The sequence below is a fragment of the Zootoca vivipara genome, chromosome 7 (genome assembly GCF_965207765.1).
Source record: "Zootoca vivipara chromosome 7, rZooViv2.hap1.1, whole genome shotgun sequence".
Taxonomy (NCBI): Eukaryota; Metazoa; Chordata; class Lepidosauria; order Squamata; family Lacertidae; genus Zootoca; species Zootoca vivipara.
In genome coordinates, this window is record NC_142590.1 from 6900868 (window position 1) to 6961815 (window position 60948).

Genomic DNA, 60948 nt, shown 5'->3' on the forward strand with positions numbered 1-60948 from the left:
AGTTGAGCTGCTGCCTAGGGACAGGTGGAGCTTCTCAGCTTGCCTTAATGTCCTGTGCCGGTATAAGAGGACACATGCTTGCAGTTGGCCTGGTGTATAGATGTCGGAGCTGACGGGCTTCCTCTCTTCACACAGTGACACGAGAGCCTCCTGGCGTTTTATGGCTGTTTATTTACAGTATTTACAAGCAGCCATTAGCAAGTCATGATCATTCATCAGAGTCTCTGCTGAGGTCTGCCTCTGCCTGGCCACCACGCAAGAAAATGGCAAACTCTCGAGCCATCTTCCCCCCCTCCGCTTCTCTACACGTCTTGCGAAAGCCGGCTTGAACCCTCCCCCTGAGCCTGAACTGGAACTTAACCCTTGTCGCTCCTGCGAACCTCCTGGCTCTACATCTCTTCTTGCCTGCTCCTCCAGACCAACCTCCATAGCTCTCTCCTCCTCCTTCTCCTCTTCCTCCTCCCCTTCGGGCTCACCTCCTCCTCTTTCCACCTCTGCGTCTCCCCCTCCCCCTGGGAAACCTGACACCTCTGGCTCATCCCTGACAATAGATTCTGAAGAACAAAGGTCCACATACAGAAACAGTTGAATCTGACTTCAGTACTGGCCATGGGCCAACAGCCTCCATTGCTCTTGAGAGCAGTGTCTTAGTTTAGGGGCCAGGGTGCACACAGGTCTGTAGTCCAACAGAGTGGAACAGCTGAAGCTGATGCTGCTCCCCTCAGCCACCCCGGGATCTGTCTCCTGAGGCAGCTGCTTCACTCTGCCAAACGGTAGAGCTGCCCCTATTTGCAAGGCAAGGGGTACAAGCATGAGTGTTGCCTCAGTAATAGCCTCCCGTGAATATGTCCCTTGATGCGTGTTGAGGGGCTTGGTAGGCAACGCCACCAACTGAGGAGGCTTGTTTTAAAAGGGTTGCTTCTGGTGATGCTACAAGATTGCCATTGTTACCAGGTGCACCAACTCTATGGAGTTGAGGCCTCTCCCCAATGTGACTGTTGTCACGCATGTGTGATGTGTGTGACATCACACACAATGCGTGCAGGACTTCAGCCTCCTCCCCCATCAATGTTGGGTACATTTCAGCGCCTGTGATTATCACTTTCTAAGAAGAAGAAGAGAAGGAGTTTGGATTTGATATCCTGCTTTATCACTACCCTAAGGAGTCTCAAAGCAGCTCACAATCCCTTTTCCCTTCCTCCCCCACAACAGACACCCTGTGAGGTGAGTGGGGCTGAGAGACTTCACCCAAGGTCACCCAGCAGCTGCATGTGGAGGAGCGGGGAAGCGAACCCGGTTCACCAATTACGAGTCTACCGCTCTTCACTACACCACACTGGCTCTCAGAGGCCAGAAAAGCATAGAGCTGACCTTCAGAAAAGGCTAGAGCTAGCCTAGACCCTAGCTTTTAGATGCCATGCTCAACAGACTGGAAATTTGGGCACGTTTCCCAACCCTCCTTTCAGATTATCTCCTCACTCAAACAGTTGTGGGGCTCAATGAAAATGTTGTTGGAACAGGTTGTTAAAAGAGAGGACATTGTCTTGTCTTGTCTTGTCTTCTGAATCATGCAAGGACCCTCCTTCCAGCACTTAGCTTCTCTGAAAGACACTGACTTAGGGTTAAAGGAGTAGGTCCATTAGCTGGTAACCTAATCAGATCTGTGGCTGCTGAAAGCAAGCTCAGCTACACATGAGAGAGAGATTGAGAGGACGGAAGAGTCTACCTAAGTGCTCATAAGTTGGACAAAGGAGGGAGATAACAAGGTTCATATTAGTTACGCGTGGAAAAAAATGTTCCCTTGATGTAAATAAATGGCAACAGACTCACAAATCTTAGCTTGATGCACAGCTGTTGCTGCTTCTAGACCAGATTATCAGGTGCAATTTGTTACAGTTTGAAAAGGCAATTAATATTTGCTAGTGCAAGGTTACGCAGCCTATGAGTTTTCTCTGAATATGTTGTTACACTGCCTTCGGGATGCTGATGAAGAATTCTGAGAACAAGGCACATACTAAAGTTGATTCAGTAAGCCTCACTTATTTTGCATTTCAGAATTTTATTACGTGGGGCTTGTTTTGTACGTATGCCGTTCAGTGAAATTGTACTCCTACAATGAGAGAGAGGTGCTTCAGGGAATTAAGGAGAGCATGGCCATTTTGAGTTAGATGGATGGAAGTAGAGCTGCCTTTGGTGGTACCAATGTTTCATGAGTGGTTGGTGGCAGGGTTCTGACATCACAGTTAAGCACCTATTTGTGAGCAATGGAGAAGGTGGGCAGGAATGGGGGGCGGGTTATCTATCCAGATTCATAACTGAGCTTAACACTGTTTCACACAGGCATGCTTCACAGGCCATGACTATAACAAGCGATGACCATAGCTGCCAAGTCTCCCGTTTTCCCCGGGAAATCCCCGTTTTTCCAGCTGTTCCTAGCTTAAAAAACGGATTTTTTTTGTTTTTCCCCGGTTTATTCTGGCATGGCGGCAATTTTGGAACTGGGCGGAGCATGCTCAGAAGCGACTTTTGATGCTGCTCTGCCCAGTTCCAAAATGGCTGCAGTGCGACTTCTGGCGCGGCGGCCATTTTGGAACTGGGCAAAGCAGCATCAAAAGTCACTTCTGAGCATGCTCTGCCCAGTTCCAAAAATGGCGGCAGCGCTACTTCCGGTCTGCTATTTCCGGCCTGGTCCCTTATTTCTCTGACAGCAACTTGGCAGGTATGGCGATGACCTGCGTGTGAAATGGCCACCACAGGCAGAACTTTCATATCACCTTGGAATCAGAAACAGTTGGCTGGATTAAACTAACCTGGCAGGCTAGTAGGAGCCAGCACAAGGGTTCGTTTTTATGCATTTAGCAACATATTTTTGGTCAGGACATCTTCTAGGAGTCTTGGGGGAGAGCTAAGTAATGGATACAAATGACATATTTTTGGTCATAGTCATATTAATTTGGGTAAATGAGTAGGGGCCCCCACAAAGGGCTGAACACATGGCCCCACATAAACCATCCACTCGCCACCAACATGCAACGGAAACAGGCTGGTGGTTCCTGCCATATGGTCCACACCATTGCAATTTAAGCAATAAGTGGTAAATGGGGTCACATTTTTCCATTGTCAAATTATTGCAGTTTGTATTGCTGGGGTGGTGGTGGTGGTGATAGTCTTCCAAAATAAGTGTTTCCACAAGGAAAGCATTCAGATCTCCCTATTCTCCATCGCTTATCAGATGCTTATTTCATGTGCTGAACCTGAAAGGTCCCAACAGTCTAAAGAAACAGTTCTAAAATGTTTTTGGAGCACCAAACAAGTTCTCTGCCCAGGCAGTTTCAGTTACTTTGAAGGACAATGAAACACTTTGAAGTTTCAGGAGCAAAGTACTCAGGATGTTCTGATATTGATGATGTGTAAAGTGCCCGATTAAGACACTTTCCAAATCCCTAGTCAGTTCCGAGAATCCTGGAGAGTCATTAATCTCTGTCATATTTAGCACTCTAACATTTCAAGGTATTGCTTCCTAATTTTTTCACAATACTGGTCAAGAATCAGATTGAAAAGAGCCAAACACAGAAAAGCTTCTAAGGCTATTCCTGAGGCCTTAGAAAAGCCCCACTTAAAAAAATATTTGTAATATGAGAGGCTTAGGAAATAATTATAGGCCTGTAAGGTGTGGCAAATACACATGAAAAAATTCACCAATTTTATTGAAATTCCTTCACCTCCTCTTTCCTAAATATGTTTCATCTAAGCCAGGCATGGCCAAACTTGGCCCTCCATATGTTTTGGGACTACAACTCCCATCATCCCTAGGTAACAGGACCAGTGGTCAGGGATGATGGGAATTGTAGTCCAAAAACATCTGGACGGCCAAGTTTGGCCATGCCTGATCTAAGCAGAGCCTTCTCCTTATATTGTATTTTCCCCTTATATTGTATTTTATCTTATATTGTATTTTACCATTTTTAAAAGCCCTTCTCAAATTACCTACAGATGTTTCATGCAATAGTTTCACATACCCTCCAATATTTCTCTGATGAAACTAGGTGTTAGAGACCAGGCTGAGGAGTACAACTCTGTTGAGGAATGGCCTGCTCATGGCCAGGATCCTGAAACTCCACAGGAGTAGTGGAGTAGTAGTGTTGATTTGGAACAATGGTTTGCCGAGGGGCACAGTTTGGAAGACAATAGTTGGGCAGAACTGGGAGGTGAACAGCAAGAAGAAGAACAACAACGGGAAGAGAGTGAGCTAGCCGACTCTCTCTCACTGGAAGATGTGCAGCCTCTCAGTCCCAAGGCTAGGAGATTAGATAAGGCAACTTCACAAAAGGTTCAGTGGTTGAGAAATCAGGTTGCTAGGAGACACAAGGACGGAAGTGACTGGGCGGAAGTGGGAAGAACCTTAATTGGGTGCACTCTGTCAGGCTTCAGGGGCTCGGCTTCCTCCCCCCTACCCCCACTCTGGGCAGCTTCTGACATATATAAAAACATAATAAAACATTAAACATTAAGAAAACTTCCCTAAACAGGAATGCCTTCAGACAGCTCGGGGGGTCAGATAACTCCAACATTTCTCCAATGAAAATAGGGACATCCTAAGGAAAAGCGGGACATTCTGGGATCAAATCAGAAACTGGGACGGCTTCTCTGAATCAAGCATGTCCTTGCAAAACAGGGACACTTGGAGGGTCTGGTTTCAGGGCTAAGGGCTCAAGGCACTAGAGCACTAAATGTGCTTTATGTTAAAAGCATTGCACTAGTTGCTAATCTGCTGCTGAACTACATTCAAGGTACGGAAAGCCCTCTATTGTTCTGCAGGAGGGTATCTGAGGAGCCATCTCTTCTCCACATCCCAACCCGGTTACGTTGACCTGTGAATGAAAACCTGTCGATTCTGCCACATGCCACTTTAGATAAAGCATGCTGTGAGTTGAGCATGTGCTTTTTAATACAGTATTGTGGCACCAGTTTGCCAGAAGCGGCTTAGTCATGCTGGCCACATGACCTGGAAGCTGGCTGCGGACAAACGCTGGCTCCCTCGGCCAGTAAAGTGAGATGAGCGCTGCAACCCCAGAGTCGTTCGCAACTGGACTTAACAGTCATGGGTCCCTTTACCTTTACCTTTACCAGTTCATTTGCTGAAAACCTATTTTCTCCCAAACCTTCTCAAATTAGGCCATAAACCTAACCCCCATAGCAAGCCCCAACAAATTTAATAGGATTTACTCCTGAGTAGATACAATTAGGATCACACTGCCAGTCTATTTTATTTCTGCAGTTTTACATTCCAGTTCAATTTTTATATTTCAATAGTTTTACATCCCACTTCTGTACACTGTTCGTTTTCTGAATGTAGAGCAGTCTTCGAACCCTTAAGAAACACAAATAATAAACAAAGAAGAAGAAGAAGGGAGGGTTAATTCCTGTTGCCTTTTTGTAGAAGGCTAGTTCAAAAGCTTATTACTTCTCTACTGTGGATCAACCAACATGATTCAATTGGGGGGGCCACGTGCTGAGATTCCTGCATTGCAGGGGGTTGAACTAGATGACCTTTGGGATACCTCTCCAATTCTGTGATTCTATTATTCTAAATCCACTCCTTTTCCTGTACATTTTGTGATCTTGGCAAGTCCTGGAGGTGTGTCTGGGGTGGGCGAGTGGGAAGGTGCATGAGGACAAATGAGGGAAATGAATTTGTAGCTAGTCAATTAAGCAGCAACGCTAATCCAATTACATATTGCGCTGAATGTCTACCGAGAGGCAAATGCAGAGGGAAACATATTTATTTTAATAAGATGGTGTTAGCTCAGAGGTGAATTGGAGACATTTGTTGCTTTAAAGCGCTAGACTCTAATCTGGTCACTATGCAGAATTCCATTAACATGATTCCTGTTATGTTAAATAATTTAGTTAAAATAAATTAGATAAATGAAAGCTGTTTGCCAGGCCTATGATAGCAATGGAAGAGCTGGCCTGGCAGCCGTTCACGCAAAAGACAATTCTATTTAAGAAGACAAAGCGGGCGTATAGATTTTTTATTGACTCCTGCTTCTTTTAGTCTTTCGCCGTTCAAGCTTTTGCCCCATTTTGGTGGGCTTCCGTTTTGTGCCATGTGGGACAACCAGGTGGGATGGATTAGGAAAGCAACAATCAATAACCCTTGGGCAGGGCCATTCCATCTAATGTGATTGATTGTTTTAATTTTAAATTTCGTTATTGTGAGCTATCGTAAGGGTCATTGCTGGTAAAGCAGAATCTCAGCATTGCAATAAACAAACAAATAGTGATGGAGAGGGGAATCAGTTATTGTTTTGGAGGTCAGTGGGGAGGACACTGAAGGCTCAGCTACACTAGTAAAGGAAAAGCGTTTTATAACACAGTGACACCAGGTGGCGCTGTGGACTCCCGTCTTTTGCCAATGTGATTTCCCATTACAAAGTTTACAATGTGTTTTCCTGAAACGCTTTTTTTGATGTGTCTAGATCCAGCCTGAGATCTAACGCAAAGCAGCAGTCTTGCCAAACAGTAGAGGAGGCAAAGCTTTTCCTGAATTTGCCACTCCAGTCTGCTGCTGCCTGAAATATTCCATGCTATTAACACTTTTTGTCGAATCAAATACTTTGATTTGTTGTTGTTTAGTCGTTTAGTCGTGTCCGACTCTTCATGGACCTGAGAACGCCAGGCACTCCTGTCTTCCACTGCCTCCCGCAGTTTGGTCAAACTCATGTTAGTAGCTTCAAGAACACTGTCCAACCATCTCATCCTCTGTCGTCCCCATTTGTTATGTGCAAATGGCTTTAGAAACCTATTAGGTCCATCAATTACCATCCTCTGTCGTCCCCTTCTCCTTGTGCCCTCCATCTTTCCCAACATCAGGGTCTTTTCCAGGGAATCTTCTCTTCTCACGAGGTGGCCAAAGTATTGGAGCCTCAGCTTCACAATCTGTTCTTCCAGTGAGCGCTCAGGGCTCATTTCCTTCAATTCCCATGATGCCTGACTATTGGCCATGCTGGCTGGAACTGATGGGAACTGGAGTGCCACAGGCTCTGGAGGCTAACATGTTGACTACCCTTGACTTAAGGAATCTCACAGGGATAGTCCTGTTTTTAGAAATCTGATAGTAAAACGCATTACACCGGCTACATTTTTTAAAAAATCTCCTTTTCCTTCAGCCCCCAATAGGTGGTGTTGGGGCTGTCTTCCGAGTTGACTTTGAATAGGCTTTGCATCAGCAGTCTTTATCGGTAGTCAAACAACTAAGGAGGACAGTGTACAACTTATGTACTACATCCCCTTTAAAAATGGCAACCATCTAATTAAATTGTTCTTGTGCAACTTGGTTGCTGACTCATTCTACAAATGCTCCCTTTTTGGCAATAGTTATCCCTAGACGAGGGCACAGCACTAACCCCAACCCTCTCCACAACAACGTTTTCTGCAGATAGGATTTACTTAGCACAACTTCCCAGCCACATTGCTGGGACGTGTGGCTGGGGTTGCTATATTGCAGTGACTTGGTAAAGAACAACATGATCCCCACTGGGTCATCTGAAACCCACTGCTTTCACTCCTTTCTTTAAAAAAGAAAAAGAAAGGCCTTGCCAGAGTCATTAGAGTGGTTACCAGATTTTTTCAATGAATTCGGGGACACAATCAATCAATCAATCAATCAATAAGGGACATTGATGCTGTAGCGATGGCGGTGGCAGAGGGGCGGCCACCGCCTTGACCTCAACCGCCACGTTTCCCCTTCCTCCGAGGCTTCTATCTCCTTTCTCCATGAGCCTGGGCAGCCCCTGAATTGTTGGTTCTTCAGTGGTGGTGGTGGGGAATCCCATTCCTACTTGCGTACAAGCAGGAGGGGGCGGGGATCCCTCAGCTGGGAAGGGAGGCTTCCCGTTGCCTAACTGAGAGATCCCTGCCTCCTCCCGCTTGCACGCAAGCTCTGATAGGCAGCGTGAAGCCTCCCTTCACAGCTGAGAGATCCCCGCCCCGCTCCTGCTTGCACGCAAGTAGGAGTTGGGAGGCTGCTCCAATAGGCAGCATGAAGCCTCCCTTCACAGCTTAGTTGCTGGGGTCAAGGAAGGTGGAGGCATCTTAGAGCCTCTGCACCACCATCATATGGGGACTTCCAAGCAGCTCCCGATTCCAGCCTGAGCCAACTGCTCCGGGCTGCTGAGACTGCCGCTGCTGCGTTTCCCGGGGACATTAGATGAAATCCGGGGACATTCCGGGGATGGAATTTGACCGGGGACTTATTTGCAAATCGAGGGGACTGTCCCCGGGAAACAGGGACATCTGGTAACCCTACATTAAAGGTAAAGGTAAAGGGACTCTGGGGTTGTGCACTCATCTCGCATTATTGGCCAAGGGAGCCGGCGTACAGCTTCCAGGTCATGTGGCCAGCATGACAAAGCCGCTTCTGGCGAACCAGAGCAGCACACAGAAATGCCGTTTACCTTCCCGCTGTAGCGGTACCTATTTATCTACTTGCACTTTGATGTGCTTTCGAACTGCTAGGTTGGCAGGAGCTGGGACCGAGCAACGGGAGCTCACCCCGCCGCAGGGATTCGAACCGCCGACCTTCTGATCAGCAAGCCCTAGGCTCTGTGGTTTGACCCACAGCGCCACCTGCGTCCCATTAAACCCTATATTAAACAGGTTCAATTAAACCCTACATTAAACAGCTTCAAAGCTGCTCAGGTGGTGGCTTGCTGAAAAGGACCATTCTGTTTGCTTGCTGATCAAAGATGGCCAGAAGCACTCTTTTTATTTTTCACTTCGGTGCTTCTTCTGGGAAAAGGCTGCAGCTGAGCGAATGGTATTGTGCAAGCCTTTGCATGCGGAAGGTCTCTTGGCATCTGCTGAGACAGGCACCCCCAAACTTTGGCCCTCCAGATGTTTCCGACTACAATTCCCATCTTCCCTGACCACTGATCCTGTTAGCTAGGGATCATGGGAGTAATAGGCCAAAACATCTGGAGGGCCGCAGTTTGGGGATGCCTGTAGAGAATAGTTGAGGTGCTGCCAGTCAGACAATACTGAGCTAAATGCGCCACGGGTCCAACTTGGTCTAGCCAGCTTCCTATGTTTTTCTAATGTTTTGGAACGTGAAACCAGAACAAAGAGTTTGGTGGAGGAGACAGGAGGAACAGCAGGGCAATCTAGAAGTGAATTGCATTCACCTGTGGATTTTGGAACTGAATGTGCTTTGGTAATCATAATGAGTTTAAACAGCATTTTTCACAGGTCTTTGAAAAAAGCCTCAGTTCTTGATGGTTGGTGCCTTTGTGTTGACAGTTGGAGACAGTTGCTCTGAAAAGCTGAAGCTGGTTTGATACAGGTATACGATGGGGAAAATATATAATTTACCTTAAAGACCATTGTAAACAATTAAAACTGTTAGTAGGATGGGAATAACACTTGTAGTTCAGTGTTGAATTTTGGTTATAATGGAGATTTAATAGATGTGGATTAATAGACAAGATGCAGGAGGAAAAGGTTAATATGAGGACCCCCAAAGGAGAGGAGGGAAGTCCAGGATATTCTTCAGAATTCTCTTTTTATGTTGGTTGTTTGATAATTGTTTGTAAATTTAAAAATAGATACAGGTATACGATATAGTGTACCCATTTTCCTTTGTCCCATGGTCATCTCTGGAGAAACATGTCTTGTGAGTTTTTGATGGACTACAGCAGGGTCCCCAAACTAAGGCCCGGGGGCCGGATGCGGCCCAATCGCCTTCTAAATCTGGCCCGCGGACAGTCCAGGAATCAGCATGTTTTTACATGAGTAGAATGTATCCTTTTATTTAAAATGCATCTCTGGGTTATTTGTGGGGCATAGACATTCGTTCATTCCCCCCCCCCAAAAAATATAGTCTGGCCCCCACAAGGTCTGAGGGACAGTGGACCGGCCCCCTGCTGAAAAAGTTTGCTGACCCCTGGACTACAGAACCTTGCATGCTCCCTGACTACAGAGACAGTAGCTGGTTATGTCTGTACAGCAGGAGCAGTCATGGGTCTATCATTCCACCTTCAGTTCTCTTCAAAACCAATGCCTGTCTCCAGCTATAGAAAGCTCCTCAATAAATAAGCCAATCAGGTTGGCTGTTTCATTTGGATTTCAATACAAAAGGTTCCATCGCTCTTGCTCCTGAGAAGTGTTTCCCAGCCGTCCAGAGGATTTGTAGCAGCATCAAAAGGCAACAAATCCTTGATATTTACTGTGAGCCAGTCTCCTGCCACTCCAGAGCTACCCAAGAGGATAGCAAAACAGGAGGGCTCTGATGCATAAACATCTCTTGCAATATTACACTAAACCTGCTCTACCGTCTGACTCTTCAGAAATCAATCTTCTTTCAGGCATGTATACCAGAATTTATGTGCATTGCTTTTACTGGGTAATCTCCCTTGGCAGATTTTTACAACACATTCCATTATTTCGAACTATAGGCGGATAGAAATAGAGATGAACACACAGATATGCACATCAGTATTACCTGTTCTGCCTGCAGACAGAGAGTTTATATATAGGCAGAAGGCCTCTGTAGTTGTTGGGCTTAAACTGGGGAGGGGAATGGCAATCCTATCAAGATCTACTTATTTGGACATATATCTTAATTTATACAGGGCCTTTCCGCCCGGTGCCAGCCAGCCCATGAGGCTCAGTGAGGCAGTCACCTTGAGCGGCAAGCTGGGGACATTTGGGGGGCAGGCAGCGGGTCTGGGCCCCCAAAGGATCTTGCCACTCACCACCTCCAGTGCTTGTTCAATCAGTGTATATACGGGACAAAGCTGTTAAATGGGTGCAATATTTGGCGAAAAGGGAAAGAAGACGGTGGAAGAAGATTGGAAGAAATTTAAGACTTATTTGGAAAAGAATTATAAGCTAAAAGATGGACAATAAAGGTTGTGGAAGTACAAAGATGCTATAGAAACAATAGTTTAAAGAAGTAAGAAGTAAGATTTGTGATTTTTAGAGTATAAGATCTAATGTATAAATGCATAGATTTAAAATAAGAATTGGGTTGATAATAGATATAAGAAGTTTGATATTAGAAAAAGTGAAGAATGTTGAAAACGTGAGCGCTGAAATAGTTATTATTAGAAACGTGGGTGGGTGGGAAGGCGGAAGTCACTGATATAAGAATTATATTAGTTAAGGATGTATAGAATTTTTTTTTCATTTTTTGTCATTTTTTCTTGTATTCTTCTTTTTTCTTGTGTATTTTCTATTTCTATTTTGTATTTTTCTTTGAAAAATCAATAAAAATAATTATAAAATAAATAAATAAAGGGGTGCAATATTTGGACGCCCCGATTCAGACGATGGCCATTTCATTGTTTACAAGTATAATAACCAATGATATGAACATCAAAATACAAACATTTTTAAATGAAAATATACACACAATAAAGCATTCCCACTATATATGCACCCATAATTAAAATACGCCACAAAACAACAGCACGGCAATTAAAGCAGGAGACATGGGCTAAGAGATCCAGGGTGTGCCTGTTTTTAATATTTACCACAATTCCTGCAAGTCACAGGGATGGGTTTTCACAATAAATTCTGTGTCACAGTTCTGCAGGCAAGAGCTGATCTCGGCTACTAGCCCCTACAAGCTGTGTGGAGGCTGGCCCGAGCTCTTGTGCTGGTTCGAGGCTAGTTCATGTAGCGAACCAAGAGAAGTGACCAAATTGGTACGGATGGTAAGTCCAGACAGAGAAATGGTGTGCAAACAGCAGAGGAATGTGAGATATCCTTTTGTTAGGAGCTCTGTTTGTTATACATGTTGAACCAGCAGTTCCAATACACCTTTCCCCACTTCAATTGTTCAAGCAACATATTAGGTTGCTGTCATTATCCCTCTAGGTCAAAAATGGTCATGCCTTGAAGTCTTCTCTTGTTCTGCAGTGTTGTTGGGTGGTTTTGTTTTTGGCTGATCTTCTTTCTTCCTCCGCCAGAGATCCCCCAGTGTGCCGGCTGCAACCAGCACATCCTGGATAAGTTCATCTTGAAAGTCCTCGACCGCCACTGGCACGGTTCTTGCCTCAAGTGTGCAGATTGCCAAATGCAGCTGGCAGATCGCTGCTTCTCGAGAGCCGGGAGCGTCTATTGCAAAGAAGACTTCTTCAAGTAGGTGCAGAGAACTTTCCAGTTTCCCCTTGGGGAGTTTGCTAGCCCTCTAAGTAGCTGCAGGATATGCAATCTCACTTCCTTTCAAGGGAGATGTTTGCTGATACTTGAACATACCATTCTCGCTTGGAATAATTGAGAGATCACATAGCGACTGAAAGGGCAAGCAGGCAAACCATGATGATAATGCAGACCTAACATACAGGATTGTTGTAAATATTACTGTTATGAAATTCTTGATAAAAGTGAAATTGGGTATTTTTTATTAATATCATATTCTGATTCTGTGGCAACTTCCCATGGCAATGGTATTTATTTTATACAGATATATAGATAGATATCCTGCTTGCTTCATAGAAAGCTCCAGTTTTGCTCACTTGACATAATTATTGCCAATGTAATTGTTTTTCCATCCAACATACCTACTTCCTTACAGTCAGATGCATAGCTGCCAAGTCTCCCGTTTTCCCCGGGAAACCCCCGTTTTTCCAGCTGTCCCCAGCCGAAAAAACGGATTTTTTAGTTTCCCCCCGTTTATTCTGGCGCGATGGCCATTTTGGAACTGGGCGGAGCATGCTCAGAAGTGACTTTTGATGCTGCTGTGCCCAGTTCCAAAATGGCTGCCGCGCGACTTCTGGTGCGGCAGCCATTTTGGAACTGGGCACGGCAGTATCAAAAGTCACTTCTGAGCATGCTCCGCCCAGTTCCAAAATGGCCGCCGCGGTACTTCCAGTATGCTAATTTCGGTCCGGTCCCTTATTTTCCAGAGAGGAACTTGGCAGGTATGCAGATGGGGGCAGCAAGAGCAGTATGTATTTTCCGGCCAACATTTTCTTCTTGGGGAGGATTGAAATAGCTATTGAGAACTTACTTCTGAGCAGACATGTTTAGGGTGGCACTAGCAAGACTCCCATAGCCCTATGCAAATAACTTCTGCTGGGACGCTTCTCCCTCTTCTCCCAGTTCTAATGTTCAACCAAACCCATAACAAGGAAGTTAACTGGAAGTGGGTGTCAGCTTCAACCAGGCTGAGCCCACCCTAACCCAGTGCAAATCAACAGAATCCTCAGTAAAGGTAGCTTAATATATTTGCGCCATTTAATCTATGAAACAAGTGTGATAAAATAAAAGTTAATAGCAAACGAAGGAGTACTTGTAGAACATCTTAGCGCCCTTTGTATTCAGTGCTGGATTTACGTATAAGCTAAACAAGCTATAGCTTAGGGCCCCACTCTCTTGGCCCCCCTCCCCCCCAAAAAAACGAAAGGAAAAAAAGCCTACATGTATATTTCCAAAATATAAGATAAAAAGCAAATAAAATAAAACCTACATACAGCAACAGTGTTTTATGTTGTGTAGGCTCCTATGTTGTAAGTAACGGACCCCGCCTGCTAGCCTGGTCCCTAAAATATCACTGGTTTGCTCATTTCTATATATAGGGTGCCTACATCCTGCATGCATAGCTGCCAAGTTATCCCTTTTTTACAGGGATTTTCCCTTATGCTGAATAGGCTTCCTCGCGAGAAAAGTGAAAACTTGGCAGCTATGTGCATGGGCAAATGGCTTTAGATACCTATTAGGTCCATAAATTACCATAGAGCATATATTCAACACAAAAAACAGCAACCATTTGTTGCTGTCAAAGGACAGCTGGACATTTAAAGGGCCCCATTACCTTCAGTAGCTTAGGGCCTCATCAAACCGAAATCCAGCCCTGTTTGTATTCATTGAACAGAGCACTGGAAGCCAGCAACAGGCCTATGTTCTTAAGGAGCAATTGGGCAGAATCCTATCTCCATACATAAAAAGAACTTGACTTACTTGCATGTTTGGTTTTTCCCCCCAGATGCTGTTATGGGCAAATGCCCACTGCCAAGCCAGTTTCTGCCCTAGTTTAAAAATGATAAAATTCTTCAAAATAGAAAAGGAAAGTAAAATATTATCTGAAAATTCTAAAATACAACAAAAACTGGTCTGTATCAAACTGTGCCCCTCTGAGATCTGTGCCTGAGGCGACTGCCTCGTTTGGCCTTATGATAGCACTGGCCCTGGTTGTGGGGTATTCCTGACAGGGAAGGTGCCTCCTAAACAGTGCTGGATTTATGTATAATCTAAACAAGCTATAGCTTAGGGCCCCACTCTCTTGGGGCCCCCCAAAAAATTAAAGGAAAAAAACCTGGATGTACATTTCCAAAAATAAGATAAAGAACAAATAAAATAAAACCTACATGCAATTAAAGCTTAATAATTATTTCAGTATTAATATAATTCTTCTTAATTGTATTTCACTATTAATATACTTCTTAATTGTACTTCAGTTCAACAATTACTTTGATAAAATACATATTTTGTTATGTGCAAATGGCTTTAGATGCCTATTAGGTCCATAAATTGTTGTTGTTGTTTAGTCGTTTAGTCGTGTCCGACTCTTCGTGACCCCATGGACCATAGCACACCAGGCACTCCTGTCTTGCACTGCCTCCCGCAGCTTGGTCAAACTCATGTTCGTAGCTTCGAGAACACTGTCCAACCATCTCGTCCTCTGTCGTCCCCTTCTCCCAGTGCCCTCAATCTTTCCCAACATCAGGGTCTTTTCTAAGGATTTTTCTCTTCTCATGAGGTGGCCAAAGTATTGGAGCCTCACCTTCAGGATCTGTCCTTCCAGTGAGCACTCAGGGCTGATTTCCTTCAGAATGGATAAATTTGATCTTCTTGCAGTCCATGGGACTCTCAAGAGTCTCCCCCAGCACCATAATTCAAAAGCATCAATTCTTTGGCGATCAGCCTTCTTTATGGTCCAGCTCTCACTTCCATACATCACTACTGGGAAAACCATAGCTTTAACTATACGGACCTTTGTAGGCAAGGTGATGTCTCTGCTTTTTAAGATGCTGTCTAGGTTTGTCATTGCTTTTCTCCCAAGAAGCAGGCGCCATAAATTACCATGCAGCATATATTCAACACACAAAAACAGCGACAATTTGCTGTTGACAAAGGACAGCTGGACGTATAAAGGGCCCCATTACTGTACCTTAGGTAGCTTAGGGCCTCATCAAACCTAAATCCAGCCCTGCTCCTAAAGAATTAGGCAGGGTCCTCTGAAGGAAAGGAGTCATGCCTCTCTCCAGACCAAACCTGCCTGCTGTCTGTGATGTTTGGGTCTTCTTTTTCTGGACAACAATTCTTCTCATCTATAGCCTTTCTAGTGCTTGTGGAAAGCACTAGAAAGTCAGGATCAAACTGTTTTATTTAGCTATTTTTTATTGTACATATTAAATTTGTATACTGCCCTTCATCCGAAGATCTCAGGGGCGTTCACTGCATCGAAATACACAATAAAACACTCTCTGTTGAGAGCTCCCTCTCTGTCTCCCCAAGGCTTTGGAGGGTCAAGGAAGCATTCCAAGAGCAACAACAGGGAGCATATTACTACAGTCAAATAAATGAATAAAAACAAATTCCCCATGGGGTTTCGGCATGAGGATTTGTTTTTTGCTTTGTTTCCATTTGTGGAAACTCCTACGAAAGCCCTTGGCATCTGCAATAGCTGCAGTTCGAAATTAAATGAATACCGGTAATATAATTACCTTAAGAGTCCACAAGGAGAGTGAAGCATTTGCCTAGAGCAAATCCACATTCCCTTCAACCACTTGAAAATTGCAAAGTTTCTCTGCGGACCACTTACTGGTTGTTTAGCTGTAGTGTGCTGTGCTAGATGCTGTGTATGAAATGCAAAATTCAACGCAATTAAAGCCAATATAGATATTTAATGTGATGAGTGTTCTTCACACACATGCTACAGACCACCTGAAGCAGGCTCATATACCTCTGGTGGTCTATGGATCACAGTTTGGTCTGGAGGATGTGCTTTGAGTTACCCTGGTGGACGAAGCTGAATGGTGGGTTTGTCTTCTTTCATGTTTACGAGGCTTCAGCCTAATCCATTGAAAGGGCATGGTTGTCCCTCTTTTGTTCGGATTTCAGTGCATAGGGTTAAGGAACTCCTGGTAGACACACCTTGAGTAGAAGATTTGTGAGCAGTCAAAGCTCAGATGCTGTTTTGTTTTTTCTCCCTATCTTTTGGCAGTTTACTATTGAATGAAGCATGGCCTTTAAACATAAGATACATTTTCTTTATCCTTTTATCTGACAGTCTGTTTGAAGGTTCTAAAGAGGTGTCCAGTAGAATCAAGGGCAAAAGGTGCCTTTTTCTTTATTGCCTAATTAATACGGAAGAGAAATCCTCAGGCCTTCAAGTAGTTTATTATGTCCCAATTAAACTGCAGTTTTAAGGTGGCAATGACAAGCTCTGCCCGCTGCACGGAGGTGTGAGAAGCTTCATCTAGCTGCTTTTATTTGAAACAAATAATTGGCTGATGTCAAAACTATTTTTGGAGTATTGTTATATCAATTAACTGGTGCTATTAGACATATTCTTTCTCCCCTGCTTGCAGAATTTGAGCTGGTGTTTCAAGTGACATCATCAGCTTTGTGCATCTCATATTCTGGGCCCCAGCTACAGAGCATGATGGTGTTAACTTGAGGCTTCCTCAAGTTGTGTTTTCTCCCTCAGTCCCTTCAGCAGCTTCTGTTTCCATTCCAGTAACTCATCTTAGGGTTGATGAGAAGGCAGATAACTATTCTGGGCCCAGCCAAGAGGGAGCTACAGTGCCAATAGATTCCTCCCGGTTATAGCGAAGAATGATTCTGGAGGAGCTACAGAGATTGACCTTGTTTTCTGCAGCTAGTTGGTTGGGTTGGGAAGCTCATCTCAGCCACTTAGTCATCCAGGGAAAAGAAAATTATACGATTCTTCTTCTTTGGTGACCACTCGTAGCCGAGTAAGATTGTCTTCCAGGAACACAGTCTTAACAGTGAGTCTGCAAGTGACTGTGGAGGCCAATTCTGGATCCACACGTCCTTCCACAGTGGGGACATAGGTTTCTGGGTGGGAGTTGATCAGGGCTGTCTTAAGCAGGTTGGGCGTCCTGGCGCTGTGGTGCGCAGATCACTCCGGAGCCCCCGCCCCGTTTCTCCCCGTGGCTGGTGGGTGGGCACAGCACGTAGCATGGTTTCCGTGCGGCTCCACCGCACAGCGCCCTCCTGCCGACCCGCCGCCCTGGCGCCCTGGCGCCCCGCGCCACCCAGACTACCCCTAGAGCCGGCCCTGGAGTTGATCACGGTGAGGGTTTGCCTAGTGTGCCTTCCTCTTAGCACATTTCTCCCTTTCATCCTGAGTTTGAGCGTCTTCAAAGTCCATGACACTTTTGGTAAAGGCTGTTATCCAACTGGAGTGCTCACAGGCCAGTGTTTCCCAGTTGTCAGTGTTTATACTACATTTTAAAAGATTTCCCTTGACAGAGTCTTTAAACCTCTTTTGCTGACCACCAGCATTACGCTTTCCATTTTACGTTCATAATAGAGTGGACCCTCCAGATACGAACTTAGTTCGTTCCGGGGGTCCGTACGTACCCTGAAAAGTCCGCATCTAGAGGCGCCACTTCTGCGCACGTGCGTGGTGTGATAGAGCGCTTCTGCGTATGTGTGAGCAGCAAAACCGGAAGTATACACTTCCTGGTTTGCCGTGTTCGCAACCCGAAGGTAACGTAGAGTAGTTGCTTTGGAAGACGATAATCAGGCATCCCCACAACATGACCAGTCCAACGAAGTTGATGTTGAAGAATCATTGCTTCGACACTGGTGATCTTTGCTTCTTCTAGTACACTGGCATTAGTTTGCCTCTCTTCCCAAGTGATGTATAATTTTTTTTGGAGACACCATTGATGGAATCTTTCGAGGAGTTGGAGGTGGCGTTTATAAGTGGTTCATGTTTCACAAGCATACAGCAAGAAAATTATACCCTTCTGGGACATCTACCTGGGTGTGAAGTCTTTGTTTTTGGGTTCAGGACAGGTGTTCGTGAGGGCCTGCTTGAGCATCATGCTGCTTGCTCATCACTTTGGCTGGCCAGTGATAGACCTCTTTGCAAACTCAGTCACCACACAGTAGCATCAGAAAGGGAACTTAGTAGTGCTTTAGTAGTTAAAGTAGTGGCAAAGGGGTAACACAAACACCTTTCCTGTACAGAGTCACGCAGTGGCTTAACCTAAGACACCCTCCAGCCTACAGCCATACCTCGGTTTACGTCCACTGCGGTTTGAGTACTTACAGTATGAGTACTCCGCAGACCCGGAAGTATTTACTTCCGGGTTCCGCGGCACGCGCATGCACAAAAGCTATCTGCGCAGTCCGCGCATGCGCAGAAGCACTCTATTGGTGCTTCTCGTGTGTGCGGAATTGCTGCTCGGTTTAAGTACTTTTCGGGGAGCGAATGGCTCCCTGGAACCAATTGAGTACTTAAACCGAGGTACCGCTGTATAACAATCCCTCCAAGCTGTTTTGCAAGAGAAATAAATCCCTTTTAACTTCAATATTTCTCCTCATCAAAACCTGATCTGCTCCTTGCAGCTGCTTTGCTTCAGTTGCAGGTGTGGGGAACCTAGGCATGGCATGGATTGGACTGATGGAACAAGGGCATGGCGCCTCGGGGATCAGCTCCAGGTAAAGTATCTCAGGCTGCAGCCCTGTGCAAAGCTACCTGAGAGTAAGCCTCATTTAAAACAGATGGACTTTATTCTGAGTAAGCATGCACAGGATTGTAGCCTCAGTGACCCAGTTAGTTTGGTAGGCAGCTGGTGCCCTGTCTGCCTGCTGTGGGGACTGACGGCAGGGCGCAGGGCACGGGGAGGACACAAAATAGTCATGGCAATGCACATTGCAGTGGACCCATTTCTGTGGGCAAAAGAGCACGCTGATTTTTGAATTACACAGCATGCTTCATTGGGAAAAGGAGGGAAATTCTCAGTTATGTGTAAGGAGATGCATGCCTATCCGGTTGTTTAAGAAACAGATAGCTTAATCATGAAATGTTTAATTCTTCAAACACATCTAACATGGCTTTCAGGAAGGATTGAGGTAAAAACTGGCAGATTTTAAGAGCTATTTTAGCTGGTTCTTCACACACAGTGTGAACTCAGCACCGTAGCTTGCCTTATACATTGACATGTCAGCAAGACAAATGCTGGATTAGCTTTGTCCCTTCTGTTATATATTGAGTGACGGTGCATATGGAAAGGTCTTGCACTTTGCACTTATTTAGGCAGGTGGTCTATCTACCTCCATATTGGCTGACAATTGGGCAGAAGGGTCCTTTCGAGTCTTGCTGTCTGAGGTCTTTTATTTGGAGATCCTAGAGACTGAACCATGACACCTCCTCTGTTTTTTTTTTATAAGCAGCTTGTATTCGTTGATTTACCTAAAATAAAACAAAATTGAAGGTTTGTTTTTAATGCAATCACTTAAAAGAGAACAATAGCATACCTTCTCTGGGAATTGTGTTGTCGATGGCATTGGTGCTAGCCAGTAGGTGCCCCCCCCCCCACAGCTGGGATTGCCCTATTAAACTAAAAGTCACTGAAAATCCTAGCACTGACTCCAGAGGAAAAGATACATTGAATTACTGTGGTGCACTGTGAAGCTGGCTCTGTTACTCTTTAAAATGTTACATCTGACTTCACACTTAATGTCAGTAGTTCTTAAATTTTGTGTGCTAAGGATACATTACATATCCTGGTTTTCTTCATGCTTGAGGCCCACCAGAGTTTTATTCTTACTGATATGGCCAACCTATGAGAGGCTTGAAAGGCTTCCAGACTAAAACTCAGCTTCCGCATTTGTCCCCTTGTGTTTCACCAAAGCTATAGGGCCCCATGAACACACAGCCAGGAGGTTCTTTGATGTTTACAGCTACTTGCATGTGGAAGAGGCAAGTTGTTTTTAATGTTACATTTTAACTGAAAAGTGGCTTGCTCTTCAGCATGTGGTGGAAACCTTAGAGAAAGATCAGTTTTCCCAACTGTTTTCTATATTAGTTTCACTGTAATCTCATGAACCCCAAGGGGACACCAGAGCCTCTGGGGCTGAGCATTAAAACAGCTAAGTTTGGGGTTTGGATAATTACTACCAAACAGTCATCATTAGTAAATAACCTTGCTATAGCTTAGAATTAATTATCACCGGTTGAAGTGAGGGGAAAGAGTCTTTGTCCTGCCTTTGAGAACAACAGAAGCAGTTGGAAAGAGGAGTTCAGGAATATATATATATATTTAAAAATATGTAAGTTGTGTGTCCTTGTTTCTCAATTTGATCCTTTTACATGGTTTTGTATGTTTGGGGATATTTTATGCATGTGACTTGCCATTCTTTTTATTGATTATAGTTTAGTAATTCTTTATTGCAATTGTTAAGTGTAAGCTGTTTAATTATTATTTGCTGATTTTTAATTTTACTCTTTACCCAGCCAGATGGGCGGGGTATAAATATTACTACTACTACTACTACTACTACTACTACTACTACTACTACTACTACTATATTTTAACAGATTTTTGTATGGCTTTGTTTGATGCAAGTTGTTTATTTTAAAGTTATATTATGACTTTTTGTGTATTGGATCAGATTGTTATTAGGTATGTGGTCTTTGCTGCCCATTTTGTTGTTTCTTCAACTTGTAAACTGCCTTGTTTTTAAAAACATAGAAAAGTGGAGTACAAGTTAAAAATGAAATGTGTGTAGGCAGATCTAAATTCTGGACTCCTTCACCAACTGAAGTTACTGTAATTAAAAATGTATCACTTTCCCTCTCTCTTTCTCTTTCTCCCTCTTTCAAACCCCACTCGTGTAAGGCCAGCTGTGCATGGCCTTTGGCTTCTAATATTGCATCTCTAAGTTGCCTTTTACAGTATTCACTTTCCCAGCCTTGTGGGAGCAACTTCTCTGTAAATGACTCAGCTATGTGAGTGAGTCCTAATCAGGCAGGCCGGGACTATGGAATCAGCACCCCAATTCCATAGACTCCAATTCCCACAAAAATGCCGGGACCTTCACAAAACCCGTTAATCCTTGTGCATTTGGGTGAAGGGAAAAGACAGCTGGGTGAGGGAATGCCTGATGTGTGTGTGTGTGTGTGTGTGTGTGTGTGTGTGTGTAGCTGATCCATCCAGAATTCACCAAAGCACCAGGATGCTGCAGTTGCTTTGTTGTTGTCGTTTAGTCGTGTCCAACTCTTCGTGACCCCATGGACAGAGCACGACAGGCACTCCTGTCTTCCATTGCCTCCCACAGTTTGGTCAAACTCATGGTCAAACCATCTCATCCTCTGTCGTCCCCTTCTCCTTGTGCCCTCAATCTTTCCCAACATCAGGGTATTTTCCAGGAAGTCTTCTCTTCTCATGAGGTGGCCAAAGTATTGGAGCCTCAGCTTCAGGATCTGTCCTTCCAGTGAGCACTCAGGGCTGATTTCCTTCAGAATGGATAGGTTTGATCTTCTTGCAGTCCACGGGACTCCCAAGAGTCTCCTCCAGCACCATAATTCAAAAGCATCAATTCTTCGGCGATCAGCCTTCTTCATGGTCCAGCTCTCACTTCCATTCATCACTACCGGGAAAACCATAGCTTTAACTATACGGACCTTTGTCGGCAAGGTGATGTCTCTGCTTTTTAAGATGCTGTCTAGGTTTGTCATTGCTTTTCTCCCAAGAAGCAGGCGTCTTTTAATTTCGTGACTGCTGTCACCATCTGCAGTGATCATGGAACCCAATAAAGTAAAATCTCTCACTGCCTCCATTTCTTCCCCTTCTACACATCCCTAATTTGCTCAGCAGTTTGAAAACACTTAAAAAGGGGTAAGTTTATGTATCTATCCCTGAAATCCAAAGTTTATATGTCCCTGGACCCCAACATAAACATTAGGGGTATCCCATATCATACACTTGTATAATAATAAATGAATGAATGAATGAATTTATATATCACCCTATACCCAGGGCTCGCAGGACAGTTCACAGAATAATCACAATTATAATGGTTGTTCAAAGTTATCGTGCTTCCAAAATGCTCATAAATGGACGATGACATTGTATAGTGTCCACACACATACACTCTTAGTTGTATCAGTGCCGGATTTAGGTATAAGCTAAACAAGCTAGTTTACCTAGTTGACCCAGGTGGTGCTGTGGTTAAACCACTGAGCCTAGGGCTTGCTGATCAGAAGGTCGGCGGTTCGAATCCCTGCGACGGGGTGAGCTCCTGTTGCTTGGTCCCAGCTCCTACCAACCTAGCAGTTCGAAAGCACGTCAAAATGCAAGTAGATAAATAGGAACCGCTACAGCGGGAAGGTAAACGGCGTTTCCATGTGCTGCTCTGGTTTGCCAGAAGTGGCTTTGTCATGCTGGCCACATGACCTGGAAGCTATACGCCGGCTCCCTCGGCCAATAATGCGAGATGAGCGCGCAACCCCAGAGTCGGTCACGACTGGACCTAATGGTCAGGGGTCCCTTTACCTTTTAAACAAGCTATAGCTTAGGGCCCCACACTATTGCCCCTCCCAAAAAAATGTAAAGGGAAAAAACCTGGGTGTAAATTTCCAAAATATAAGATAAAAAACAAATAAAATAAAACCTACGTACAGCAACAGTGTTTTGTGTTGTGTAGGCTCCTATTTGTTATGTGCAAATGGCTTTGGATGCCTATTAGGTCCATCAATTATCATGTAGCATATGTTGTTGTTGTTTAGTCGTTTTGTCGTGTCCGACTCTTCGTGACCCCGTGGACCATAGCACGCCAGGCACTCCTGTCTTGCACTGCCTCCCACAGTTTGGTCAAACTCATGTTTCTAGCTTCGAGAACACTGTCCGACCATCTCATCCTCTGTCGTCCCCTTCTCCTAGTGCCCTCAATCTTTCCCAACATCAGGGTCTTTTCCAGGGAGTCTTCTCTTCTCATGAGGTGGCCAAAGTATTGGAGCCTCAGCTTCACGATCTGTCCTTCCAGTGAGCATGTAGCATATATTCAACGCAAAAAACAGCGACAATTTGTTGTTGACAAAGGACAGCTGGACATATAAAGGGCCCCATTACCTTCAGTAGCTTAGGGCCTCATCAAACCGAAATCCGGCCCTGAGTTGTATGTATTGATTTGGGTTTTGCTTTCTCCCTCAGGGTTCCCTAAATGCGAAAGGTAAAGTCAAAAATTTCTGTGCTTAAAATCCTGCACTTTTGTGGGTTTCCTCGAATAACTTTTGTACTTGACCAGGAAGAATGGCTCAAGCAGTGATACTGAGGTAGAATGGAATGTGACTATTTTCATCTGAGGAATGTTGGAGGGTATGCCATTGCATGAGTGCGACCTGTCCAATCAGTACCCACCCGTGTGGCTGGGTTGGGTCATTCCATGCTTCATCAGAAGCAAAAGGGAGAATCCAATACTTTTTACTTTCCGGGGGGGGAGGGGGGCACTTACATATCATTCCAAAAGGAAGAAATGCATTGCAAAAGAAAGGGCATGGGTTTGCACAAATTTACAAAAGCTAATCATTATGTATTACTGTAAATTTATAATTACCATGGTTTAAATTGAAATACATCTCACCATAATAGGGAAAACTGTGACCAGGTGATCAGTCTGCTGTAAAGCTGCTTGCCTGTTTGATGGTTAGTTTTCAGCAACTCCCCGCCAGCTGCTCTTCCTTCTTTATCTTTGAACTGATTTGGACCAGATAGAAGACAGTCCTCTGACAGCCCTTCAAATAGAGGACTGTCTTCTACAAAACAGGACACATCGTCACCCATGTGAATCTAAGACAAGGTTGATTTAACCTTCTGGAAACAGTATTCCAGGATGCTTTAAGGTAGACTGGATTTTCCCTGGCATGACCCCCTTTTCTCCCCCTTAAAATCGTCCATCGCACATACTGTTTTGTGAAGAAATAAAAGCAGTACTGTGTTTCCTTACATAATCTAGGCCTTGAAGCAGAAGTTGCAGTAGCAAAAATGTAGGCAGGTTTAAAACTGCTGTCTAAGTTACGAAAGGACAAAATTAAAAAATGGCGTCTGAGCTGCAGAGCGCAGGTATGCCTATGGCAGTGGTTCCCAACAGGTGGTCCGCGGACCCCCAGGGGTCCGCGAGCTATGCCAGAGGGGTCCGCAAGATGCTATTAGAATAAAATATATATTAAATATATTTCGTATGATAACAGATTTTTTGTTTTGGCCGCTTCCTGCATGAGCAGAGTCTAGCGCAAAACTAGAATTAGATGAGGTAGTAGTTCTGCTGTATGCCGTTAGGTGGCGCTTTACAAACACTACTGTTTTGCAAAGAGGCAGCGCGCGCATTCTAACGCTCACCTCCCCAAGATGCTTTGCGCGTGTCGGCTTCATTTGTGCGCTACTGTGCAGGTACCCTGTCTTCTCCATTCCCCTCCCTCCTCCCTGGACTCTTATAAAAAGACTCTTAATTTGGCTCTCACTTTTTAATTGTAGGATTAGGAATTAATGGGGGTCCTTGTCACAATAGCGGCTCGATGAGGGGTCCTGAGGAAAATTTTGTTGGGAACCCCTGGCCTATGGGGTCACCTTGGAAGTGCGATGAAAAAGGAGGAGGCTGTCAGGGCAGGAAGGAAGGATGTCGTGTTGTTTCCTGCTGAGGCAGGCCAAGGAAGTGATCTCACAGAGTTCTCCCTAGCAAATTTTACAGGAAAGCTCTGTGAGCCTTCATGTGTCTATCTGGCAAAACATGAATTGTTGGCTTGACTGCGATAATGTGCCACGGATATGTCCTTATGCTATGTGCTAGTAGAGGGGAGGAAATTCAGATTTGGGGGAAATGGAACGGGGTGGGGTGGGGTGGGGGGAAGGTAGATGTCATGGGAAAGAGACTCTGCATAAGACAAGCAGGTGATGTGTGGGAAAATACTGGATCATTTTTTTAAATGGAGTAGAATCTCCAAGCATGTAATAAAGGGAATTTTGTCCTGCTCTAGAGCTCTCGCAGGGTGAATGCTATTTGTGGGAATTTAACCTTCTTAGAGACCCAAATCCCTCTAATACACCCCCGCCCCCCTCACTGCGTTTTTAAGCCCAAATTGGACTATTGCTTCGTCTGATTTTAATCTCTCTTGCCCACATCAAGCACATCTGTTCTGTGCCAGAGGGCAGGAAGCCCCCTCCCCCCAATAAAGCCCATTCTCGATTGCCCTCCTATTTCCTCCTGATCTTTCCCAAACACATTTGTTGTATGGCAGATTGAAGCAATGAAATTTGCCTGGGAACCAGCAGAAAGGTTTAGCATGCCAACATTAAATACAGCATAGCTAAAGATGTGCTCCAAAATTGTTTAAGTGCATGCTTAACAATTTAAGCGTTTTTCCTGGCATGCATATCATGCATTGCTGGGGACCAATATTGGGCTACAACTCCTCCTTTAAGTGTATATCTGGTGCCAAACCCAGGCTTGTCCTGTGAAATAGTCTTTAGACTGATGCTGACATTGTTGTTGTTGTTTAGTCGTTTAGTCGTGTCCAACTAGTCGTGACCCCAGGGACCAGAGCACACCAGGCACTCCTGTCTTGCACTGCCTCCCGCAGTTTGGTCAGACTCACGTTGGTGGCTTCGAGAACGCTGTCCAACCATCTCATCCTCTGTCATCCCCTTCTCCTTGCGCCCTCCATCTTTCCCAACATCAGGGTCTTTTCCAGGGAGTCTTCTCTTCTCATGCGGTGGCCAAAGTATTGGAGCCTCAGCTTCAGGATCTGTCCTTCCAGTGAGTGCTCAGGGCTGATTTCCTTCAGACAAATTCTTGCAGTCCATGGGACTCTCAAGAATCTCCTCCAGCACCATAATTCAAAAGCATCAATTCTTTGGTGATCAGCCTTCTTTATGTTCCAGCTCTCACTTCCATACATCACTACCGGGAAAACCATAGCTTTAACTATACAGACCTAACTATACATATGACAGACTATTGGCACAGATTCCTCTCCAGAAAGTTGTTAGGAAAGCCCTGTTCCGCTCACAGAACTACAACTCCCAGAGTTGTTTTTAACAATGAATCTCTCTTCACAGGCAATCTCGAGGGACGGTAGTTCTTTTTTTGGGGGGGGGGAATAGGATTGCCTAGCAAAATCTCTGCACCCTTAACAAACTACAGCTCCCAGAATTCTTTGGGGGAAACCATGGCCAAGTGGTATCATAAAGAGCTTAATACGTGAGGTGTGAATGTTGTTGTAGTCTCCCCCCCCCCAAACTTCCCATTTTGTTTGTGGGTTTGTTTGCAACTCTTGGGATGAAACCTGATGCTTCTGCCTGCCCTATCTTTTTTTTCTTTCTTTTTTGCCATTAGCAGCTGAGGAACATGTAATAGGCCAGATGCTCAATTAACATGGATCATTTGAAGCCATAATGTAGAGAGTGGGGTTTTTGTTTATGCAAGGGATTAGAGCAACAGGAAGAGGACAGCTAATGGCTCCCTGGTGATGGTGTTTGCTGCTTGTATTTTTTTATTTTGTAAACCGTCTTTAGAGATTATGTATGGGTAGTGTTTGACTAAATTTTACTTGTAGTAAACCCATTTAAATTAATGAACATGATTCAGATAGGTCTTGTTAATTTTAGCGGGCCTACTCTGAGTAAAACCTATGCTGTGTACACAATATATACCTTTGAAGGGCGTGCTCACATACCCTTTCAAAGAATTATGGGAGCTGAAAACAAGTGATTGCTTAGAAATAGCCATTTCACCAAATAACTTGAAAACTGGCCCTTTACAGGCTTGATTTAGGGCAGGGGTCCCCAAACTAAGGCCTGGGGGCCGGATGCGGCCCGATCGCCTTCTAAATCCGGCCCGCGGACGGTCCGGGAATCAGCATGTTTTACATGAGTAGAATGTGTCATTTTATTTAAAATGCATCTCTGGGTTATTTGTGGGGCCTGCCTGGTGTTTTTACATGAGTAGAATGTGTCCTTTTTATTTAAAATGCATCTCTGGGTTATTTGTGGGGCATAGGAATTCATTCATATATTTTTTTCAAAATATAGTCCGGCCCCCCACAAGGTCTGAGGGACAGTGGACCGGCCCCCTGCTGAAAAAGTTTGCTGACCCCTGATTTAGGGTGACTCAGAAGGATGGCAAACATGAAGAATCCCCTATTAGCATAGGAGCCAACTCCTAGGGGCCAAGGTTGCTTTGACACCCCCAATAAAATATTTGAGGGCCTCCCCCCAAATTGATGGTGTGCATGCACCACATCCTGTGATTATGCAGGGCAAGGCTTACTCCTCACCACCCCTATTTTATTCATGTTGGCAAACCTGCTTGTTAGCATTCATATCTCATTCTATGGACACCCAAAAATCATATAATGCTTTGCTGGCTGGCTGGCCAAAACCTGTGCAGCTTTCAAAGCTCCCAGTGGCATAATGTCGTAAGATAATATTTTGCTCTGCGGACCTCTCTCCAGTGCTCCTTTGTTGGCATTAATGAGCTTTTTAATCCAACAGTTAATATCCCCCCTCATTTCGCCAGTTGTTTGGATCTCTCTGGAGTGGGGAAATGGCTGCTTGAAACGAGTGTTTTTGCTTTTAGTTAAAACCTCTTTAATGGCATTACATAAGCAGGTTTTAAAGGAAGTAACGGCTCTCGTGTGGGCATCACTCAGCAGGTTAAGCCTTGGAGCCAATTCTACTGTAATATTCCCCCCCCTCCACCATGGAAGAATATCCTTGAAGGCATAGACATGAAATGCAGAATCCATGAGGAATTTACAAGGAAGATAGAAGGCAGCCGAGTCTCTAGTCTGAGGATCTTCCTTGCAAACGAGTTTGTATTCTGTTGACATTCTTCTGTCTTGGATGCCAGGGAGCCACTGCAGAAATGGCCCGTTCTCATGTCGAGACCCTCTGGACCTCTGAATTGGAGATTCAGCTGTAAAGAGGGAGTTTTCCCAGGGAAACAGAAAACTGCTTGGACCTGTAGTTTCTAGGCACAGCGTAAGTGGAAGTGTAGATGAGCCCTTAATAGCAAACTCAATTGGTCAGGTGTTGTTGTTGTTTAGTCGTGTCCGACTCTTCGTGACCCCATGGACCATAGCACGCCAGGCACTCCTGTCTTCCACTGCCTCCCGCAGTTTGGTCAAACTCATGTTGGTAGCTTCAAGAACACTGTCCAACCATCTCGTCCTCTGTCGTCCCCTTCTCCTAGTGCCCTCAATCGTCCCCAACATCAGGGTCTTTTCCAAGGATTCTTCTCTTCTCATGAGGTGGCCAGAGTATTGGAGCCTCAGCTTCACGATCTGTCCTTCCAGTGAGCACTCAGGGCTGATTTCCTTCAGAATGGAGAGGTTTGATCTTCTTGCAGTCCATGGGACTCTCAAGGTCAGGTACCTATCAGTAAAGAAGTGAATCATGTCTTTACCAGGGACTAGAGTGGGACAAAAATAGAAAAAGCTAAAAATGTAGGAAAGATAGTCATTAAAAGGTAATTAAACACTAATAGAATTAAAACAAAATTTTAAAAATCTTTTAAATATAAAGAAAATAACAATTTTTAAAAGGTAGTGTTTTCTATATAGGGAGACTCCCTGGAAGTTTCAAGTTTGCAACATATTTAAGAGGTTTTTAGAAGTCTCCAGAATGGCCCTGTGAGCTTCTGCATCCTCTGGAATGTTCAGGACACCTTGGTAAGAAAATACAAGAGGAACTGACATCATTGTCTGGGCAGGGAACTTCTGCGCTCACCTAACCTAGAAATTTTTGTCTGTGCTGCTACCGTACATTGTGGGGTGGGCCACCCAATCACAGTTACCTAGATTCATTCAACTTTTTTCTATGAGCTGCAACTGGTTTTAATTTTTAAACCCCATAAATGGCTTGGGATCAGGGTACCTAACCTCTTCTCTTGTGTAAACCATAATATCCTTTTTTAGGGGTGGGGCCTGCTCCTTGTGCACCCTCCAAGTGCAGTGATACTATCAAGGAGAGGGCCTTTTTCATTGTGGCATCTTGGCAAAGGAAAAACCTCCTGAGAGAGGCTCACCTAGTGCTTTCTTGTTTCCTCATCCCCCCAAAAGTTGACTGAAGATTTTTTAAAAAAATCATTCAGGCTTTCTAAAACACTTTTGTTTTTGGAATGGACAGATCCTTTCACCCATGCTGTAACAGCTGTGAGGAAAGAAAAGCTGAAAACCTGGCCTGTGTCACAGAGCACATTTACAAGCTTCTTGCTCATTCAGTTGCTGATCTCTTCTTACTTATTCCTGCAGAAGTCTGGAACTCAAACCCAAAGACCTCTTAGGGCCAAACTATACCTGCATAGGAACCTGGAATGTAAGAACCATGAACCTTGGTAAGCTGGGTGTGGTCAAAAAGGAGATGGCAAGAATAAATATTGACATCCTGGGCATCAGTGAACTAAAATGGATAGGAATGGGCGAATTCAGTTTGGATGACCATCATATCTACTACTGTGGGCAAGAATCCCGTAGAAGAAATGGAGTGGCCCTCATAGTCAACAAAAGAGTGGTGAAAGATGTACTGGGATGCAATCTCATAAAAGATAGACTGATCTCGATACAAATCCAAGGCAGACTTTTTAACATCACAGTAATCCAAGTTTATGCATCAACTACCAGTGCTGAAGAAAGTGAAATTGACCAATTCTATGAAGACTTACAAGACCTTCTAGAAATGACACCAAGAGATAATAACTGGCAAGTTTGGCCTTGGAGTTCAAAACGAAGCAGGATAAAGGCTAATAGATTCTGTCAAGAGAACAAGCTGGTCATCACAAGCACCCTTTTCCAACAACACAAGAGATGACTCTACACATGGACATCACCAGATGGGCAGCATCGAAATCAGATTGATTATATTCTCTGCAGCCAAAGATGGAGAAGCTCTATACAGTCAGCAAAAACAAGACCTGGAGCTGACTGTGGCTCAGATCATCAGCTTCCCATAGCAAAATTCCAGCTTAAACTGAAGAAAGTAGGAAGATCCACTGGGCCAGTAAGACACAATCTAAATCAAATCCCTTATGAATACAGAGTGGAAGTGAGGAACAGGTTTAAGGATTTAGATTTGGTGGACAGAGTGTCTTAAGAACTATGGATAGAGGCTCGTAACATTATACAGGAGACAGCAACAAAAACCAAAACCATCCCAATAATAATAATAATAATAATACCCCGCCCATCTAGGTGCAGAACTAGGAGCCTACCTGTCATGACGCACGCAACGTGATACTTGAGCAGGTCTCTGAAAGGGGTACAGAAAAGAAAGGAAAGCAAGGTACCATAAAATGGGGAGAAGTGCAGTTGTGAAGCAAGGGGGGCAAACTGGAGAAGGACAATGGAAGGGGTGTGTGTGAGGAAAGGGAATGTGCCGCTATCTTCTCAGGTACAGTTGCTGGGAACATGACCCATTGTATAGCATCCTACCCAAGAGCTCAGAGTATCCCATTATTATTATTATTATTATTATTATTATTATTATTATTATTAAATTTGTATACCACCCTTCATCTGAAGATCCCAGGTCTGTTCACAACAGAAAAAATGCAAAATATATAGTAAAACAAAAACAAACCAATGCCCCCCCCATTTAAAAAACCATAGTTGAAGAGAAACGTTTTCTGAGTCTTGTTTCTCAACCATCCTTAGATCCTTTTGCTGTTTTATTATCTCTGAGTTTCAACTTCCTAGGTTTTTTAAATGCTGTTTTTAGCATGGTAACTGCTATTTACTTAGATATTTTAAATAATTGGACTGTTGTTATTTTTACTTTGATTTTTTGCTTATTCTATCTGGTTGATATCTCCATTGGAAGGGGAAAGCAGGAGTGGAGAGAGCTCTTCTTCTTCTTCTTCTTCTTCTTCTTCTTCTTCTTCTTCTTCTTCTTCTTCTTCTTCTTCTTCTTCTTCTTCTTCTTCTTCTTCTTCTTCACAGACCCATGTGATAAAGGATGCCCTTGATCTTTTGTAAGACCCTGTAATCAAATGAAATCATATGAAGGCATACATAAGGAAATAGTGAATCTTGCCTACTCCTGTTAAATTACAATTCCTATTTGTTTATGGCACACATAATTGCCTATTTCACTTTATTTTGCTGTTTGATTTTGTGAAGACAATAAGCAATGATTTAAAAAGGATGGTCTCGAACTAGCACCCAACCTGGAGCCCTCCAGATGTTTTGGACTACAACTCCCATCAGCCCAGCCATCACAGGAGTTGTAGCCTAAAACATCTGGAGGGCACCAGGTTGGGGGAGGCTGAGGGCACTTCCTGGCTCCCTCTTCTTCCAGTCAGGCCACTGTCACCTTCAGCCATGAGTCATATGGTTGGGATGAATCACAGAAGGCGCTTGAGAGATTTAGATGCAGGATGAAGTGGTAAAGCATGAAGCCACAGTCCTAAAGCATGGATTTCAGCTAGGGAGGCGAGCATCTGGGTTGCGTCCTTCCTCCTTGCTATTGAACAGCTTTTGATATCAAGAAAAACCACTTCGCATTTGGTGTCATGCGTCATAAGGCCAATATCTTAAATATTAGGGTGTGGTGGGTGAACGGTAGTTGTATTGATATTTATTGCCGGCATTTACAAATATAAAGCTGCCATTGCAACAGAGGTAGATAATTGGGCCATTATATAGCCTGACATGACTATAATCTCAGGTAGGGGTTCTCTCCCCCCCCCACCCCCAAGTTTTACCTCCATTGCAAATAAAATGCTCGAGAGTTACAGACATAAAAAATGATATTTAATATTCTATAAAATAAAATAATTTCTACAAACACATACGTACATATTTATAAAGCATTCCTGTACTCTATAAGGTACATTCTAATTAAAATTAGAATGGTCAGATGCATTTCAACTTTTTGTCTTCATCAGTTGCCTCCCTTTTGGGCATTTTATCCTTAGCTCTGTTTTCCCCCCATGGTTGTTTTCCCTTCAGGAGAATATATATCTCCCCCCCCCTCCACCGCCCCGATGCTTGTCAGCCTAGCCTACCTCACAGGGTGGTTCTGAGGGTAAAATGGGGAGAGGAAGAACCACTCGTAATACCTTGAGCTCCTTGGAGGAAAGGCGAGATATAAATGTAAAAACAGCATGAGCGCAATGACCCCAATGCCAGAGAAAAACAAAACAAAACAAAGGCCCTCCGAACCATGTTCAAAAGGTTTTGCTATCAAAATGCAACAGTGGTTGCGTTAGGGCTGGCTCTAGCCATTTCAGCAACTCTGAAAAGCATTTAAAAATTGTGCCTCCCTGTTCGTTCTTTCCACAATGCCAACAGCCTTTTCCTGAAGATTTAGTCCCCTTGTGAGGAGAGGTAGGAGAAGTATTTAGATCTATTAACGGTGACATAGATGGACTACTGATCTTAGGAGGTGTAGGGACATTAACCGGGAGGGATATCAAGGCGGACCTTGAGATATTTGTTGAAAGCCTCAGGGAAGTCTGAGACTTCTGATTCACATTTAAATGCTGAGCGTAGTTGCTGTATCCATCTTTCGGACAGCCTTTTCACACTGGTCCAATATCGCCCTGTAGCTTCTCCGTCCCCCGTGGGGCAAGTGAAGTGGATGCCATGGAGCCCATGTCTGTCATGAATCCCTTCTGGTGCTTGAAACTGTTAAGTTGCACATAGCTTATGGAAGTTGCTTGTTTGACACCCCCGGCCTCTGGAACAGAATGTCCTTTCAGTGCACTAACTGGAGATCTTACCAGCACTGCTAAGTGGCTTCCTGAAGTTCTTTACAGAGCAGGTTGGTGAGTGCCAAGTCTTCACGTCAGGACCGTTGCTTTCAGTTTGATTTACGGTAGTCATCTTTTGGACTTTGGGTAGGTTGAGACTCCCAAGGCCAGACCCAACTGCTAGGCACTACTGCAAGCCAGATATGTTTCAAGCATCGATAATGCTTCTCCAGATAACACACAAATGCTAATATAATATCATGGGGTGGGGGATATTTCATAGAATTGGAAGGGAGCCCGAGGACCATCTCGTTTGTTCCACTGTCAAACAGCTCTTACCGTCTGAAGGTTCTTCCTGATGTTTAGTCGGAAACAGGGGTGCCAACAGGAATAAAATAATTGGAGGGGGGGGGGAGGTAATCCCTGCCCCACATAATTGTTCACATGACACAGCACTTGCGCACCATTTGAATGACAATACCCATCAACTGAGGGGAGGGGGGCGCTGGGGCTGGCGAAAAGTCAGGGCAGGGATTTGAGGAGGAACGTTGGACTGCAATTCTTGAAAATGTACGCTGTCTTAAAACTGGTTAGCCTCAAAAGGTGGGTTACTAGACTCCGACTTTCAATAACCGAAGGGCTTGTTTTGCATCCACAATGCACTTGTTTAAACGTTCACTTGAAACATTTTAGGTTGTACAGCAAACGTTTAATGTGTGAAGAGGCCCTTTGACTGACATCACAGCCTTGCCATATCCCTGCAAACCCGATGGCTGCCAAATGCAGCAATATTAGAGCTGAAGCTAGCAATTCTCTTTAGGTAGAACCTGGCTGCTCTCATATTACTCACAGAGGCATCCAACTGGGGAAGGAATTGAATGAATTCCACATGTTAATGTGTTTAGGCCGCCATGTACCCTTTTATTAATTTGCCTTTTAAAAACTGATTGATCTGATGTCCAGCAATTGCCGTTGCTGCCCTCGGTAACAAATTGCGTGTTTACTTAGCCACATTTCCAGACTGCTGATAGTCTCTGACAGGTGCCATTAAAGAACATGTTTTTTACGAGAGCGGAACATTTTTCATGCAACATGAATAGAGGCAAAAAGATGTATTAAAGTGTAATCATGGTGTTTGGAAGGTTCTGGCAGGAGACTGGCTACCAATGTAGGGAGGACTGCATTTAATCCTGTGTTCTGAGCAGGGGCAGATCTTTCGCTTGAGGGGTTCCCCACCAAAGCGGGTGGTGCTGTGGTTTAAACCACTGTGCTGCTTGGGCTTGCTGATCGGAAGGTCGGCGGTTTGAGACCCCGTGATGGGGTGAGCTCCCGTTGCTCTGTCCCAGCTCCTGCCAACCTAGCAGTTCGAAAGCATGCAGTGCAAGTAGATAAATAGGTACCGCTCTGGCGGGAAGGTAAACAGCGTTTCCATGTGTTGCTCTGGCTTGCCAGAAGCGGCTTAGTCATGTTGGCCACACGACCCGGAAAAAACTGTCTGCGGAAGCGGACAAACGCCGGCTCCCTCGGCCAGTAAAGCAAGATGAGCACCGCAACCCCAGAGTCGTTCGCAACTGGACTTAAATTTCAGGGGTCCCTTTACCTTTACCCCATGTGCCAGAGGTTTTCAACCTTTGAGTCCACAGCTCCCTTGACCAACTACATTCTTTCTGTGGCACCCCTGTGGGGCTCAGGAGCCCAGTTATGACACCCCTTGCCTGCAGAGCGGGCAGCCTCTCACCCTTTTTCGAACACCCTCCCTTGTAGAGTGTTCCCTCAGCCTCCTCTCCTCTCCCCTCTCATTGGGAGCCCTCTGGGCAGCCGCTGCTTGCCACCCCTGGTCTCTGATCTGCCCACCCACCCCAAAGAGAGGTGCCTCCTCACATTGCCCCACAGGGGCCTGGGAAGCACCCCCTGGCCAGCCCCAGAGGCTCCCTTTGCCTGGGGAGCTTGTAGCCAGGGCTGCTGCAACAAACAGCTGTGCAAGCCTTTGGGAGGCAGAGATGCGAGAGGGAAGGGAAGAGGGACAGAGATCAGTATTGCCCATGGCACCCCTGACCATCATTCAAGGCACCCCAGGGTGCCGTGGCACACTGGCTGAAAACCAATGCCATGTGCTAATGCCATTCTCCTCCCCGCCTCCAGCTGCGGAAAACCCCCAAAGAGAGCAAATATGCATGCAATCCATTAAAAACATATTGATTTCATGTCAGAAAGAGTGCGTTAAGATATGCCTCTAGAATTTGAAGATAGTTTTATAAGGTTTGCTTGCAAACATTCCTTGAGTCCGCCTGCATCTGGGATCCATAAACAAACAAAAACAAATCTAAGGAATCTATTTATACACAATGACAAACCACATTCAGATTATTGTAGAAGTTACATTACTGTAGAAATTTTGGGTGGCGCTCAACATTGGGCACTATTACAATTGCCCGTCAGTGTAAACATTTCTGTTTGCCAGACAGAACAATATCTCCTCTCCTCCTTCCGCTTGCTGTTTTGGGGGGTTTTCTTGACCCTCCTGAGCAGATTTGGGGGGGCGGCATTGGGCATAGAGGAGAAGGAGAGGCTCAGTGTGGTACTGGGAGTCCTTGCACTGCCAGCATGCAAGGTTATTTGAATTCAGCCTTGGATAACTTATTCTTTTGAGCAGCAAAATCAGCAATGAGATTATCAGGAGACATTTCTCTCTAAGATCTTATTCTGTAGGGAGAACAGATAACGATCACAGCCTTGACTGCTGCATTGCTTACCATAATTTACTTTTCATAAGATATGATTTAGAGAATTCTCTTTCTCCTTCACCATTTGAAATAGGCAGAGTTAGTTAAAGATTATCATCAGCTATGATACATTTTGGAAACACCTCTACCAGGTTCTCGCTCTAAGTGATCTTCAAACTGCTTTATGCAATAATCTCAGGTCCATTACATCCAAGAAGAAAATGAAATGTTTCAGATCAGGGAACAGAGTTTTGAAGATCTTTTAGGTAAGCTCTCACTAAAGCTACTGCATCCCTTTCAAGTGCAGCATTATTTTGGGAAGAGTGATAAAGTCTTGTCAGGAATTGAATTAAATCCACAATTTCTGGGGAAACCCAGGAGCTCTTATTCCGTTCCACTTGAGAGATTGTTCAAACCATTCATTTGTCTCTGCCAGTTAGCTTGCCATCACCTTTTCCACCTGGGAAAACTGATTGGTGTTTCTATGCTGTTGCTCTTTCATCTGAATAGGTGGCTTCTGCTTGATGTCTCATTTTTCCTTTGCCTCTTCAATTTCTTCAGAGTTGCTCTACATGCCACGGAAAAGGGGGAAAGAGCAACTGTTTCCTTGACATAACATCAAGACCTGTTTTTGTTAGGATTTTGCTGACACAGTCAAATCTTTGAAGGACTTTATGCCCAGATTACTGCCATTAAATGTATTTCAAATGTTTTCAGGCTTGTTTGTTTTTACCAAAGAGTTTGCCTCTGACTTCAACTGCCAACTTCTCTTTCAAGTCATTGACAATTTTCATATTAAAAATTCAAAATTCCCTGTCAGAGAACGGCTAACAGATTGAGGTTGAATCCTGACAAGACAGAAGTACTGTTTGTGGGAGACAGGAGGCGGGCAGGTGTGGGGGACTCCCTGGTCCTGAATGGGGTAACTGTGCCCCTGAAGGACCAGGTGCGCAGCCTGGGAGTCATTTTGGACTCACAGCTGTCCATGGAGGCGCAGGTCAATTCTGTATCCAGGGCAGCTGTTTATCAGTTCCATCTGGTACGCAGGCTGAAACCCTACCTGCCTGTGGACTGTCTCGCCAGAGTGGTGCATGCTCTAGTTATCTCTTGCTTGGACTACTGCAATGCGCTCTACGTGGGGCTACCTTTGAAGGTGACCCGGAAACTACAATTAATCCAGAATGCGGCAGCTAGACTGGTGACTGGGAGCAGCCGCCGAGACCACATAACACCAGTCTTGAAAGACCTGCATTGGCTCCCAGTACGTTTTCTAGCACAATTCAAAGTGTTGGTGCTGACCTTTAAAGCCCTAAACGGCCTCGGTCCAGTATACCTGAAGGAGCGTCTCCACCTCCATCGCTCTGCCTGGACACTGAGGTCCAGTGCAGAGGGCCTTCTGGCAGATCCCTCGCTGCGAGAAGCCAAGTTACAGGGAACCAGGCAGAGGGCCTTCTCAGTTATGGCACCCACCCTGTGGAACGCCCTCCCACCAGATGTCAAAAAGAAAAACAACTACCAGACTTTTAGAGGACATCTGATGGCAGCCCTGTTTAGGGAAGCTTTTAATCTTTAGGAAAATAATAATAATAAAAAAATTCCTTCAGTAGCACCTTAAAGACCAACTAAGTTTTTATTTTGGTATGAGCTTTCGTGTGCATGCACACTTCTTCAGATACAGTGAAATGGAAGTTTCCAGGCACTTATGTAGAGAAGGGGTGGGGAGGGGTGGGGATGGGGAGGGGGGATCACTCAGAAGGGTGGTGGAAATGGGTGATTGACTGACTGATAGCTGTTGATGACCGCAAACGACTGCAAATGGTTTTGCATGTAAAAGCAAGGGTTGAGATGGCTGAAGATCGCTTATCATGTATAATGAGATAAGAATCCGATATCTCTGTTCAAACCAGGTCCCTCCATGGTTTTGAGCTTGGTGATAAGTTGCAATTCAGCAACTTCTCTTTCCAGTCTATTTCTGAAATTCTTTTGTAGTAAGACAGCTACTTTGAGATCTTGTATAGAATGTCCTGGGAGATTGAAGTGTTCTCCTACTGGTTTTTCTGTCTTCTGGTTCCTGATGTCAGATTTATGTCCATTTATCCTTTGGCGTAGGGTTTGGCCTGTTTGTCCAATATAGAGAGCTGAAGGGCACTGTTGGCATTTGATGGCATACACAATGTTAGAGGATGAGCAATTAAATAGTCCTGAGATGGTATGTTGGATGTTGTTGGGGCCAGTAATGGTGTTGTCTGGGTGTATGTGGCAGCAAAGTTGGCATCTGGGTTTATTGCAGGCTCTGGTACCAGTGTCCATGTTAAGTCTGGTGGTTGTATTATTGTGGGTGAGGAGTTGTTTAAGATTGGGTGGCTGTCTGTAGGCAATGAAAGGTCTTCCTCCCAGAGCTTGAGAAAGGGAGCTGTCATTGTCCAGGAGAGGCTGTAGATCTCTGATGATGCGTTGTACTGTTTTAGCTTGGGAGCTGTATGTGATGACTAGTGGTGTTCTGTTATTTTCTTTTTTGGGTCTGTCTTGCAGCAGGTTCTCTCTAGGTATCTGTCTGGCTCTGTTGATCTGTTGTTTAACTTCATCAGGTGGATATTTTAGTTCTAAAAAGGTTTGCTGTAGATCTCTTAGGTGAGATTCTCTGTCTGTAGAGTTGGAACAGATGCGGTTGTAACGTAAGGCCTGGCTGTATACGATGGATTGTTTGGTATGTTTGGGATGGTAGCTAGAAGCATGTAGATATGTTTGTCGGTCAGTTGGTTTTCTGTATAAGGTGGTGTCTATATGTCCATCCTGTATTTTTATAGTAGTGTCCAAAAAATGTATTTCTTGCATAGATTGGTTCATTGTTAGGTTGATGGTGGGGTGAAAGTCATTGAATGTCTGGTGGAAGGTTTCCAGGGTCTGTTGTCCATGTGTCCAGATAATAAAAATATCGTCAATGTATCGCAGGTACAGGAGAGGTTTGAGTGGGTAGGAGTTAAGGAAACGTTGTTCTAAATCTGCCATGAAGATGTTGGCATACTGTGGGGCCATGCGGGTGCCCATGGCTGTGCCGCTGATCTGGAGGAACAGGTCATCACCAAATTTGAAGTGGTTGTGGGTAAGGTGATGACCTGTTCCTCCAGATCAGCGGCACAGCCATGGGCACCCGCATGGCCCCACAGTATACCTAGAGAGAACCTGCTGCAAGACAGACCCAAAAAAGAAAATAACAGAACACCACTAGTCATCACATACAGCTCCCAAGCTAAAACAGTACAACGCATCATCAGAGATCTACAGCCTCTCCTGGACAATGACAGCTCCCTTTCTCAAGCTCTGGGAGGAAGACCTTTCATTGCCTACAGACAGCCACCCAATCTTAAACAACTCCTCACCCACAATAATACAACCACCAGACTTAACATGGACACTGGTACCAGAGCCTGCAATAAACCCAGATGCCAACTTTGCTGCCACATACACCCAGACAACACCATTACTGGCCCCAACAACATCCAACATACCATCTCAGGACTATTTAATTGCTCATCTTCTAACATTGTGTATGCCATCAAATGCCAACAGTGCCCTTCAGCTCTCTATATTGGACAAACAGGCCAAACCCTACGCCAAAGGATAAATGGACATAAATCTGACATCAGGAACCAGAAGACAGAAAAACCAGTAGGAGAACACTTCAATCTCCCAGGACATTCTATACAAGATCTCAAAGTAGCTGTCTTACTACAAAAGAATTTCAGAAATAGACTGGAAAGAGAAGTTGCTGAATTGCAACTTATCACCAAGCTCAAAACCATGGAGGGACCTGGTTTGAACAGAGATATCGGATTCTTATCTCATTATACATGATAAGCGATCTTCAGCCATCTCAACCCTTGCTTTTACATGCAAAACCATTTGCAGTCGTTTGCGGTCATCAACAGCTATCAGTCAGTCAATCACCCATTTCCACCACCCTTCTGAGTGATCCCCCCTCCCCATCCCCACCCCTCCCCACCCCTTCTCTACATAAGTGCCTGGAAACTTCCATTTCACTGTATCTGAAGAAGTGTGCATGCACACGAAAGCTCATACCAAAATAAAAACTTAGTTGGTCTTTAAGGTGCTACTGAAGGAATTTATTATTATTATTATTTTACTTCGATCCAGACCAACATGGCTACCTACCTGTAACCAATCTTTAGGAAATTAGTGTATTTTAATAATTCTGTTGGAAGCCGCCCAGAGTGGCTGGGGAAACCCAGCCAGATGGGCGGGGTATAAATAATAAATTATTATTATTATTATTATTATTATTATTATTATTATTATTATTATTATTACAAGAACTTGTGCGGCTGGTTCTCCAAAGGACCATCTTGTTTGCGACAGATTTTTCAAAGTGAACTTTTGGATGATTATTTTGAATGATGCCTTCCCTCTTCTGGCAGTGTCAAGTTTTTTTAAAAAAATATACAGTAAATATTTTTATTAAGTTTTTGCATACATTCCATACATCATTTAACATTCATTCATATCTGATACATCTTTTTGGACTTCCCTCAGCCATGTCTAAATATTTCCAATCTTCCTAACTTCTTCTTGTATTCCATAATTCACTATTACTTTAAAAAACAATCACCAATTTTTTACTTTCTTAACTTTTTGCTGTAATATTTCAAATAGTTCTCCTTACAAAACTTCTTGTAAACCTACAAGCATAATTTTTTGTTTACAATTGTCTTTCAAATATTTCTCAAATTTAGTCCAGTCCTTCAAGAACCTCTGGTCCCGTTGGTTTCGAATTCTCCCTGTCATATTATCCAGTTCTGCGTAGTCCATTAACTTCGTCTGCCATTCTTCTATTGTCAGCAATTCTTGTTTCCATTTTTGTGCCAATAGTACTCTTGCTGCCGTCGTCACATACAGAAACAATTTTTTATCTCGTCTACTAATATTCTCTCCTACAATACCAAGTAGAAAAGCTTCTGGTTTTTTAAATAAATGTATATCTTAACACAGGCATCCCCAAACTTCGGCCCTCCAGTTGTTTTGAACTACAATTCCCATCTTCCCTGACCACTGGTCCTGTTAGCTAGGGATCATGGGAGTTGTAGGCCAAAACATCTGGAGGGCCGCAGTTTGGGGATGCATGTCTTAACATCTTTTTCATCTCATCATATATAATTTCCCAGCTTTTCACTTTCTTACATTCCCACCACATATGGTAAAATGTTCCTCCTTTCCTTATATTTCCAACACTTGTTACTTGTTTTATACATTTTAGCTAATTTCACTGGTGTAATAAACCATCTGTACATCATTTTCATTATATTTTCTTTCAAAGTACTACATGCAGTAAATTTTATTCCTTCTTTCCACAGTCTCTCCCAGTCCTCTAACTGTATATTACCGGTATATCCAAAATCTTTGGCCCAATGTATCATCACCGCCTTTACCTCCTCATCTTTCAAATGCCATTCCAACAGTATTTTATACATTTTAGACAATATTTTACAACTATTATTCAGTATTTCAATTTCAAATTTTGATTTCTTATGATCAAATCCACTTTCTTTTCCATTTTCTTTAAACATTTCATTGATTTGGTGATGGTGCAACCAATCATTTACATACTCCACTGGCAGTGTTAAGTCAGAACTGATCCTCGTCTCCTTTCCTGGCAGCAGGGGGAGTAGGGAGCCAGAAGAGCATCCTGGCACCATCTTGGATGGAAGGGGGTTGTTCACAGTTTGAGAAAACAAGGGCTTGTTGGCCCCTGAGCAAACCTACCTGGAAGTGACTTTCATGGAACTGAAAGCTCTTGAATATACAGGGTGGAGCCTTGGCCTTCAGGAGCCAAGCTGCCACTTCTGGCTCCTTGTTGCTCTGTTGGAGCAGACAGACCCTATTGATACCATCAAGTTAGTACTACTGCCCCTTATGCTCACAAGGTAGGCAATACGCAGGAGCAGTGGTGCAGCCCATTAAACATGGATTTAATAGGCTTATGGACGATCCCCCTACGACAGCTTTGTACGTTATGTTAGTTGTGAAGCACACCGTTCATATTGTTATGAGTTTGTGGGTGCCAGACTCTTAATCCCTGGACCCAGCAGATGTTAAAAGTTAAATAAGCCGGACAGTTTCCTCTTGAGGTGAGCCATTTAGGGAACAAAACAAAGGTGAGGAGCCATGGAGAAAGCCAAAGAGAGAGGGCTCAGAGTTAGTTCGAAGACAAAGGCAGAGTTTGTAGTAGATATTTTTAGAGCAAGCTGGAGAGAGGGACAGAGCACGATGCCTGATGTTTGTTTGGATCCAGAGCTGTGCCTATGGGCAAAGCAAAACCCTCTCAGAGTGTTAATGCTGCGAATCTCTCCATCATGGGCTTAGGTTGTACAGTGGTACCTCTAGCTACAAACTTAATTAGTTCCGGGGTCTGTTCTTAAGCTGAAAGCGTTCTTATCCTGAGGCAAGCTTTCGCTAATAGGGCCTCCCGTTGTGTGTGCGCCTCCGGCGCACGATTTCCGTTCGCATCCCTAAATGGCCTCGGTCCAGTATACCTGAAGGAGCGTCTCCACCTCCATCGTTCTGCCCAGACACTGAGGTCCAGTACCGAGGGCCTTCTGGCGGTTCCCTGGTTGCGAGAAGCCAAGTTGCAGGGAACCAGGCAGAGGGCCTTCTCGGTGGTGGCGCCTGTCCTGTGGAACGCCCTCCCATCAGATGCCAAAGAGAAAAACAGCTACCAGATTTTTAGAAGACATCTGAAGGCAGCCCTGTTTAGGGAGGCTTTTAATGTTTAATTGTTTTATTTCATTTTTCTGTTGTAAGCCGCCCAGAGTGGCTGGGGAAACCCAGCCAGATGGGTGGGGTATAAATAATATATTTATTATTATTATTATTATTATTATTATTATTATTATTATTATTATTATTATTATTATTATTATCCTGGGGCAAAATTCGCAACCAGGAGCAGCTATTTCCGGGTTAGCGGAGCTCATAACCTGAAGTGTTCGTAACCAGAGGTACCACTGTATATATGTGTAAATAAACCATATATGATAAAGACACCACAGTCACACCCTGGGTGAGCACGCCTGGAACCCCTGGAATCTTGCACCACACACAGATTGGGGTGGCATGCAACAATAGTTCTCTTCCACCGCCATTCCATGCTGTATACCTGCTTCTGCATTCCTGATTTGTTAGAACCGAAAAAGGATCCCCGATTAAAAGAAGAAATACAATGGGTGGAATCCAAATGGGTTGTGCCCTTCCAGTCATTCCAACTGCACAAGCATTTCAGCTGATCAACCAGAATGATCCCCCCGGCTCCTCTATTCTCCCTCCATGCTGTTCCCCCCCCCCTTTTTGGTTATGCATTTTCCTTTTTTGAGCAACCCATAAGTGTCCAGGCCTCTGCTTGCCTGCAGCTTATAGAAGTTGACAAAATGCAGCAATGGCAATGCTGATGATGCTCCCTTGTGTATGAGGCCCCATCCATGTAGAAAACCCTGGGGAAATTGCCCCCAGTGCCCCTCCCCTTGCAAAGTTCTAAGGATTGGATGTACAACTGGGGGTGGAAGGAACTATTTCCTATTTCCAGTTATAAAATCAAGACCAGCATGCTGACTATAAGGCCAGTGGTGGAAGCTGTTTATAGAAAAGGCAAAGATGGGAACAGAGGGCAGCAGGGTCAGAAGGAGTAGTAGTATGAATACAAAGATAGCTAAAATGTCAATGAATGAGGGCTGATCCAAACACCCCAGGTCAATTGTTTTTCATGGTATTGCGAGGACATCCATGCATGCTGCAAAACAATACAATATTGTTTTCAGCCAAAGGTGGTTATTGTGGAGAAGGCCTGGAGATTTATTTACCTCTACTCTCCCATTTTATGTTGTTATTGTTGTAGGACGGTAGCCTGCAGGTGTGCATAAATTGCAAAAGTTAGCGAGTAAATGTTTTCTTGCTTTTGCTACTACTAACCAGCACTCATGTGTCGACACTTGGAAAAACCGAGAGGTGAATTTCTGCAAGTAGCTTTTATGCTCTTTCCTGCATTTGCAGATTGATTAGCTGCAGTTTAGGTTTGGGAAGGTAGGCCATAAAATCAAGTGGCTGCATGGCTGAACTGTGATGCTATGACTCTGCTTTTCCGGCACTTAAAATAAATGTGGCTCCTTAATGTTGCCTTAATGCGACTTTATGGGTATATGCTGTCCCAGAATATAGGAGCATACAGTCACTTTCTCTCTCTCTCTGTGATGCAGAGGACATTTGGAAACTGAAGGTAAGCTACAAATCAGGCAGACGGGAAGACCTGCATTTCTTGGGATGCTCTAACAGAGAAGGGAGCTTTAAGGGTTGAACCGCACATTATGTTTTCAGTGGGTGTAGACCTGAGATGTTTTAAGTATACATCTGAAAAGAACCAAAAGGGGCAGAAACCCAATAAGCAAAACCCAAAAGCTGTGGGAGCCTTTTTGCAGTCACCTGCCCGTTGGGAGTACAAATCTGCTGCTGGTAAACATTGCAATGTACCGAATGTGTTCCTGTTACTTGCTAGAGCAGTTTGCGCGCCCTCAACTTTCTTGCAACGTTGTGGAGTGCATAAGAGACCCCACAATTCACAGATGGCATCCTTGAATTCTTAGGGGAATAAACATCTACTGCACAGGATTGGGGCTCTGCTGATTATGTTCACATTGACATGCTGGCATGCTGTTGCTGCACTCCATCCCGAGACTGTTATCTGTCTTGGGCACTGATTCATAGCACAGCTTTTAGCACTGCCTTATATAGACCATTAGGGCCCCACTCACATGCAGGGGGACAGTATCTCATTGATAATACTGTGCCCAGTATTATTGGCGCATGCGAGACCCCATCATTCTAAATTAGTTCCGTATTCATCATCCCAGCTATAATTTATTTATTTAGCCGTAATTAATTTAGACTTAATGTGGATGGAATATGTACTGTCCTTGTGGGGGGGGGGGGGCAACTGCACGGCCCACATAGGCTTTAGTTAAAAGGACCATTAAAAACCAACCCTCCCTGCGATCCATTAGGCCAGTCTCTCTCCAGTGAAGAAGATTAAGCCCTGCTGTGTGAAATGTCATGCATAATTGGGTCGATTGCTGCTTTAAACTCTGCCCCTTCGTCCACATCCCTTTCTCTTCATTTTGAGTACTTATCTTCTTCAGAGGATCTCTTGGCCTCCCTTGCTCAGAAGAGTGACTCACTCCATCCTGGTTTTCTGCTACAGGCAGAGCTGTGTGCATCCCACCCTTAAAATAAAATTTGGTGCCTAGGTAATCCATCCTCTATACGACCAAGAAAAGCTGCATGCATTGTGCCAATCTGCATTGTGTGTGTGTTTTTTTTAACCTAATTTATTCTAGTTTTGCTGGTCCTTGGAAGAGGCAAATACCTATATAGGGCCCTGAAACCCTGCCTTCTACCTCTCAAAAGCAGATATAGGAATGTCTCTGGCTTCTGAGATTTCAGCAGGCATTACCCATACACTCTAGGCTAGCTCTCGACAGTCATATGAGCAGGAAATTGTGTTCAGCTGAAATCTGTGCCTAATGCTACTTTCTGTGCTCCCCTCCCCCGTACCAAGTACAGTACAGTACATATATTGCTCTGGTTATAGGTGTAGTCTCTTGTTCTTCTCCTTTGCAGGCGTTTCGGTACAAAATGTACAGCGTGCCAGCAGGGGATCCCACCCACGCAGGTGGTCAGGAAAGCCCAGGACTTTGTCTATCACCTGCACTGCTTTGCCTGCATCATCTGCAATCGCCAACTGGCCACAGGCGATGAGTTCTACCTCATGGAAGACGGACGCCTGGTGTGCAAGGAAGACTATGAGACAGCCAAGCAGAACGGTAGGGATTCAGCAAACATGCCAGGCATTTCTCTGCAGCAAGATACAGTTGCTTCTGGACAGACAGACAGGAGAGCTTGTGTGAATTCGGGGGAAAATTGGTTCTTTTTCTTTCAGGTTAACATCAGTAGTGGCCAGGTTGGGGGGGGGGCAGGTGCAGGAAGGGCAAAGGATATTTCTAGGTTGGCAAGGTATGAAAGAAAATCATGTTAATCATGTTAACGACAGGAGTCCAGCAGTGGGGGGCAAGCTCCTCATTTAGGGGGCATTTGCCCCTCTTTCCCCCTCTGGCACCACCCAGTGTTAACATAAGTACATGTGAGCAGGAAAGGCAGCAAATCGGTTTGTGGGAAATAACATTTTGCAAGGCAGTAATCCCTTTGGGAACCTGGGATCCAATCCTGGCACATGGATGCACATTATGGTACATCAGTTCTGCCCAGCCTCATTTGCAAGAGTGCCATGAATGGAATTGAATCAAATGCTGGTCATACCTGCCAAGTTGCTGTCAGAGAAATAAGGGACCGGGCCGGAAATAGCAGACCGGAAGTAGTGCTGCCGCCATTTTGGAACTGGGCGGAGCATGCTCAGAAGTGACTTTTGATGCTGCTTTGCCCTGTTCCAAAATGGCCGCCGCGCCAGAAGTCACACTGCAGCCATTTTGGAACTGGGCAGAGCAGCATCAAAAGTCACTTCTGAGCATGCTCCGCCCGATTCCAAAATGGCCGCCGCGCCAGAATAAACCGGGAAAAAACAAAAAAAGCTGTTTTTCCAGCTAGGAACAGCTGGAAACACGGGGATTTCCCGGAGAAAACGGGAGACTTGGCAGCTATGATGCGGGTACCACTCTAGGATGTACACTTGCAGATCCCTGTACCGTGGGGTGGCTTGCCTGAGCTGGGGAATGGAGTCGTGCCATGACCTGTGGGCTCTCCTGCTCTTCTCCAATCGTGTCACCCCTCCTGCTGCCTTTGGCCACTTGATGTTGTTGCCTGAACGTTGCAGGCTGGCTCCTTCTGCTGTGCAAGGTCTGGAGCAAAGTGCTGCTGCGTTCCTTCCAGCTCAAAACTCCATACTCAAGACACAAAGCCCGGCATTGTTTCTTGGGGAGATTTCTATGTCTCAGGAAAGGAGGAATGCCTTGGGTGAACAGTGTTGAGAGATAGCAAGGGCATGGCCGGGTGGCAGCTAAGCCAGGAAGCCGAACTTTTGCAGTTTGTAACTTTCCCATTTGAATGATGTACCTGCCTCCCTTGGATTTCAAGGGCTCTCCTACTGAGAACATGTCTTCTTCCTTTTCTCGAGATTTAATGCACCTCACCAAATCTCTGAAGTTCTGTGCACACAAAACCTCTTTTCCCTTATCGTAGAAAAGAATTGCAATAGATGGGCATACTGTTTACTGTATTATCGAGTGAACACACATCCTACTGGAAAGGACAGTATTACCTGCGAAAATACAGGTGCAGGGAAATGGGAAAAGGCACCCAGAACATGCCCATTTCACTAGGCCTGAACAATGGCCTGGCTCTGTCCTGCCACCCTAGGACAGGCATCCCCAAACTGCGGCCCTCCAGATGTTTTGGCCTACAACTCCCATGATCCCTAGCTAACAGGACCAGTGGTCAGGGATGATGGGAATTGTAGGCCAAAACATCTGGAGGGCCGGAGTTTGGGGATGCCTGCAATAGGATCTCCACCTCTTTTCCAACACATTGTTTTCTCTCTTGCTGTTAGCCTCCCCAGCCTGAATCTCTTTGCATAACATCATCCTTGGCACATTCTCAGCTTTGGCAAAATGGCTGTGCCAGGGTGCATGGAAGCAAGGAGCAGGGGCAGGTCTTGAGCATCTAATTGTTCAGTTCCTCCCACAAGCTCCCGGAACTGGGCCAAACATTTGGTTTTTTATTCCCCACAAATTTATCTCCAAAAAGAATCTTATATTCCCAGGGGATTGATGAGCGATAGAGGGATGCATGCCATCTATTTTCTGTTTAAGATGCTGTGCATGAAGGAACATCTAAGAGCCAAAAGCAAGCAAACACACACACACCCCAGGCTCAGCTCTGCTTGAGGCAACAGAGTTGTATCTTATACATCAGCTTAATCTGGCCCTTAACCCAGAGAGTCTCCCATTTTTCATTCCGAGGTCTAAACTGCCAATATTTACTGTAGGTGAAAAACCCAGAATTGGGGGTGGGTTGAGGCAAGTGAGACAGAAAGAGGCTATAGATCACCAAACGCTAATGAATCCACAGAGACTGCCAAACAGTGCCTGACTGAAATTAAAACTGAACTGGTCTTTAATGGATTTCATGTTGACAAGCCCTGACTTCTCATTAATTAAGGACTCTATTTTGACCTAATCAATTTAGCTAGGGTGATGCAATGCCTATTTGTGCTAAGGGGATTGGTTTGGGGGGCAGGGCTAAGAGATCATAGATTGAATATTGCTCAATTTCTATTATTGACTCAGCATTATCGATAGGCTACAGTGTCATAAAGTTTTGCAGCTGCAAGGAGATGCAAAGCAAGAGATGAGGAATTCCAAGGCGTGGACCAAACAAGATTGCTAAACTGTCTATATATGAAGGAAGGGGAGAGACTGTGCTTCTATAGCAATAAATTTTGTTATCAGAGTATGTAGCATACTTCCATGAAGCATATTTGAATTTGTGACTTCGGCAGTTATGCTTCTTCCAGACTATGCACTGTCCTTCAAAAAAAGAAAGAAAAACACTACTGTTAGAATGGCTGCTAAATAGCAACCCATTGCGAGAGTTCAGAAATAAAAACAAGCACTTTTTACCCATTTCAGCCTGGCAACTTCAACCAGAGAGTATATTCACACTAGCATTTTTTATTGCTGATCTGATGATAGGGGCTGTTGCTGCTCTCCTTGAAATTCATAGGCAATTATCTGAGACTAAATCAGATTTGGAGTCAGTTTATACATTTGTCAAATTATACATTTGTTTTAACTGCAGAGAATTGCACATGCTGCTGCTTGCAGATCCAACGGACAGTGAGATCCATTTCTAGTTGAAGTGTTACTTAATTAAAAGAATCAAAAGCACAAGGTAGTTAGATGATAACAAACAAGGTTGGGGGTTCTCTAATTTGTTTGCTTCTGCAAGCTGTGTAATCAAATGGCTCTAAATTGCCATTCAAATAGCGTCAACCTATTGTTAAAAGGGCAGCGCAGGCTGGTTCTCATTCCTGAGACAGCTTCCACTTTCAAAACTCCCTGCGCACATATACCTATATTCTGCCCAAGCTTCCGTTTCATGCTCCGTGTGATCCAAAATAAAAGGAAACTGTTCTGTTACAGACGATTCAGAAGCTGGAGCTAAGAGGCCTCGAACTACCATCACAGCCAAACAGTTGGAAACATTAAAAAATGCCTACAAAAACTCCCCCAAACCAGCGAGGCATGTGCGGGAGCAGCTGTCTTCTGAAACTGGATTGGACATGCGGGTTGTACAGGTGAGCCAAATGGCACAATGCAGATGCTGTCCTCAACTAAGTAATTGATTGATCTACAGCATTAATTACTTGCCAGGTGGCATTAGCTGAGCTCATGCAGGAGACGTTTGTGTGTGGAAGCAGGAGGCAGCAGAAGTCCCTTTACCTGTGGGTTAAAATTCCTTGATCCTGCACTTCATGGGGTTGATAAAGCATATCTGGAGACTGCTAAGGACCTCAGATGCAGAAACAGAATGAAAGAAATGCATAGAATGTTAGGGCTTTTATGAAGATCTGTTGTGGAAGAAGGAATATCAGCTGTTGCAGTTTGTCAAGCAGCGGTGGGGAAATTTGCAAATCCCCTCACCTACACGATCCGGTACCTTTTACTAATCCTCTCCTCTTTTTCATCTGGCCACATTCAGAGAAGGTGCAGAAAGCAGCACCAGTTCAAACATATGCAGAGGTACGGTAGCTTTGGATGTGACATTAATTGCAAGGCTGATGAATCCTCCGATGGTTAGACACAACAATAAACCCTCTTAGATCTTTAGGGATATCAAAAGCAGCTCCAAGGCTTTCCTCCTAGCATGTGCTCCCATGTTAACTCTCACCCATCCTCCAAGGGATTTTCAAACTAACCGTACCAACTGAGCGTGTATAAGGCTTGTATTGTCACGGAGCTCCTCTTCAGGTAAACTGGCAGCTGTTTGTGTCACACTGCACTGTGGATCGTCTGGTTTGGCAGGAATGTTATTTATCTATGAAATTTCTTTTATGCCCTTCAAGGATCACAAAAGCACGGAACAGAGTAATACACAAAAACAATAACCCCAGATATTAATCTGCCTTGGGATTTTTTTTGGGGGGGGGGGAGCTGCTACAATGCCATTAATAATGGCATTACTTTACATTGGGAAACTATTCTACCTTTTTACAAACCACCTGGAGGTTTTTACAAAGGAAACAAAATTGTCTATAAATCTTGTGAAATAAATATTATTCCAATGCAGGTAATATTTTTAGGAATGCAGAAATTGAAGCTGAGAAGTAAAGTCCCATAATCGAGGCTGTAATAGAGGGAAGAAAACAGATGCCTGGCCACTTCCAGCTCTGTTGCAAGAAGCTAGGCTTCTCTCCCTCCAGCAGCCATTGCACCTGACTGCAGCACAATGGAGAGATCAGCTAACTCTTCTGAACTTTTCCACCTATTGGTCATCACACCAGACGACCGTGGAACCAAGAACTTGTGTCTGAGTTTGCTTGCTTCTTCCTCCCTCTTACACCATTTTCATTTTGTTTGTTCTGTTTGTCCTTCTGTGGTTATCTGTATGCAACCCTGGGAGCCTTTTCTTTGGCTTCAGGGTAGAAGTGCTACAAATAACGAAAGAAATCAATGTTATCTACCGTGTTTCCCACATTTTAAGACACCGTCTTATAATGATTTTACTCAAGAAAATAAGCCTATGGCTTATTTTCGGGGGGTGTCTTAGTGGTTCCTGCCTCCTCCTGCCGCGGCCGGCGTTGCTGCTGCTGGGCTGGCAGCACCCTGCGAAGTCAGGAGAAGCCAGCCAGACCGCTGGGGGGTTTAGAAAAAACGTCCGGAGCGCGTCCCAATGGCAGTGCTCCTCCTCACCTAATGGCAGTGCTCCTCATGTGCCGCAAAAGCCACTAAACAACTGGGGGGGGGTAGAAAGGCAGCCGGAGCGCAGCCCGATAGCAGCGCTCCTCACGCACCACAAAAAGGACACAGAAAGCTGCCGGACAGGGGGCTAAAAAGCAGTGAAGCAACGGCCACAGCTTTAAATGGCTCACAACGCCCCCCTCGCCGTCGCTAGGGCTGCCGAGGCTGGATCGTGCCTTTCATCCCGCGCCTGCGCTGCGCGCCGGATTTTGCCCAATCCATCGGGGAGCAGGGAGCGCTCAGAATCTGGCAAGGGGGGGTCTCTCTTCCCATTCGGGCGCCTGAGCATTGCCGCTTGAAAGGCTGGAGGCTCTCGGCAAGGTGGTCTAGAGGAGCGATCGCGGAGCGCTCCTCTCTGCAGCTGCCGGTTGCGGTGGCGGGCGGCAGACAAAAAAAAAAAGAGGCCAGGCTGCTGCGCTCCGCCCAGCGCTGCAGGGCGCTCCGAGCGCTTGGCGCTGCGGAGCGCTCCTCTTTGCAGCTGCCGGTTGCGGTGGCGGGCGGCAGACAAAAAAAAAAGAGGCCAGGCTGCTGCGCTCCGCCCAGCGCTGCAGGGCGCTCCGAGCGCTTGGCGCTGCGGAGCGCTCCTCTTTGCAGCTGCCGGTTTCGGTGGCGGGGCGGCAGGCAAAAAAGAAAAAAATAGGCCAGGCCGCTGCGCTCCGCCTGGCGCTGCGGAGCGCTCCGCTCTGCAGCCGCCAGTTCCGGTAGCGGGGCGGCAGGCTGCCTCGGGCAGGGAAAAAAAGAGAAGCTAGGCTGCTGGCTCGGGCGCGCGGAGCACCCCGAGCCTCTGAGAGCCAGCAGGACGAGGAGGAGGCTTGCCGGGTCGTCGCCCAGCAGCGCGCGCGGAGCGCCCCGAGCCTCCGGCAGCCAGCAGCAGCAACAACAATCCCAGAGGCTCGGGGCGCTCCGCGCGCGCTGCTGGACAACGACCCGGCAAGCCTCCTCCTCGTTCTGCTGGCTCTCAGAGGCTCGGGGTGCTCCGCGCACACTGCTGGATGCCGACCTGGCAAGCCGCCTCCTGCTCTTGCCGGCTCCCAGAGGCTCGGGGCACTGCACCATGCCTCAGCCCCCACAGCACTGAGCGCGCCTCCTTCGCCTCCTCTTCCCTCAGCGGTCTCGCTCCTCGGAGGTATGGCTTATTTTCGGGGTATGGCTTGTATTTCCTGAACGCTTAAAATCCTGCTATGGCTTATATAATGACTACGTCTTAAAATAGGGGAAACACGGTATGGCAGAAGTAGGGCTTGAATTCAGATGCAGGAGATCAAATTGCTGCTCTCTGCCCACTGAACCACACTAGAGTTCTCTGCTTGGATGGGACTCTCAAGGCTTGTTTTTTTCCTCCTTTATCTCCTACGGTTCCAGGTCTGGTTTCAAAATAGAAGAGCCAAAGAGAAACGCCTGAAGAAAGATGCTGGGCGTCACCGCTGGGGCCAGTTCTACAAGAGCGTCAAGAGGAATCGAGGCGGCAGCAAACATGAAAAGGAGAGCTCTGCAGAGGACTGTGGGGTTAGTGATAGTGAGCTGAGCTTCAGAGGTAGGCATGGGGGAGAGCAGAGGCTGGGGGAAGGCTTGGCCTTAGGGCTGTCGTCCACAAGACAATGCAAACTTGCTCTACAAGGCAGATTGAACCACAGGCTCACATATGCTTGTGCCTAAAGTTGCCCTTGCTCAGGGATGGAGAACTTTTTTCAGACTGAGGGCAACCTTTTGCGTGCTGGTGGTGGGCAGTGCAAGAGAAAAAAGCAAGCCGTAGGGTTTCTCTACATATAAACACTTCCATCCATTTACGTGAGAGGCATTATCGAGTTCAAGGACAGAATATACCCATAAGACAAAATTGCTTGAGGGAAGCACACAGCAGAGCCAACGCGAGTCTTGGGAGGGCTGCTGTCAGGTTGTCAAGTCCTGAGGTTCCCCACCCGTTTTAGTCTATGTTGGCTACAAAAGCAGTGGCATGAAGGAGGCTTGGGATTTCCCCTCTTCGACGTAGAATCTCCCGTACAGAAGCATTGTACATTGGCCACCCAAAGGAATGGGTTGCGTGAGGGGTATGCCTATCTAGGCATAGGCCGCAGTCCAAATGCAACATTCTACATGCAGTGGAGAGGGCAGCAAAATCCAACCTTTGCTTTCATGCCCTCACTGTGTGCAGGCTGCCCAATTCAAACGACAAATTGAACTTCTGAATTGTTTGTTATAATGAAGTTCTCCGATGGGAGCTGAATTTGCTGTTTTTTTGTGACAATTCCCCCCCCCCCAAAAAAACAACAACCACTTTGCTATATGCATAGTCTTTGACTGACTGGAGAATGGCTGGGTAAATCATCCCATAGGCATCTGGTGAGTAAACTTGGAGCCTCTGGTATCACCATTGGATTTTTAGTATCAAACAGATATGAACTCCAGTACCCAGAGAGAATTATTAGTGGGAGTTGCAAGGCAGAGAAGGCCCTACATGTGGCAGTGGACCTGCAAAATGGTGCCGTGTGGAGTGCTCCTGTTCAGGATTGAATGGGCGGTATGTGACCTTCCCACCCCAAACATTTCTGTGCTGACATCCCGTGAGAGAACACTTCTCATTGGCTTTTCACGGGGATTCTTCTCACATTAAAAGCACCTGTGTTCTTAACAAGATTCAAAATCATTAGCCAAAACAGGTTGGAAACAGAACATGCTTCCTTAAGAATGCATAAACATTTGCTCAGAAGGTAATGGCAACTGTTTGGAAAGCTATCGGTAATTTGCAGCCTCCCCATAAGCCAAATTCCATAGGCATTTATATTGTACAGATTGTAAATTTATTATACATTTGAGTTTTCTTGTATGCTGCTTAAATGTCCCGTCCCCCTTAAAATTAAGCTGTTTAGAAATGGACTTAAATAACTGCCTACACAGTCCATTTAGAAACCTACTTTTGCACTTGTAGGGCCCTGAGCTAGACCAAGGGTATGTTGAGAATTGCAGCCTGAATTACCTGCTTCAAACATCTCATCCCCATTATTTAAGGTATTTAAGGCTAATGAAGATTTTTTTTAAAATATAAAAAATAACCATAAACAACAAGAAGTGTAACCAATAATAAAAAGAGGAAAAAAGAAGAGCCAGACCAACCCACCAAGTAACACATATTTTTAACCTCTTATTATAAAAATGTTTCCATACTGCCACTATCATAAAATCTAAGGGTGGTATACAACAATAATTCATAAAAGCACCATTCAAACAATACAGTTAATAATTAAAGAGGCAGGCTAATCCTAACGATAGATAAATAGCAGCTGCAAAGGCCTGTTGGCATAAAAAGGTCTTGAAAAGATGCTTGGAAGTCAACAAGGAGGCTTGCTGTTTAATCTCTACTGGAAAAGTGTTCCACAGCATGAGACTGACTAAATGTCTCAGGTCTCTTAAACATAAGCAGCGCTTTTTCAGATGATCTCAGTGATTGAGCTGGGATATAAGGAGTCCTTAAGATATCCAGGACCAAGTTGCTCCGGGCTTTGTGCATTGCCATGAGAATCTTGAACTCTGCCCGGTAGCATTTGAAGACTGAAATCTTATACTGTTACCTGGGAGTAAAGCCCAATGAATTGAATGGGACTTATGTCTTGGTACACACAAATAGAACTTTGTTGCATAAAACCTGGCAGAATAAAGAGATATTCACAGACATGCAAGGCCATATAAACTTGATTGCCTTTACTAAAGCCAGATCCAATTTAATTAAACCTCCTCCCTGTTTTAAGGTTTGGAATTTCCCCTTCCTTTTAAATGTGAAGGTGTCTCTGTGTGTGCATGGAATGGCCTTCTGCTGGCACAATGGGACTTCACCTTCCTCTTCCTCCCCACAAATCTCCTCCAGAGGGCTGGGGACCCTTTGGAACAGATCTGGGAGTGTGCATTTCCCATAAATCTGCTTGTGAAATGTTAGATCCCACTGGAAGTTTTGTGTGGTGTTCTGTGTGCATTTTTTATGTGGTGTTGTGAACCCTCATTAAAACAGTGACGCCACAAGATGGGTCTGTTCAGTTGTGGCTGATGAAAAGGTAGAATCTTAAAAAACAAGCACCAGCTGAAAAACTTAGACCCTGTAAGTCCCACTGATGACAATGGCGGGGTGTGTGTGTTTAGCCTAGGCTTAACTCTGCCACTGAAATAAACTGGACTTTAAGCACTTTGTTTGGCCATCTAATGCCTTAAATACACAAAGGTATGTGCTGAATCAGCAAGTGAATCAGCAAGAAATAAGTTGATGGGAGATTAACCAAGTAGTCAAATAAAAATGAGATGTGAGAAAGAAATGGTGGTTTAAAAATAAGTCAAAATAGTAAATGTATTTTTTAAGCAACAACAACACAACCATTTCCCACACAGGTACAATAGGGCTTTTTGTTACAGTTTGGCTTTTGATGCCAGTATAGACCTTTCAATGACACTGATGAATGTTGCAATGTAAATATCTCTGAGAAGTTCAGAACTACTGTTTGCGCAGAACATTTAAAACATGTCAGTCTTTCATCATCTGCACTGCTTTGATTAGTCTTTTCCAGAAGTGGGCAGTGGAGCATGTATGAGGCTTCTCAGTCTTTGGATTGTCAGAACTTCATAACTGCCACAAGAAGAAAGGGAAATCAGTTAATGTAGCTCTACAGCCAATTGGAGTGGGGTTGATCCTGTTTTATGATGCGGCAGGTGTGCTTGAATAAGCCTTAAAAATAAGGTCACAAAAGTTACTAGCCTGTGGCAACATTTACTAGTCTGCTAGGTGCTGAAGAGGAGACAGTTCTGCCCTGCCTGTGGGTTTCTATGCTGTCCCAGGTAAGGTCCCTCCCTTGCCAGGCTAGTAACATTTTTACAATTCTCTGTCGCCTACCAGCTACCAGACAGGTGATTAGATACAAAGCCAGCTTAAATCCATTGGCATCAATGGACTTGAGAACGGTTGGCTGTCTTGGATGGGGCTGGAATTGGATAGATGACAGTGGTACCTCTACTTACAAATGTGTGTTCGGAACGCATTAAATTTGTAAGTCGAAAAAAATTGTAAGTCGAATCCCAAAGGAATGCATTGGGAGAAAAAAATTGTAAGTAGAAGCAACCCTATCTAAAAATTCGTAAGTAGAAAAAAATCCTATCTAAACCGCATCCAAGATGGCGGACGGAGCTCCGTTTGTAAGTAGAAACATTCGTAAGTAGAGGTGCCACCGTACCTGTGTTCTTCTTTTTTCCTTTCATGGCAAATGTATGCAGTGCTGCACTTAAAATGCTGTTTTCCTTGCTTTGTTTACAGAAGACCAAATCCTCTCAGAGCTTGGCCACAACAACAGAATTTACAACAATGCTGGTGAGGTGGCTAGTGGACAGCTAATGAACGGTACTTTCTCAATGGATGGGACTGGACAATCGTATCAGGACTTGAGGGATGGAAGCCCCTACGGAATCCCACAGTCTCCCGCTTCCATATCATCCCTTCCATCACATACTCCGTTGCTAAATGGCCTGGATTACACAATGGACAATAATTTAGGAATAATGGCACACGGAGGGCAGGGGGTGAGTCAGACACTCAGAGCTATGGCTGGAGGCCCAACCTCTGATATTTCTACTGGAAGCAGCGTTGGTTATCCAGACTTTCCAACAAGCCCTGCCTCTTGGCTTGATGAAATGGATCATCCTCCTTTTTAAAACTTCGCACTCCCTTCAGTTTTGCCATATCCCCACTTGCTCTCTGGGGCCTGAAAGCATACTAAAAAAAACAAACAGCCACCCACTGAGGGACGGCAATCAGACTTCAAGGATCACAGGCGTGCCATTCAGAGAACATTTCCATTATTTTAAAATGGGAATCCACTATTTGTTTCCTGTAGAGCTGAAAGAAAACATGGTATTAAGATATATATATATTTGCTTTCTGTCTGAAAGAGTGGGACATAGGAGGCACTGCTCCTGAACAGAGCACATTGGTGTGTATAGTATTTGTATGACTTTAGGGGTGCCAGCTGTAGTAAATAAGAGTTTCTTGACTCTTTCCATAGAGCTCTGCTGTTGAATGCAACGTTAGCACATGTTGAAATGACTCAACATTTTGGCCTCTGGCAGCTCCACATCAGCTCTCGTGTGGCATGGCCACTGTCCTTATTTGCTCACCTCTAGTCAACCAATGGAAATGCAATATTGCTAAATCCAGACTTGACTGCTGAAGGGATGGAAAGTTATTGGGAGATTGCAATTTCCCCCTTCCCCCCTTCTGTATTTTCTTCCTCACCCAGTCCTGCAGCTGCTTCACATTTCCTTGGCTGTTTTGGTATATCTTTGCCTTATGCAGGATAAATGGTGGGGCAGCCACAGGTGGTTTTACTTCCTACCTACATTGCAGCCTTTAAGCATTTGCAGTTCGCAGCATCACAGGGGCTGTTGCTGCCTTTTCCTCTCTTTTCCCAACCTCTGTACCAACCGGCAAGGCACAGCACCAAAAACAAGCCAGATACAATTTTATCTCCTACATTTGAAACCCTTCCCAGCCACCAAGCCATGCCTGTCCTGTTTTCAGCTAGGGGAGAGTAGGTGCCATTGTGATCAATTGGGCAACGTGCTTCAGAGGAGCTGAGAGGAAAAATTGATTTTGCATAGGCTAGAAAAACCTGCACCACAGGTGGGTCACAGGGTGATTACAGCAGTTATTTTCTTGACTTGCGGGGATCACTGATTATAACCACTGCAAGAGCAGTCCCTTTACCTTGGGACACTTTCCCTCCTTTCATGTGAAGAAGAAGATCGATGATCAACAACAACAACAACAACAACAACTCTCTCCACAATGCACAATTTTACTGGACTTGTAGTCCCCATCAACTATGTGAGCATGCAAGGGTCCAGCATGGGCAAAAAGTCCGCTGTAGGCCTTTAACACCGTCTCCGCTACTCCAAGGCTGCATTCTGTATACAAGTCAAGCACAAGGCATATTTTGTCTGATCAGAAATGAAAAAAGGAGTCTTAAGTTTATAGGAAATTGGATTACAAAGAATTTGACAATGCCTATAATCTAGTGCAAATTCCTTTGCTGTCTCATTATTTCAGCACGTTATAATATGGCACCATGCTAAATGACACATTTTTAATGCTATTGCTATGCTGCTACCAGTTTTTGAGGAGACAAACCTTTAGAAGATTTAAAGCTGTTCAAAATTCACCCGCCAAAGAAAGCTTCATAGCAGGGGTAGGAAACCCGTGGCCCTCCACTTATGGTGTTTATCAGCCCCAGGCAGAAGAGCCAATGGTCAGGAATGGGAGCTGTCCAACAACGACCTCTGGAGTGCCATGGGATTCCCCACCCCTGCTTTCTAGGGTGGGAAGACTATGAAAAGACCGAGAAAGAAAAATAACATGACAATCATATGGTGCAAGACATTAGCCAGAAACCAGATGTGTCAAGAGGGTTTCATAGACTATCTGAGATCAGAGTTGTTTAACTTTTCACTGAAGCAGTTTTGTGAACAATTTGAACTTTCTTAGAGACTCATACACATTCCAAGCCTGCCTCACATACCTCAGTATTGCTTTGTCCTTATAACTACTATAGTCTTATAACCCTTCTCAATTATTTGAGAATCACAGAAAACTTCTCTTAACACCGTCTTCTATAAATTGGTTACTGTTTGCAGACATAGCTCAGGGAAGAACTATGTCTTTCCTTGCATTTCCAGACAATAACTTGCTATATTCACTGAGTAAAAGGAGCAAGGTCACATGAGTGTAACGAGAAGCTGAGAACTGGCCCATGCATAGGTGTTCAATATGTGATTACTTTTTTGTGAATGAGCAGTCACAGATCATACAGGTAGATCAGTTTTAGCACCTCAAGCACAATGATTGCCAATGAGTTTACACACACACACACGTGTACCAGTCTTACATGTGCAAACTCTCAATATTCTGTCCCTGAACTAATAGGGCGGTAGCCAACTATGTCATACCCCGAGTATGACACTGAAATATTAGCAATGACTACAACCCATAGAATTGTAGAGTTGGAAGAGGCCACAAGTGTCATCTAGTCCAACCCCCTGCAATGCAGGATTCTTTTTGGCGAACGTGGGACTCAAACCCACAACTCTTGAGATTATGAGTCTCATGCTCTACCGACTGAGCTATAGCACAGTCAATGCCTAAAAAGAAGCTTTCACTTGCTCTTGTGGGGTTTGGGGGCCTATTTTGAAATCACAGGAGAATGGAACAAGACACAGTAAAATGCTAAAGGAACATAGCAGCTTTCAACATGTTATCGCGAAAGATATAAACAGAACTGAGTTAGGCAAGGGATTTCTGCTGACTTCCATAGCTGCCATTCCATAATCAAAACAATCTAATGAAAAGAGAACCCGCAATGTATCTGTTGAAAGTCTCCAGATTACTACTGACTGCTTTTTAAAAACAACAACAAAACACACACATATTTAATTGGAATTCTGCCTCCACTGTGAAAAATGTTGCCCCTACAAGATTTTGCGGGGGAAAGCGAAGGCTGCTTTCTGTTTCATGGAGCTGGTAATAACTTGGACTTGTGTGTCTTTCTTTAAAAAAAAAACTTGTGCAGTTTTGCCAAGCAATGTACACCATGTGAAAGATGACTACTGATCCCATGTAGAATGAGCTCCACATCTCTCCTGACCACACTGTCTCATTTTCAATCAAAATTTAGGAACATTTCCCTTGAGTTGGTATTTGATTTACCCCCACTACGTTTATTAGTGGTAAAAACAGTGGTAAAAGACTATGCAACCCAATGAGGATCAGACTGAAGGTACAAATGACCAAGCGTAAGTCCACTGTGCCACAGCTAAACAGATCTCTGTCATGTTTCTGACAATATATGCACATTTTCAGTACAGTGATGCCTCGCAAGACAAATGCCTCTCGCAACGAAAAACTCATTGTGTTTTGCGATGTTTTTGGTGACTTGCAAGACGAAGTTTTCTATGGCCATGCTTCGCAAGACTTTTTTGCGGGTTGTTTTTTTTTGCTGCGGTAAACCGCGCTTCGCAAGACGAAATTGTCGCAAGACGAAGCGACTCGCGGAACGAATTAATTTCGTCTTGCGGGGCATCACTGTATCTTCCTTTAAGATACTGTAACTCTATAAACTATTTCTATGTCATTTGTTACCATGACCCTTTACAATATCAAGACTTATTCAGCTTCATTACTGAATAGCTTTTCTTTTTCGGTTCAAGTGAGAAAGCAATTATTCCAGTATCAGCCCCACACTCTGCTGAGATCAAGCTGTTTTATCCATATTGGAGTCACAGACTGCAGAACTTAAAATAGGTACAAAAAGGGTTTTTTGCAGGTGTTTTTTCATTTTAACTTTCATCCCCCCTGCAAACATTCATCCTATTCAAGCCTGTCAATATATGCTTGCACGTGTTCATGTATGTGGAGCTGATTACTCTGAACACAAGACAAATCTCTAGAAGGTGCTTGCATGGGATTCATGCATCAGGCTTTGTTAAAACCGTGACAAAAGGAAATGTGGCAATGTTTAGTTCACGTATCTGTGAATATTGTAGGTGTTGGGGGATTTTCTCTCTCTCTCTTATAAATAAACAATGAGTAACACATGGCATGCTCATGCCAAAACTTAAACACTTTCAAGCCCTTGCGGTTTCAGTGGGAGAGATACACAAGTGCTCAAGTGCCATAGTTCCCTTTAAGTGAAAAGCAAGCCTCTGACTGAAATGAACACAGCTTATTTTTTCCACTGAAATTATGCCAAAGGTTTCTTCTGCAATTATGCCATTTCCCCCATCATTCTCATTGCCTGTATAGCATAATTGCATGCTTTACACCAGGCTTCCTCAAACTCGGCCCTCCAGATGTTTTGAGACTACAATTCCCATCTTCCCTGACCACTGGTCCTGCTAGCTAGGGATCATGGGAGTTGTAGGCTAAAACATCTGGAGGGCAGAGGTTGAGGAAGTCTGCTTTACACTGTCAAGGACTGCAAATGCCCTTGCACCATTTCACCCTCTTCAGTCTTCACAATTCCTTTAGTCTAAAAACAAAAAATAAATCAGTAATGATGGGTTGCCTTTACCCATTTGGGAACAAAAACAAACAACAAAACATACATTGAGGCAAAAATAAGCTTGGGAAGAACAGCAGAAATACCTGTATGTTGTACGAGACTAGAATTTAACTAGGAGTATGTTGTGGAGGATACCTTTAAATACATTATGAACTATTCACAAGTGAAAATTACAAGTGTGGGAACAGTGCTAGAAATAATTTTGACAAATGTTTGTTCAAGATGCAATGATACAGAAACAGTAGCAAACTGAGAGACCACAAACAAAACCCGGAACAAACTTTGCATCCTTCTGCTGCCCAGCCAAGATCCCTTTAAAAATCTTAGCTTCCATATGGCACAGGTATACTGTATTTTGGTTTACAATGTGTTATCAAATCT

General features: G+C 44.6%; 1 protein-coding gene across 1 annotated transcript; it reads left to right on the plus strand.

Moving 5' to 3' along the window:
- Positions 1-10659: 10659 nt before the first annotated feature.
- Positions 10660-57535, plus strand: LHX4 (LIM homeobox 4). The gene is made up of 6 exons (XM_088673578.1): positions 10660-10723; positions 11973-12144; positions 45135-45337; positions 48668-48822; positions 51848-52019; positions 55773-57535. Exons 1-6 carry the CDS (start codon positions 10660-10662, stop codon positions 56165-56167), a joined length of 1161 nt encoding a protein of 386 aa, XP_088529704.1. The 3' UTR covers positions 56168-57535.
- The last annotated feature ends 3413 nt before the right edge of the window (positions 57536-60948 follow it).

Excerpts from the sequence above, each read along its gene's own strand:
- LHX4 (XM_088673578.1), top strand. The coding sequence starts at position 10,660 with ATGAGGCTCAGTGAGGCAGTCACCTTGAGCGGCAAGCTGGGGACATTT. Across the intron at positions 45,338-48,667 it reads TGAGACAGCCAAGCAGAACG|ACGATTCAGAAGCTGGAGCT; the intron begins GTAGGGATTCAG and ends GTTCTGTTACAG. Across the intron at positions 52,020-55,772 it reads TAGTGAGCTGAGCTTCAGAG|AAGACCAAATCCTCTCAGAG; the intron begins GTAGGCATGGGG and ends CTTTGTTTACAG.